Source organism: Lonchura striata, chromosome 4 (assembly GCF_046129695.1).
Source record: "Lonchura striata isolate bLonStr1 chromosome 4, bLonStr1.mat, whole genome shotgun sequence".
Classification (NCBI taxonomy): Eukaryota; Metazoa; Chordata; class Aves; order Passeriformes; family Estrildidae; genus Lonchura; species Lonchura striata.
Window position 1 is genome coordinate 34719089 of NC_134606.1, and position 72089 is coordinate 34791177.

At 36.2% G+C, this 72089-nt stretch overlaps 2 protein-coding genes across 2 annotated transcripts in view; one reads left to right on the forward strand and one right to left on the reverse strand.

The window, feature by feature from the left end:
- The window catches only part of AGA (aspartylglucosaminidase), a 16563-nt gene extending 10678 nt beyond the window's left edge, over positions 1 to 5885 (forward strand). Inside the window, exons 8-9 of the mRNA XM_021549178.2 lie at positions 772 to 905; positions 1731 to 5885. Of these exons, the coding sequence (XP_021404853.1) occupies positions 772 to 905; positions 1731 to 1831 (235 nt within the window). The 3' untranslated portion in view covers positions 1832 to 5885. The remainder of the gene's footprint in view (positions 1 to 771; positions 906 to 1730) is intronic.
- Positions 5886 to 16697: 10812 nt separating this feature from the next.
- NEIL3 (nei like DNA glycosylase 3) lies at positions 16698 to 38817 on the reverse strand. The gene is made up of 10 exons (XM_077782902.1): positions 38722 to 38817; positions 35404 to 35519; positions 33292 to 33426; positions 31826 to 32039; positions 29970 to 30044; positions 26965 to 27131; positions 23787 to 23956; positions 21179 to 21581; positions 19155 to 19329; positions 16698 to 18381 (listed from the first exon to the last, which is right to left on the reverse strand). Exons 1-10 carry the CDS (start codon positions 38815 to 38817, stop codon positions 18205 to 18207), a joined length of 1728 nt encoding a protein of 575 aa, XP_077639028.1. The 3' UTR covers positions 16698 to 18204.
- Between the last annotated feature and the right edge of the window lie 33272 nt (positions 38818 to 72089).

The window sequence follows — 72089 nt, forward strand, 5'->3', positions numbered from 1 at the left end:
TAACTTGAATCTATTTGATTTTTAGAATAAATCAAAGATAATAGGGAGTCTCAAAATGCAAAAGTTTTTCTTTTCTGTGTTACTTTGATTACATCTGTAATTAATGCAATCTGTAGATGTCTTGGTGTAACAAGTTTGTCTTGGTATATGCATCTTTCATCAAAGCGATAAAATGTTGTTTGCTTGTAAGTTATGTCATGAGTTATCATTTAATCTTCAGGTTCTGAAAGAAAACGGCAACATAAGTAATTTTTTTCCTCAGGACATTTTGGAAATGCAACTGGTTCATCTCAGGCAATTTCTTTCAATATAAAGGAAATTCATTTTGATTACTCTTAGAATAAGAGTTTTTTTTAAATCACTTTGCAAAAGGTTTGAAAGTAGAAGCCACTAAGTCTTCTAAGCCACTGCTCCCTGCAGTTCTTTAACTGATCTTTTGCTTAGCCTCTTCTACTGCAAATGATCAGAGTTCTGTCTTGGTTTGGCCTGCCATAGAATGATCCATGGTATAGATGTCATGTTGTAGTCCCTTTTAGTCTTGTTTTTAATTGCTTTTTGTCATGGTATAGATGTCATGTTGTAGTCCCTTTTAGTCTTGTTTTTAATTGCTTTTTGTGTACAATTTGAGTAATAATTGCCAATATGAAGTTGGTCAAAAAGATTATCAAGTGTTCCCATTATTCAAAGAAACCAGGGTCTCTTCTGTGGTATTTTAAATTATATAACCTAAATATGGCTAATTTTCTGGGAATGTGGTTTGGTTTTTTTTAGTTATCAAGCTGTGGAATATATGAGGATGGGAACAGACCCAACAGTAGCCTGTCAAAAAGTTATTTCCAGAATCCAGAAGTACGCTCCAAAGTTCTTTGGTGCTATCATTTGTGCCAATATAACTGGAAGTTATGGTATGTATTTTGTTTTGCAGACAAAGTTCCTTGACCCTAACTAGGTCAGAGATTTACAAAACTGAACATAGATTTTAAATAAGTCTTTAATTATTCTTTGGAGAGTGCAGCAGTACTGGCCATTCACAGTATGGAATGCTGGGTAGCAGGGCAGCTGTGTCCTAGTGCAGATTGGAGATAATTTAATTTTGCTTCTTGATGTCTTAGACTTTCACAAAATTTATGGAAGTTTTAGCAAAACCCGAAAATATTTACAACCTTCATTTGTTTTCCTGGACTGTATATGATTAATTTGAAGGCTTTTAAAAAAGACTGCTTTGCCTTCCCTAGATATGGCATAAGGAAGGGAGAATAGAAATGTTAAGCATAGCTTCAAAGTGATCTAAGAGTAGTCATTGTGCCAGGCATCTCATTAGTGAACTCTTAGATCAGTAGGAAGTACAATTTGCTAATCAATGTGGATTATTTAGTTAGTCTGCTTTGCATATTCTTTGATCTCTTACTTCCTATAGTTCTGTGTTTAAGAGATTAGTATTGAAGGAACTCATTAAATTAATCAGGACTGAAATAGAGAGAGATTTTCCTGACTTCTGCTAGTGTTTTGAATTGTACTATAAGGGCATTAGTTGGACTACAACAGCCAGTAGTATTGTATTTTAACTTAAAAATTAAATACTTTCAAGATGTGTTGGGTTAAGCAGATTGTAAAAGAATAATTATACCACTGTAGTAGAATTAGTAACTGTATCTTTAGATGATAAAATACAATGACAGAGGCATTAATCCCAAATGTAGTAAATTAGAATATTTTTCTTTTTTTCCTAGGTGCTGCATGTAATAAAATTCCAGGATTCACTCAGTTTCATTTCATGGTTTCCACCCCCTTGCTAAGTCGACCAACTGAGCAAGTAGTAGACTGCATTTAATTTATTTTGTCCTATTAGCATCTCAACTTAGAAGAGGACGGTGCTAGGTTCCCCCAGTTAGTCTTAAAAATGGTTGTTTCTATCATTTAATGGCTATTATGGTCTGCTTGTTTTCCTAAGAACTGGGTAGCCAGAAGTGATGAATAGTAGCCATTGAACAGGCCCTCTGCCTTGCCACTTAAAAATATATTTGTCAGACATCTGGAATAAGAGGCTGGAAGTGGAACTATGACTCTACAAATAGTTGTAGAGTCATAGTTCCATAAAACTTACATTGAGAATATTTGTCTTTCTAAAATTTAGTCCAGGCTTTCTTTTCTCTTTCTTTTCTCTGAAAAGAAAATTGCATGAAAATATTGGCATGCAAGGAAAGGGCCTTGAAGAGTAGTGGAGACTATTTCAAAGATTTAATGAAGAGATAAGAAGTCCTCATGGACCATTCTAACTTTTTCTACCACAGCTGAGAATACATTTGAATAGAGATTACATGCAAGCATCCCTGGTGGTACAAACCTTCAAAAAATTTTGGTTGACTGACTGGATGTGAAAACAATTGGAAATCATCCTGTCACCTGTTTTTTGTAATGAAAGTTAAGTTATGAACCATAACCATGATGATTTCCTTGTCAGTAATACGCTGTGCATTCACCCTGCCCTACAGCACATTAACCTCTGCAGAGGAGCAGTTGAATGCCTAGAGTGTGACAGTTACCTACAGTTTTGGGTTTTGGCACTTTCTGTGTCTAGAGACACCAGGATTCATTTGTAATGGATCTTTAGCATCATGAGGATTATTCCACAGGTATTTGATGATGTGTTTGATCATTCTCTTAAATTATTGGCTTGCTGATCTGATGGAATCTCTGCTAAACTTGAGCTAGGAAATGGCAGAAGGGGAAGTGAGTAAAAAGAGTGTCCTGTCACTTTGATTATCCTCTGTCTACTTTAATTAAATAAAATCATTGGGTAGTAAAATCATTGGGTAATAAAGGCACACATTAATGTATTAGTAAAGTTGTTTAGATGTTTGTGTACTGTGCCTTAGATTAATTGTTGCTTTCTGTTTCAAGTTGGTGTCTTTAAAAGCTGGAAATAAACCATTCAAACTAGAATGGCTATGCTTAATTACCTACTATTGAATTTCATCAACAAAGTGATTTACTCACTTCTGTCACTGGATCCTCAGAGCCTGTTTCTGTGGCCTGTATTCACTGCAGGCCACAGAAAGCTTTTGTCAGAGAAGCTCCTAGTGAATACATCTGTAATGGATTTAGATAAGTTTTTTATCTGTGCTACCTACAATCCTTCTTCCATGGCTGCTCTGTCTTCAGGTAACTCAGGCAGTCAAGTACAAATAGATTAATAAAAACCTAGTGATTGCTACTTTGAAGATTGCATTAGGGTTTATGAATGTAGAAGGTTCAGTACTGGGAGCTGAGCAGTAATGTCTCAAATTGCTGCAGCTGAATCCTCCAGGATTCATTTCTGAAAGAGGTTTGGGAACATCCATAGCTTGCTTTCTAGAGTGCTTATGTCACTCTGTACTAGCTAGTCTATGCCAGTAAAGGTTATGAGTGCCCTATAACAGTGTATCTTGAAGTCACTGTCACAGTGCTAACTCCTACACAGTCATCTTACCTGTGCTGGCTGACAGCAGCTGCACGTGAGTCAGCTGTGTCCAGGGGGCCAAGACAGCAGTGGCATCCTGGCCTGTATCAGCAATAGTGTGGTCAGGGAGACCAAGGCAGGGCTTGTCCCTCTGTGCTCAGCACTGGTGAAACCACACTTTTGAGTCCTGTGTCCAGTTCTGGGCCCCTCACAATACAAGGGACATTGAGGGGCTGGGGTGAGTCCAGAGAAGGGCAATGGGGCTATTGAAGGGTCTAGAGGGTAAATCCTAGGAGTAGGTGAGAGAGTGGGGTTGTTCAGACTGGAGAAAAGGAGGCTCAGACCTTATTGCTCTTTACACCTGCCTGAAAGGAGGGTGTAGCAAGGTGGGAAGCAGCCTTTTTACCCAGACTACCAGTGACAGGACAAGGGGAAATGGCCTCAAGCTGTGCCAAGGGAAGTTCAGGCTGGCTATCAGAAGGAATTTATTCACTGGAAGGGTAGTCAAGCATAGGAATGGGCTGCCCAGGGAGATGGTGAAATCACTGTCTCTGGAAGTATTCCATAAAAGACTGGACATAGCACTTTGTAATATGGATTTGTTGTCATGGTGATGTTTGGTGAAAGGTTGGACTTGGTGATCCTGGAGATCTTTTCCAGCCTTACTGATTCTGTTATTCTGTGAAAACTACTTGTCTCCATGAGACAATACATGTGGTTTGATAATATGAGTTGCTTTGTTATAATATGAATTGCATTAGTTATAAATAAAAAAGTTAGTTTGTGTAAATTATTTTGATATATCATTAACTTGACAATATATTAACTCATAATGTTAAGAATGATACATTCTGATATTGTGGACCGAATTGAGAATTGGAAAAATAATATGCTTGATATTTTGTCTTAAAATATTTCTTTAAAGGTTGATAATGATGTTCTGTTATGCTTAGCAGACACACAAATTCTTTTAGGTAAGATATCAAGTACAGCCTCCTGTCAAAAGTAAGCAAAAGCAATGACAATCTTTTGTCAGGGTTGCAAAAAAGTATTTTACTATTTTTGATTTCAGTTTTTACTATCCAGCTTTTACAACAGAGAATATGAGGGTTTGCGATTTAATGGTTCATTTGAATGAATCTGTCTGTAGAGGTGGGTTCTTAAGTTCATTAGCTTCTTTTTAGCCATTTTTTTCTCTTTCTAAGGACAGAAAAAGAATCTTTGCCCAACGGTCTCGCTAAAAGTGAACTATGCTCTGTTTTTGCATGGTATCAAATTGTTAATAAAGCAATCTCTGTGTACTCTGGCAATGTTTTATATGCATTTACTGAAGAAAGCTTCCCTGTCATTTCACCATTTGTAGGTTACCACTGAAACATATTCTTTCATTTGTAACTGCCTCAGTCAGTAGTAATTCAGAGTTTTAGGGAATTCAAGATTGATTTTTAGATGGAATCTACAATGCTATATAAACGGAAGTGAATCTATCAGCATTTGTTGTTTAAGTTCAGTTTATCACGTGATTGTTGTAACTCATTAACAGTGTTGTTCATTCTTGTTTTGAATCACTGAATGTGTGCAGGATTTCTGTGCTATTATCTGTAGTCTGTGCATGAAGAAACATCAGTTAGACTGTTAAATTTACTCTAGCTCTAATATACAGCAGGTATGTTATATATTAAGCACTGAAGTATAAACGTTTTCACTGGAGGGTCTGTTCATTCCTCTGCCTAAATTCCATTAAATTTACAGCAAAAACTCAAATGTTCATGGAGCAGAAATGAACGAATCTCAGGATTTTGTGACTAATATTGTTTAAGCTGCTGAGTCAGCAGCGAACATTTATGTTTGTGCATTTAACGACCTTAGCTGTGTTTTTATTTTCTTTTTTTTCCCCTGACAGTTGTAATTACTGTAAGTAAATACAGCTGCTGGTACAGTGCTGTCTTGGTGTGATTAGCTCATACCTTTACCGAGTGACACATGGGGTGGTCTGTGAAGTAAAAGCAATAGCAACTTCAAAGGGTGCCAGTTCAGGGAATCCCTGCTACTGATGACCTTTTTTTTTCCCTTTTTCATAATAAGATAGAGAAAAAGTTTTACAAGAATTGTAAATTGTATTGTAAATGTCAGGGGGATTTATTGGTCAGAAATGGTGATTTTGGTGCACTGCACAGAAAAAGAAACTGTTGTGTTAGATTAACAAGAAGTTTCATATTTTCACCCTTTGGATACTTGCCAGCTGGACTCTGAAATACATTTTGACCCTAATTTGGTTTGTTGCTCTGTTATGATTTTGATTGCTGGTGTTGTGTAATTACATAGAAAGCAGTGGGCTTTGCCACTTGAATGTAGTTGGAAAGTTGGGTTGCATTTTATATTTCTAATTTCTAAACATTTATCATTCAAAGATATGGAGAAATAATAAATTTGATTAAGCAAGAAATCCTCTGTCATTGTTTATTTGAATATTCTTATGTACGGATGGGAAGACCTAAACTTGTTACCTTTTCAATACAGGTATAGAAAGATTGTTATAGACCTAACCCTCCCAAACAGGAGAAAGGCTTTTTCTCCTATAATCAGAAGAATCCCGGTGATGTTTTTCCTGATCTGCCATTAATGGTACTTATAGTTTCTTCAGATCTGTCAGTTTTCTCTATATTAATTTTGCTTTCTTTGCTGCCAGCAGACCTGTCATAACAGCTTTCTTGACACATTCTGGCTATACCCATCTAGGTTCAACTGTTGCTCAGTTTGCTTTTTGAAGTGTATTTCATGCATGATGTAGACTGTGTTGTAGTATAATTTTGTCATGCAGTATTTGGCAGGGAGAATTCAGTTCTATATGATATGACCTTTTAAAGGTGGCATAATTCCTGAAGCAGTAGATTACAGTATTGCAGCAGTACAAGTTTAGAATTATACTTAGCGAGATCATGAATGCTTATTGTTCATAAGTAGATGCTTGATGGCATATGTGGTTATTTATTAAAAGCAGTGTGACAGGCTTTTTGAAAACAAAAACAGTTATGCTGCTATCTTAATGCTGCTCCTGGATAGACATTGTAACAAGAAAATTTCCAAGACAAATTATCATGGATCATCTGTGAGATTTGTGGTTGCGTTGGCAGGCTGATACATAGAGAAGTACAAAGGAACTGAAACTTCTAATAAATTAATATTTTTATCTGTAGCATTTTTCCTGAGCATTGGATAGGAAAGTAGAACTGATGATTTCCTACTTTCCTTGTGTAATCATTTCTTTAGATATGTGGGTTTTTTTCTGAAGGATTTATGGTAATAGATGGAGCAAAATATTATAGTTTAAAGGGGTGGATGTAAAATATTATAAATAAGTTTAGTTCATAGTCTAGTGTGTTTTGTTAATCTAGTTGTTACTGAAGATTAATTTGTATGTTATAGAGTATAAAATAAATCACATTGGAGTACAGTGTTAATGAAATGTAGCTTTTGACGTTCCATCTGCACCCATTCTTAAAAATCTGCCAACATGAAAAGTCCTGTGATCTCACTTCTCAGCTAGAGTTTTGACAGATCTTGTTAGTGCTTGGTGAAAGTCCTAGCCCCAAAAATTGGTCTTTGGGGGTAACATCACTTTGCTATGTGAGCTTAAGAATGTTACGAGCAGTAACAGGTTTCTGCAGTGCTACTTCTCCCTGCCTGCTGTGTCTCTTCACTGGAGGTTACTGTTTGTATACCAGGACTGGCAGACTGGTGGATGTTTCATTCCAGATCCAACAGTTTAGCCTCTCTGACCTCCCTCTGCACTTTGCACTGAGAATAGCAGTTGCCTGCACCCCATTTCATCGACTCTAAATTCCCATCTAGGAGCTGCAAGGAAGGGCTGCAGGGCTTGTCGGGGGAGCATACATCAAGTATGTATATCATACCATCATCATTCCTGTTTTGAGTTCCAGGAATCATACTTACAGCAGTGCTAATAAAATCCACCAAAAGCAGCTGTATTGGACAAGGAAGAATTAACTGTTGATAACAATTAACAATTAATAATGAAGGGCTGAAGACAAGGTTATATTTGTCCATCTCTCAGGATGGTTTCAGCTGAAGAAAGATTTGCTACTCAAAAGGAGCAGGTTATTACCCACATGTGGGAGTATAGTATGTGTTCTCTCTTCAGTTGTGCAGTTGGTTGGTTATTGTGCAGCTCCAGAAAATGGATCAGCTTGCTGCCTGGCTAAAAAAAAGTATTTTTTTCTTTTTCAGAATGTAAGCGAGCTGTTCCATTTTACTTTAGGGCCACACAGTTGCTAATACTAACAAAAGGTCGAATGCAGGAATGTGTAGACACTGAGGAGCACAGGAAACTATCCAGCTGGTGACAGCACATTCTTAGTTTGGCAAAAGAAGACTCTCTTAAATTTTCCTGCAGATTGAAGTAAGATGCCTGTCTCTGCAGGTTTCATGATTCAATCCTCATGCTAGAGGCCTATCTGCTCTTTTTCCCCCCAGTACAATTTAGTAAAAGATATGAAAAATCTGGATGGGCATCTACTGTTGTTTTATTCTTTTTTTTTTATCAACAGGTTATTGTCATGTTTTCCTTATTCTATCTTCTGTCATGTAAATACTTAATTATCTACCATAGGTTTCCCATTTTCAGGATGGGAAAGTGCAGAGTCCCATATCACTTTCGGATCACCTTCTCTTTGTTAAAATGTGAATTTGAATTTCTGCTGACTGAGGAGGCTTTACGACTTCAGAACAGCTGCTGCTACTACAATGCTTTATGAAAATGTGAGCACTATTGAATTCAGTCTCCTTGACTGGCTATTTAATTGAAAGTCACTGTGAGATGTGCTTTGTGTTAACACTGCTGTGTTTGGACAGACTGTGAGATTGGATTCTTGGGGAGTTCTGTCACGGGGATGTCTGGTTACTGAATCACAAAGAGTTTTAGGGAAGAGACAATCACCAGTATGCTCAGTGGAGCTATGATAACATCTGCAGGCACACTCAAGAATAGAGCCATAACCCTGTAACTTAATTTGAAAAATCAAGACTCTTTCAGACTTGGGAATAGAAGTTTGATCTTGCATAAAGTTGTACTTTTATAACAATAATGTAGTGCCTTACTGTGAGAAATACAAGTGCTAATGCCAGATAAATATTCCAAATGTCATTTATAATTACAATTTTTGCACGTTGGTCAGGCAGCTATTCACAATATGCCAGTCAGTGTTGAACTTAACCATTATGTTCTACTTTGTACCTATATTTTTTCCAGGTTTGGCATTTGGGAAAAAATTGAAATGCATACTAGAAGTTCAGGTAATGTGGTCATCCAATAGACTATCTTATGTAAGTGCCTCTAAAGTATTTCTCACATATATGAAGTATTTCTCACAACAAATATCAAAATCCCTGGATAATACAGTACTACTGAAGCCTTTAGTCTCAGTATTCATTAAGAGTGCCCCAAAGAGGGAAAGGTTTTCTTTTCTTGGGAAATTCCAAAAGAGACCTAGACACCAGAGTCCAACATTTTAAACTCTGTGGAGACCTTAGTACTTTGTAGCATCTGCTGCTTTCTGGCTTTGTAAGTATCCCACATCTGTATGTGATTTTGTTAGTGAGATTGCATAAAGGTGGTAGCCCCCACTGCTACTAAGATAACAGTGCCAAAGCTCAACCCCAGGGCCTTGTTGGATGGACCTGCTGATCCACCACACTGAGTGCTGCTCAGCAGGCAGGCAGTTCATGCATCTCTGGCTTGCATTTTTTCCTAATGACTGTGCTGTTATGTGTGGAACATGAAAATCCATGTTCAAATAATAACCTGCCTAATTATCCTAGAACGCTGAGGCCAAACAATCTTTTTCTCCTCATTTTCCTTTAATAAGTAGCAATTCATTTATACTAGGCGGAACAGCCTCATTAAGAAATATGAGATGAGGAAGACAGCATGTGATTCCTTAAGGGTACACATCCTGACCCATGTCTGTTCTTGTCAGTGCTGGTTAGGTAATGTGTGAGTCAACACATACAGGTAATGAAGGCAACCACCAAGCCACATCTAAAATGCAGAGTAGATTTATTTAATTGTGAACATTGTTTACAACCCAGGGGAGGAGAGACACACAGGGACACAGGCTCCTTGGGCTTAGCTCACCCTAATGGGCACCAGGGGGGTCTCTGCCTGCCTTAATACTACAGAAGGCTTTGTGCATGTCTGTGAGAGTGTGTTATGTTCACAGGAATTCCACTTAAAACAGGCAGAAGATAAACCACACTAGGCATAATAAATGGAAATAGTTTTTCCTACACTGACATTTTTAGCAATCCCAGCTGCAAGGTCACCTGGAGCAAAACTATTCCCTCCTCCTCACCACATCTTCTGGTTTTAACCCTTTCCTCTGGTTCTTACCAGTATGTGGTAAGCACCTGGTAAGCATTCCTTGAATTCCTGCAGAACTCAGAAAACAGACCAAATTCCTGAATGGTTCACTAATAAGGCATTAAGGAACTTTCTGGCAAAACTTCTGACTACAAGAATTTGCTATCAGTGTGGTTCTTTTAACTTCCCACTTACGACATTTTGATTTTAACAAGTGTCTGTTTCCAATAATGTTATGACTTAATAGTGAACAACTAACAGCATACATATCTTGTGCCTCAGAATGACAAGCTAGGTGTCTTTTCTCCCAGAATGAGTATATTTTATTCTCAAACCAAATATGGGAGACTACCAGCCTAAGCACAACCCTTTTCGTTATACAGTCACAGTTTCAGGTCTGCCATCCCGTATGTGGAATTTATAGGTAACAAATTTCAGTATTTGTAATGATATTCTGGCAATGTTAGCAGCCTGTCCACAGGATAACAATTTAGCAGATATCTTTGTAATCTCAGTAATTAATTAATGATCACTATATCTTTCTTACATCCAAGAATGTTTACTTCAGCCTTACTTAACAGGGTTATGGAAACGTGTTCGGAAACGATGCTTCAGGGTGAGCTATCTGGTAAAGCAGTGTTACAGGCTGAAAAGTGCACACGGATTTAGGTGAGAGATTGTGAGTGCCATCTGTCTTAATCATACGGCTAAGCACCTTAAATTTATGTTTCAGGATATTTTGTAACTGAAACAGCTACATTCATTCATTTTTATTGCAGGGAATAAGTGGGAATTGTTTTATTTTATTCTGCAATCTGAATATATATTTTCCTGCATCTTGACTGCCTCAAACTCACATCTCTATTAAGTCTTCCAAAACTTCTGGAAAAATTATAGTTCTAGTTGACCAAACAAATTTCTGGACTTGCATTTGTACCAGAGAAGAGAGTACGATCATCTGGCAGGCCTGCAAAGAAATTATAGAACAAATTACCATTACTATAAAGTATTTACCATGGTGGTAAAATTATATGTGAATGGATGTAATGAAAAATTGAAGATCATTTCTTTTGACCTTACTGTGTGTTTGCACTGCAAAATCTTTTTATTATTTGCAATAGCTAGGAAATAATATTTTCAGTGGATATGTACACTATTCTCTAACTTAGCAGCTTTCAATAAAGCAAAGTAATGACACATACACTTGATTTTAAATAAATAGTTTAAGTTGGGTATACTTTCATTTTCAAAGTTGATGTAGTTGTGCTTTGTTTAGCACAAAACACTTGAGTATGGCTGGTTCTTGACTCACCATGAGCAAATGCAGCCTGCTGCCAGTTGGTGGCTGAGCCTGCAGTTCAGCTACTAAAGGAGTAGAATCCAAGAGCTGCGGATTTTGTGTGTCCCCCAGTCATTCCTGCTCCTAGGAAACAATCCCAACCTCAGTTGCAAGGGTTTTTTTCTGTTACTTTTTTCAATCCAGCAGCCCAAACAAGCTCTAAATATAGCATGAATCTAATTGCCTAAACTGTCATTAAAAGACGCCTCTCAATCAGCAGAGCCTGTTAGCTGATTGTCACCTGAAGCCTTGCAATTAACACTAGTATTTTTGGCAAAATAAAAAAGTGCAACTTGATTAATAGTGCTATCTCAGGAATGTTGTTTCTTTTTTATTTATTGCCATTAAAGCTGTCAGTCCTGCATACCATATTTTAAGATTTCACAATAGATACAGCTAAATGGATACATGAAAAATAGGCTTTATATGGCATATAGAGACTTTAGGAACAAAGGTGAAGTGCTTGAATTTTTCCATGTGCTTCATGTGTTGGTATAACAATAAATTAAATTAAGTTAATCCACCATGTGCAATCAATAAGGCTTTAAACTGAATTTGAAAGTAAAGTGTTCTAGGCAGCACCCAAATGTAGCTTGTGCAGAGCAATGAGGAGGAAACAAGAGTTGTTTGAATTGCAGCTGGTAATCGTTATCAGGGACTGAGTTCAGTAGTACCTAATGTATTACATTCAAACTAGCACCACCTGAGATCTGCTAAATAAAGTTTTATGTTAGTAGTCATGCCAGTTTTTTGGGGGCTGGCGGAGGGAGGAACCTCCTTTTCTGCACTATAGCTCCAGGGTTTTATTCCCCTCACCTGAATTCCACCTTCTAGTTTGTCCCATAACTACTTTTCTCCTTCTGTTTCAATCCATAGCTGAATAATTTATGTTCTAGTTTATCAAAACAAATTATAATTAGCAAAATATAAATAGTTGAAACATCTGTATGTGCTGTAATATCTGCATATCTGAATAGTTTTATGGCAAATTTTTTTTCTATGTTTATGTCTCATTCTACATTGCTGTGTCCAAAAATACCAAAGCCAGGCTGTAGAGGGATATTTTGTGTGGTTACACCTTGCTTTGATTACCTGATCTTTGTCAGGATTTGGCTCTGTGGGAATCCAAGAACCTTTAGTAGCTAAATGTTTAGTGCATTTCCCCTGCAAAAGGAAAACATATTTTCTGGTGTGTTTATGTGTGGTGGGGTTTTCTTGACTTTTAATTCCTTTTCGGTGGGTCTTGCAAAGATATAACAGTTTCAAAGGTAACTTTCTGAAACCTTCAGTCCTTATTGTGAACTTGTGTAACATTGTTGCTACTTTTAGCATCTGACACTGGTTTAAATTACTTTCCACAATCCTGAGTAATTTCTGATAAAAGAATGGGATAAGATAATATTAGATATATTTCTTCTGGTATACTTAAGAAATGCATTTGCTGAAAGCCCACTTTTATGGAAGGGTTGGTTTTTGTTTTTTTTTTTAGTTTTTGGGTTTTGGGTTTTTTTGTTGTTTGTTTTTTGTTTTGTGGTTTTTTTTAATTGTAAAGCCTTGTCCCATTGAATGACTTTGGACTGACTAAAAATAAGTATATTCTGTTTTTCTAGTGAAGTGTAGCATGAGACATTGCTTGGATTTCTAGATGAAACTGTACAGTGTTGAAATACTAGGTGATGACTGAACCTTGGAAGGAAGCTGAGAAGTGGCAAATACAGTGCAAATAACATGAGCTGCCTGAGAAGCAAAGGATAAATTATATATTCCATGTGTGCAGTAATAAAAAAGCAAGTGCATTATTTTTCTAATTGCTTGTTCATACAAATGGATTTTAAGCTTGTTTGTGCATTTTAGTGTTGAGTGTATTTTTTACTTTTATCCTCTACAAGGCCAAGCATTGACTTAAATGTTATTTCTCAGTTATAATCAAAGTTACACAGTTACATTCAAGACCACTTCACGTGAAAGGACCATCCTTAAGAAATTTCCCAACAGTCCACCATCTTTGCCTTGAGTGGAACTTTGGTTAAATGTATTTTTCACTTCCACAGGCTCAGCAGTATTACTGTAGTAATGAGTTTAACTTTTATATTGCAGAGTTGCTTTTCAAATGTAGTCTAGATTTAAAATTGAAGTTAAAATTTTAGTTTGTTTATAGAAATCTTGTAACTTCAGTGTTTTTCTAAAGACATTTCAAAATTTTCATTTTCTTGTTTAGGTCATCCTGAAGTTCTAGAACACATTTAATACATTTAAAAATGCTTGGATTTTGTTTCTTTTTTGTTAAAACCTTTGTAGTTTTGCTGGTATAGAATTATTTATAGTTGAGAAATGTAGTCTGAATTATTTATATGAGAGGTTATGCATTATTTTTTTCTCTAGTTGTTCTTAATGGATATTGCCATTGCCTTAGGTTTAAAATAATGTTAGCCTAAGCTAATATTGTACTTTTCAAAAGTCAGCTAGCTGGAGCAAAAACACTTTGCAAATGCTGCTTAACTGGGGATGGGGCACAAAGCTGATGATCCCTGTGCATTGTTTTTTGAATAAAGCTTAAAATGCATTTCTCAGTTTACCCCATTGCAGGTGGTCTCTTCCATACTGCAGTGTCCTTGTCTCTAATAAATGATGAAGGATTTTTTGCACATCAAATAATACTGTCACTGTCATCATGAGTACTGTGATAGAACAAAAGAAGTTATGTTTAAAGAAAACAGACAGAAGAAAAATCTAAATTCACGTTTGCTACAGAAGTGTATGGTAGATGATTATTTAGACCACATAGGCTTTTTTAGTGTCTGACTTAGATTTCAGCTCCGTAAGTAGCTGAACCAGTCAAATGGACTTTCTCCTCTGCCAAAACAGAGGAATTCTTGCTTCAATTTCTCCTTCAGTGTTCCTAACTACACAGTTCATACCACCTTTAAATCAGGCTCAGCTGCTCAGAGTCGAGACTGCTCTTTACTCTGCCATCTCCCTGTTAAGAAGACACACCTAAAACCTTAGTATTAAAAGATGAGTAGTGTTAGCACCTTTTCATAGTATGAACATATCACATGGCTAATTGCTGAAAGACAGTCATGTTGTTTGAAGTTGATTTTATAATAAAAAATGATAAAGCATACAAACTCTGCAGGGACTTGCACTTCCTACAGCAGTGGCAATTTAGTAAGTTAAATAACTAAAGCACTGTGTTTAGACAATACTGTGTACACTCTGAATTTTGCTCACCTGCAAATGTGCTTGATGCATTTTTAATAAGCTTTCATATGGAAAATAATTTGTTGGGTTCTCTCCTTAGATTGGCTTTTGTCGTTCCACTAATATAAATTATAGTGCATTGCTATACACTTCTAAATTAATTTTGAATGTATGTTTTGAATAGTCAAGTAAAAATTTGACATAAACAATCTTTCAGGTATCAGAGAAATAAAAACAGACATGCAGAATATTAAGTTACACTGGATGATAAACTCTGCCTATCATCAGCAAGCTGAATTGCAGAAATTGCAAAAGGTACAAGAAGAGGCACTGAAAAGAATTTTAAATCTCCTAGAATGTTCAGTTTGCTGTGAAGTCTGTTAAAGACTTTACAATACCTTTTGATTTCATGTGAAAGATGCTTAGCCACTAATGATCATCATTCATACAGATATTAAGGAAGGTATCCTCTGCTTCTTTGAAAGTCTCTTTGCATCATTGAGGTAAATTACTCTTATGTAAGTTTCCATTCCAGAAAAACAAGTAAGAACTAACACCTTTTTATGTAGGAAGGTGGATACAGAATAGGTGTATAATTGTAAAGGTCTGTAGTTACAGCTGTGATATAGTCATGTCCTAAAACTTGAGTGCATATTTTTAGTGTAAATTTAGTTGTACCTCAGTGAATTAATAAGTAGTATTCTAGTAATTTATTTGCTGAATTTGTATTGACATCAAATGCCATGCCTGTCTTTAACAAGTACCTGGTTAAAAAACTATTTAAAATAAGGATTTAAAGGCATGAAACCAGGCATAAAATCTGTTGATTCTAAACCAAATGGGACCTATTGGAAAATAAATATTAATTTCAGTCTGAAGGGAATGCTCTGCCTAAACTTACTTAAACTGTAATAGTAATGAAAGTGCTACTTATAAAGCAGAAACTGCTTATGACATTTGGCATTAGTATTTTCCAAGTTTAAAATTTTTACTCCATAACGTGTGTAACCTTGATTTGATCCTCTTAAACCTGTTTTGTATAGCATTTTCAGCTTAAGGTAAAAGGCAGTTTCTATTATGAGTCATGCTATCACCATGTAGTGTTAACGTCTAAAAAAAGCTCTCTCAAAGTTATACACAAGAGTACTTAGAAGTCAGTTTTACTGGAAGTCTCCTTTTTATTACAGAACTGTCATCAGCACCTCATTTTAGAAATCATCCAGTCAAAGGAGCCTATGTGAGCCTGTCATTCCTAACAGCCTCCTGTAGGCTGTTAGGTAATACTCCCATTTTTCTTGGTTGTGTTTGGGTAAAGGCCAAAGTAACAAAAATGTGTCAGAACCCTAAGACCTTTAGAAAGAGCTGTATTTTTTCTAAAAGCTTTACATTTCTTTTCTAAAAAATTTACATTTGCTTTCATTAGGAATATAAATTACAGAAAATCTTTGTGAAAAACAGCTCCCTCTTTTAACTTGGATCTTGTTACTCTTTTTAGCCTTCACAGTTCATTGTGTGCTATACAAGCCATTAAAATGTGTAAGCCAGATCTAAAAGAAGTGGGTTCCATCACTTGCACTGTGATAGATGAATCAATGTGAAAAAATAAAAACACATTTGTAAACTACTAGAATAAAAGCCGAAAATCAGGACTTTTATCTGGTTTTGCACCCTTGGTTGCAGTTTCTTTTTGAAAGGTTGAGTGTGGATATATTCCAAGATAAGTTTTGTTGCCAGGTTTTTTTTGGGCAAAATTTGTTATAGCCAGCTATCAGCCAGACCTTGTTAAACAAGCTACAAAGTGCCATTGTCTCCAAGGGACAAAAAAAAAACAGGGGAAAAAAAAGAATTTAAAAAGCAGTGCCAGCAAAAGCAGTAAGGTTTGCAGAGGAATCTAATGAATTAGAATTCACTGTCTCTTGTTTCGTTTCCTACTTTAAGTGTAAACATGTGAGATTTCTTCATATGCTAGTTCACTGTGGTGAGCTCAGAGTGTCCTTGCCCTTTGATTACCCTGTCTGCTGTTCCTCACCTTGTGACATTACACAGCTAGTGTATATAGCAAAATTAGGCTGGTACAAATATACCATATACAACATATTCAAGAAATACAAGAACAGAAAAAGTAAAGTGATTGTAGTAGCTAATAAAAGCACTTAATCCTTTAAAACTTTTATATATTTTATTTAAACAGATATTCACTTCTTGTCTTGCTATTAAGCAAAAAAGAAAAAAAATGTAAAAGCCCAACTCTTATTTTTCATGTGTTAAAGTTTGAAAAATTAATTTAACTTCCAGCTTCAGAGAAATCTTAACATTCATAGAAGGCAAGTAATCAGAAATGGTTGTATTTCTTTTTTATTTTTCAACTTTAACTGAACTGCTGAAGATTAATCCCTGTGCCAGACATCCAAAAGCATGTACAATTTAAAAATAATCAAACACTTTATCACCATAATGAATTGTACAAATACAAGTGAGGAACCAGTGAGATTTAAACCAGTGAGTTTTAAAGATTTAGATGTATAAGCACAAGCAAGAAGCAACATATCATTGCAACAAGAAGCATCACAGAAAGAGACGTCAATGGAAAAATAAGTCTTCACCATGTGAAGTAGCTTGTTTTGTTCTCAGGTGGAGTTCTGTACCTCATGAAAAGAGATGTTATTTGGAAAGAGGCCACTGAGCAACATAAAGATTATATTTTCTACAATCTGATTAAAAAAGATTTCCTTCATGTACGGAAAGTTTTGAAAGATGCCATAGGTATCTAAGGCTACTGAAAAGAGGAAGAAAAAAAAGCCTCTGAATTTGTGCTGCTTAGGAAAAGAATTAAAAGTTTTCCTTGAATCATGATTTAATTGGAAGATTTAACTGGCATAAAGTTATACAATGTTCTCAAGAAAATCAAGAAGTTCTCCATAAAACAAAACACCACAAGTATTTGCACAGATGAAAGAACCATTTGTAAGGTGCCTTTAAATGTGCTTCATCCCACATATTTTTCTGCAATACTATTTCCCCTTATTTTTAATTAAAAACTGGTTGCAATTGAATGACGTATGAAGCTGAATGATGTATGACCATTTCATTAGTGTCATTTTCCTCAGTATCTATAGTACACTTTCTGAAGATTACAAGATTTCTGCTTCTGATTTGATAGCTTAGCGTATTCTATTTACCCCTTGCTTCAGCAAATTTTGGTAAAATCAACAAACACAAACTGAGTTTTAAGTATCTTGGAGGTAAGATTTTATTATCTATTACATATGGAGTGGGTGAAAAATGTTCAGTAGCAACTAGAACATTAAGATGTGGATTTAGAATATGTAATTTAGAAAGTCAGGTTATTTGTTTTAGGGAAGTTTTTTGTCATTTTCCAAATCTAAGCAAGGTCAGTCAACTGTTGTAGCATTTGAATTGTACAGTTCGTTGCTGTTGCATCTTAAGCTCAAAGTGGTATTTAATAAAGTATATTCTTTTTAATCACTTTTGTTAAATAAAAGTTTACACTTAAGAAAATTTAAAACAATACATGAATATTTGAAACAATACATGAAAACTTAAAACAATACACAAGACAAGAAACAGTGCAATTTTTTATTTGAAATACAATAATACATCACAGTATGTTGCAAGCTAAATGTTTATTTCAAAATTGTAAACTGCACAGAAGCAGTGTTTGATTTTTATAGTACTATGTAAAATTACTCTTTCTAGATATGTTCTTTACATTGGAGATCTTTTACTAGTTAATGAGCGAACAGGGAAAAAGAACAAAACTGAATTTGCTACGAATGTTCTGTGCACTTAAGATATCCTGAAGAACAGGTAATTGTAACATGAGCATCATGGAAGAATCTGCATACCTGGCCCATTTTCTGCCCATTGGAAGAAGCCACACTGTTTTTCCTTTCCAAGAGGGCACACAAAAAAGTTCTTTCCATTATTGGGACCAATCTTCAACACAGTCTTCATAACACATCGCTTGCCATGGTTACAAAATGGAAAATCCAAGTCAGCCCACTGCCAAAGAAACAGGTTTCAGGCACATGTGATGGCTATGAATTCCTTATTTTAAAATTGACAATAGAAAAAGATCTACAGAGGGTGCCATGAAAGAAATCCTTCCTAGTACTTAGATTAATTTTATCTTTTTTGTGAACACTTTTTAGATTTTTCTTTGACATCAACTGCAACTGCATGCACTTTGACTGGTGTAACTTGAAGTTATGTTAGCATATACTTTTTTTTAAAATTTATGCATTACTGTCTTGAGTTCATCTATTAACCACCTGATAAGACACCTACATCCATAGCAAGGAGCAGAGGCCACCAATTGGACTTAGGAAGGTCCTGTTAGGTATTAGTGCAGCAGTGAGAGGGGTTTGTCCAGGCACATTACAGAATTATCATCCTAAAAGGCTCAGGATTTTGGTTAGCCAGAAACATTGCTGACAATTAGAGCTAGTTTCTTATAGTCCTTTCAGGAAGAAGCTGATCTGAACTTGTACATGTCCCCTCAAACCAGTATTTCTCTTATACATCCGTTTCACACCACTCAGAAGTAGATTAAGAGCATTTGCACAAGCAGGTGCCATCTCAACACTAAGAGAAGTAACTAAAACTGTTAAGTTCAATAACTATTATTATGTTCTTAGTTTCAATTCAGTGTGCAAGAGTATTTAGGTAAAACTTTAAATGGAATATATCTGCCCATGATTGACAGGTCACTGGGCCAAGGAGATTGCAGGAACAAGCACTGATTATAAAAACAGGTCCTAAAGTCTTATACATACTTGAAAGTATTCACACCGAGTTTCCCTGGAGAGAGAGCAGCAGTAAAACTGCCTTCCCTTGTTTTCTCCATCCTTTCTCACAACTCTGAGGCTGCAGAGACGGCTGTGTTTACTGCACCGAGGATGTCCCATGCTCAACATCCGAGTATCATCTGTCACATTACTTTGAGGTGCGCTGTAATGACAGGTTACAAAATGACTTCTGCATAATTTAAAAGGAATTACCAGCCAAAGAACTCTCTTCTACCATTACAATAGCTCACCCAGTGTACTTTTGCACACAGTGACAAAGGACTTGCTTCTCTAGTGCACCCTATTTTGCCTTTAAAGCTGAACAATTGCAAGTTGTGAGTAGACAACTGTGTGCTTTCCTTGAGGTATAATACCAGTTTTCCCCACCATGTTTTAAATTAATTTGAAGTACTCAAATTCATGTATGAAACAAAATATTACTACCGATGTTATACTGCCCACCTCAAATTCTGACATGTTCTAAAATAGTATTCTGCTCTCGGTGGGAAAAAGACCAATACCACTAATTACTCCAGTCTGAAGATATTTGTATGTTTCACAGAAAAGACTCCCAACCCTCTTTACTGAAAAATCATAGTAATGCTCCAAATCACATTTGGACAAGAAATAATCCAGATGATGGGATAGAACAGAATTCTCTAAATGGGATAATGTTTCCTGCTTCCTCATGATTGAGACAATTTATGACTATCTAAAATACACAAGGTTTCATTTAAAAATAGTAACATGAAAAATATTAATCCTCTGAAATCTGTCTTTCCAATATATTTATAGAGCAGAAAAGCAGTAATGGAACCTTAATGAAAAAAGAAAATATTAATTCATTCTGGTCAAGTTAGCAGCTTAGGAATTTTATGTTGTCTTCTGTGTCTGGAAAATTGCAGTCCTGCAGACACCAGCAGATTTATTTCAACACCTCATTAAAACACAAGATAAAAATAACCAACAGATTTTGTTGTTGTTGTTGTTTTTGGCTGTTTAAGAAAATACTATAAAAAAGCATTTCAGTTGATGACTTGCTACAACAACCTGTTGTCATGATTGATACTATCTCATTTCTTGTTTACAGTCCTCTGTATTCTCAATTATTCTGCCTACAGCCTCAGTTCCTCAGTCTGTTCTGAGAGCATGAGGAGGAATTGTATTCATTCTGTCTAGCCTGGCTAGTCAGCGAGATCATTTCAAAACTGGTGCTTCAGCAATGTAAGAAGTAATTTCTGTATTTCAGAACAGACACATGACGAAGGATTTTGCAACACATCATCAATATTTCACATTCAGCCTGCATAATTTACCACTGTAAGTGACATCTACCTTGCACTCCCATTACTGTTGTTACTATCTGCCCAACTTTTCTGTGACAACCCTCAGAGATTCTCACATTTCTCCTAACTAGGCAACGGATGTGTCTGAACAGGGCTCTGTAAATAAAAGTATGGGTAGAGCATTTAAGTGGTTATATACAGAATGAGGAGAAGAACAAAAACAGTGATGGGAAGCTCATCAAGGTAACTAACTATACAGAGCGTCCTCTCATGGAAGAATGCAGAAACCTGATAGTTGACAAATAACTTTAATTAGAATATATTCATCCAGATAGCTTCCTTTTGTAATCTTTCACACTGATTTCAAGATCTCTCTAAGCAAACAGCAACTACAGTGTTAAGATCAGACAACTCCTTAGGTAGAAATGTGCTTGACCTATTAAAACTAGACTGGCCTATTCAACAGGAATAGCTGAGCTATGAACAGCTGTTTAGCTTACAGAGCACTGGCTAAATGCCAATATCAGGACTTTTCTAGTGACAGCCTAGGTAATTCAGTGATTTTGAAATCTGAATTAAATTACAGTTAGCCTAGAATAAGTCACCCTCTAGCAGAAATCCAAAGACAACATTGTCTGAACCAAGCAGCACAGTATTCAATTAATCTTTAAGGATAAAGTTGGTTTATGGGATTATAAAGACTTGCTTTCATTTTAGAATACATACCTGATTGCTGTATTATATGGGTGAACTGAAGGTACATGATCAGTTTTCTGTTTCTTCTGTATGTGTTTGAAAGAGACAGACTGCTGACAGGAGGACAAAGGCAGGGCAGTTACAGGTCTTGAGTAGTCCTTGTCTTTTCTTCCCCCTGACTGGCAGGCATTGCTTTGGATCTGTTTATAATTGCTTTTTGGAAAAACACACTGAGAATGTCCACCAGATACCTGGATATCATTTCTCAAAACAGTTTTGTTACCAAGATCTGTTAAGACAAGAGTTGTAGTTCCAAATGCAGTTTTCCTATTGATCTTTATTTCTGTGCTTGGTTTTCTGAAATCATTACAAGGGTACTTCATTAAGTTTGTGTTAAAGGCTGCAGAATCTTCAAAACTCTCCATCTTTGGAACTAAGGAAAAAAAGTTTTTAGTTATACTCCATCTGCATAGAATGCTACATTATATTTCTGATCTGTATTTGTAAGTTGTCATGTGGAGAATGAAAGAGTAAATTTACAGCACCATCTCAAAACTGTGACAAATTAGACAAGAGTACAAAATTTCTTACAATAAAAAAAATAATCATGCACTCTTAGAATCATGTAAAACGTGTTTCAAGATAGCATTACTATTGCTCGAGTAGGATCAATTAATAATACTATGTAAATGAAAGCTATTGGACAATTAACTATAAAAATTTAATTTGGCCCAAACACAAGCATTAAAGTATTTAAAATTTTCAAAATAACTTTTCATAACCCCATTAATGGGAGATCACAGAGTATAGTACCTCCAAGCAGCGATATATTATCCATTTTTGAAGTATTGACACAAAAAGGAATATTCAGAATTTGGGGTTCCTATTGTTTTCAAAGTTCCCATCCTTTCCCAACTTTGTGTTCATACAAACTTAGTTACTGCAAGAGGCTTTTCAGAAGGAAGCAGTTCAGACATTTGCTTTGTGGTATAAATGACAGTTTCTCCACAGATTCAGAGGCCCTCCTAGTGGGCAGCGACCATTTCAAAAGAATGGAAATAGTTTATTAATCCCAATTTAATACATAAGCAGTCTGTAGGTAATCCCTTTCCTGAGAAAAGGGTGAAAACCTAATGGCATCCTATGTGCAATCTTTTTAGGTAGCTGTGAAACCACAGAGTCCTTCCTTTTCTACCATATCCAGGGTACTCCATACAAAGAGGGAATTAAGCAGAACATGCGTAGATGAGACATGCACAAGGGCACACTCTCTCCAAAGGCATTCTCACTCAGAAACAAAATATGAATCTATACATTTGACTTGGAACATTACTTATTTCCAAGCACCTTCCATTTTGCCACTACTGCACAGTGAAACATACTTGTTTCATTCAGACTTTTTAAGAAAGAATAGTAGTAGCTTGGCCTTGTACTTAGCAAAGGAGCATGGAAATTGCAATGTAATGGTAAATAATTATCTTTATACAGACTGAAAGCTGTTGGCTTTACAGCCAAAATCAAATTTTACAGACAAAGTATTCTGTCCTCAAAAAAATCAAACTTTTCTGCTGACAGTAGGTAATTTTAGAAACAACATAAAAAACAAACACTGAACCAAGTGAGAGGAGAAAGACTCTTAAGGATTAAAAAAAAGAGGTAAGCAAACCTATATTTGAAAAAAAAAAAATCTCAAATACCACTCCTATGCAAAGATAAAGTCTTATTTTTTAAAAAAATATTTCCCAACAGTATTCCATCAAGAAAGCTTCAAATTCCACACCTGATTTCAGTAATTGAATAGAACTAAACAAGTAAAACTCAGAATTACAGGAGAAGGAACTTGATTTTGTTTCAAAGCTTAAAGCATTTGTACACATACTGTCAGCTGGCCTTTATAATATTATAAAGGCCAGCTGACAGGATTAATTCCAGGATAAATGTTGGTTGGTAAATCTTATTCTGTGAGCAGATTAAAATTTTCAGGTTTCTGGTGCTGATTTGGCAGAAGAATTATGCAAGATTAGCCTGTGTTGCCAACAATAGTCATGCAAGGCATGAAGATATACTTTTATTGATTCCTGACCTGAGAAAATGAAGTATACCTAGTGCCAAATAAGGGTTTTCCTCACATCACTCCAGTCATAAAATGATTAAGCAATGAAGCAATATTTCATGTAGATAGCAGCATTAAAAGCTCCAACAAGAGACAAACAACAAATTGAGGCAAGAAGTTCAGAATCATTTTTACTCTGAACTATAAGGTAAAAAAAGCAGCCCCAGAGAAATCTGGCATCCTTTTAGAAAAGGGTACTAAAATATACTGATTTTGTTCACATGAAAGAATAACAGTTCATTTTATGACCTTTGATGATTTCTAATTCAGAGTTAAATTGCAAACTTTGAAGGATTTTAAGGAGAGTTGAAAGAATGAAAATTTTTCTCACTCCTTGCCCCAGTAAAAACAAAGGGTCACTGAAGACACTTATCTATAGAATCCCACCTGCACACCAGCTTGGAAGATGACACTTATAGGGTTTAATGTATATGATTCACAATGAGACACTTCTACGTAAAAACTACATCAAAATCATAGACCTCCCCTCATTCCCAATACAGATGCCAGACAGCCCTTCAGTACCTTCAGGTCTTGAAGTCAAACAGGCATCACAAATTTCAGCAGAAGGCTTGTTTATTAGGGTGCAGCACATACATGTCCACTCCTCTTCAGATTTCCGAGCTACATGTTCATTAGAACATGACCCCCTGCCATATGCCCAGCCAATTAGGCTGTTTCTAGATGGCAGTTTGCTGTGAAACAAAAGAATGATGTTAGTGTTTTGTGAGGTTCCCTCTACAAATTGCCTTACACCACTCTGTGTAGGGAGGCAGGGGCTAGAGAACAAGCCGTATGCAGTGTTAAGCCTCCTATCACAGCTTGGACAGCATGTCACTGTTCAAGTTTGAATTTTCTTTTCTTTACCTCAAGGGCAAATCTTTCCAGATGCTGCAGAAGTAAAACAAATAAAAATATTTAAACAGAAAATTGACAGAAAGTTAATTATTAACTGATGTACTGTCCAGGACAATGCCCCAGTCTCTCAGATCCCCTATTATTGCCAACTACCGAAGCAAAAAGCGTGGTGTGAAAGGAAGACTGTTTCAAGGCTTTCCCCCATCTCTTGTACACAACACTTGCTAACAAATGCATTACTGGATGAAGAACTGTTCAGAAGATGAACTGCAGAAATCACACAGAATAACAAATAATTTTTTTTGTTCTCGTTTGAATGCTACACCCAAGTCAAATTTTTATCGTAACATCCAAAAGTGCTGAAAGCTTTAGAAGTTAGAAAGTCACCATTTGCTGGAAAGCCTTTTAAAATGTAGGAACCTGGTCAGAATCAAGGAACCTAGCTGTGACTTCTGAGACAAAGCTACTCCAGATACCACTAAAGACTTAGTTTTATTTATTTTCCTGCAAATTATAACCTCATATGTTGATAGACTGATTTAGAATCATAGTTACTTCTTTTACAGCTTCCTGTTACCAGGGGCTACTCCGTCATAGTATCCAAACTCTGACAGCATGTTAAATATAACTTGAACTTACCTGTTCAGTAAGTTGTGTATGAACATTTCTAATGCTATATTATCCAACTTATGGTTGATAAGTTGTCAAGTGGTTATTTATTTTATAGTTGTTGTGGAACTGTGGGCTTTTTGAGACTTTTATTAAGCCTAAGAATTTAAGCACTTCAAACAATAATGCAAATGCTGTAGTTGGGCACTGTTGTGACACACCTTTGACCCTTCACTTTTTCCGTAATGATCACTTTCTGTAAGAGGCTAGATAGAGTACTAAGATAATGGTAGAGATATCCACTACCTACCACATGTTCCACAACAGGAAAACTAAGGAGGATAATGAGAACTGCTGACACACCAAAGAGTCTGTGCTGTTAAGAGGTATAACAGATGTTACAGCACCATTCACCAAAATACTGTGGCTAGCAAACAAAACAGCCAAACTGCGAGTGTTAAAATGGGTATTTTCACATTATTAGATCAATTGTTCTACTTAGTTATCAAAAAATGCATTACTAGGGAATACATTCAGTGTATCATGTTTGAAAATTTAATTCTATGTTGTTCCCCCAGGTCATCTTTCCTGTCATTATACCCCCCACGCCCTTTCCCAATTTATGAAATATGTGAGGAAAGGTCTATTTTTTAAATTTGAGATACATTTGAATTTGATGGGCTAATTTTATAATGGGTATTTTCTAATTTTTTTTTTCAGTTGAGCAAAATCATAAGCTATTTGACTTGACCCAAGAACCACTGGGTTTATGATCTACAGTCTTTGGTCTGTAGAAAGTCAGTATAAGCACATGGGCCCCTTCCAGTCTTTAAATGTGAAAAGCCTGGAATGGCAAACAAATTATTTGAGCTATACATAATTTTATATGGTAACAGTTACTGTAAAATTGAAAAGAGAGCAGTAGAAAACAAAGAACTGACCATTAGGATAAGAACAAAACAAGAAGCCATCTTTCTATTTTATAGCTACCACTACCAAGTTTTTCACTTAAATACAGCACTCTTTAATTGTTTATTTAGAAATACAACCCAAAAAAAAAAAAACAACAAACACTAAATTACTACTTGTTCTAGAAAACAAAGATTTTTTTTTCCTGGCATTGCTTTCTCATTATCTGACTCAACAGAAGAATGCTGACTTCCTACGCTTTTAAAAAATATTTCTCATTTTCTGAAAATAGAGCAGATTTCAGTTATCAGCTTGAGAAATATTTATCTTCCATGCTGGAAATTTCGATATTTGAGCTGTACTCAAAGGCAATTTTTTAAGCTTTAAGCAAAAATCCTTTCAGCCATCTGAGTCTTGAAAGAAGCTTGGAGGTAGGAGAGGATTCATGTGTTCTTAAATCTTATCTAAAACATATATATACACACACTAATGAGGCAAAGTTGCAAAGTGAAACAGCATCTTACATTAGACTGAGAGAGAGTATAAAGGCAGAATTCTGAAGCCTCAGATGAAAATTTTCAAGAATAACAGATGCCTAAGTCCGAATAAGGTACTTTTGGAACTTTTACCTTTTGACCCTTTGTGATATCAAATGCACTTTCTGCTTTCCTGAAATAAAAGGAGGAAAGCTGCTGCTAGCACAATTTATGTGGAACTGAGAGTGACTGTGTAGCACACCTATAGTAAAAGCTTTCAAAATCCAATGAGGAGGAAGAAAGAGTACTAAGCCCCTAAAATATTTGCTGCACTCTGAATTTACTGAAGTTTTACTCATCCTCAGTGTAAGTCTATACCCAGAAGAAAATTGCACAGATGCACAGCTATCTAAATATGCCAGGACTGATGGGGCTATCCTGCAAAAAGAAAGACGAATTCCTACTTCATGATAGTCAACTCAGTTGTGTGGAAACATCCATGCCTTTCATATTGATAATACCAACAACAAAGCGCAACTTTTCTAGTGACTTAAGTTTCAGTGAACAAATCTCAGTACACTGAATTGTTCTGTAATTCCTACATTTGATTAGAATAATAGCTGCTTCATAATAAATGACACCTCTGAAAAGAATAGTCGCGAAGAATCAAAGCTTCTCACCATTTTTAAACACCAATAGCCACAACTGTTTTTTTTGAAAGATCTGGTTTTGTTTGGCATAGTTAATTTAGCTATAAAATGCATAGAGACCCAGTCTATTTCAAAGGGAGTGCCCTCTTACTGTAACAGACCTTTGAGATGCTTAGAAATGCCACCATGTTACCATCATACCTAAGATTGACAAGCTGGGGATCTGCCTTTTGACATCGAGAGCAGAAGTAAGTCATCCTGTTGTGGTCTCCCAAGCGACACACGGTGATGCTGCCGCTGCACTCCCTGCAGGCTGGGCGCTTGTACACTTTGTAGTGTCGGTATAGCACAGACCCCGTTTTGCGGCACTAAAACAGAACGTGTTTAAAACCCAAGTTAAAGACTCAGGATCAATTTTACATGAGACTGAAAATAAAAAGTCCTACATAAACTGTCAACTCAATGACTAGGTGAAGATACTTTAAGAGAGACACTAATAAAGGCTATCCCTGTATTTCACGTTGTTTTATGTAAAGAATTGACAAATCAGGTATAACCGTGTCTGTAATTCTCCACATAATGAAATAAAAGACAGGAAAAAAAAAGCATACTAGCAAGATTGCAAGCAAATGCAAGCTAGAAACTCTGAGTTCAGCTGGACCAGCTAGCTCTGATTCACCACCAGTAGTCTTTATGACATTCACATTCTCTGGACAGAGAGACATAATTCTGTCTCTTAGGAGAAGCACAGAGAGAAGAAGAGAAAACAATCTTTATCTCTGCTCCTTTGTTTTCCCCATGTGGAATTTGGAATTGAGATTGTTTATCTGAAGTGATTGCTTGATTGGATTCTGGTGAAGGTTGTTTGGGTACAATGACTAATTGGATCCAGCTGTGTCTCAGACTCTCAGCAGAGAAGTCACAAGTTTGTTAAGTAAGTAAGAAGTATGTAGAATAGCATCTCTTTAAATAGTATATTAATATAATATAGTATAGTTTTAATAAAGCAGATTATTCAGCCTTTTATCTGGAGCTAGACATCATAATTTCTTCCCTGAGCCAGGGTCGCCTGATTTCTGATACTTGACCTGATCCCTGCAGGAGTCTTCTTGAAGAGCTAATGAGCTCCAATCAATGCAGCATAGAAAACAAAACAAGCCACAAAACAAACACTGCCTTCTCTCACCCCCAAAAGAGCCAAAAACATCACACAGCTCAGATGTGATGCTACAATCTGGGTTAATAAGCCTTCCCAAAACTTAAAGAATTGTGCAATGCGGAAATATTCCCAAGATTCTATAAATGTTGGATAGTGCCCAGTAAAGCTGCTCAGCTTCATTGTGGCCCTGGCTATGCCAGACAACCTGGCTTGTGAAAAGCTACTTGGCACTATGGTGAGCTCCCCAGATTCTGGCAGAAAGCGGTATTAAATTAAGTATAGTACAAGCCCAAGGGCAGTGACCTGAAAAGCCTCCAGACAGCTGGCAGGCACATTTCATGATACAATTCCCAAAACACCCATGAAGTCAACATATACACACTATAGCTAGAAGTGGCAAAAAACAAATCCAAACAAGAAGTGCCCAGTAGAGATCCAGCCAACTGTGCAAAGCCACACAAGTTTCTGCCCTACAGTTGCAAATCCTTGGGCTCAGTTCAAACGACACCACAGCTGGCCAAGTAATACTAGCACAGCTCTGGCAGAGTTCACTAGCTCTAGCTCCATAACTTATGAAAACCCTTGGAGTTCTCCCAAAACACAGGTGTCTTTGAGCACAGTATATTGCTTCTACTGTGCTCTTATTCATCAGTCTTGCTGAAAGAGAATTCTTGTGCCCGTGCAAACTAGTAATTAAATCAGGAGGAATTACTAATATATATTTGCATGAATATTCACAGCTGCCTCCTCAAGGCTTTCAGTCAGTTTCTTGTAAGTAGCTTTTTTCCCATTCAGTTATGCAAAAAACAAACAAAAGCAACAGCTTTTTACACAAACAAGATTCTTCATCTTTGCATCTGCAATGATATACATCTATGATGATGGCAAACAATCTATAACAGTCTATTAAAAAATTCAAGCACTATCCCTCATTAACATATTTTCATTATGTCTCTTTAAGATAGAAGGAGAGGCTAGCCCTCTTAAAAGTACTTGACTGGTGAGTACTTGCTAAGTGTGGACTACAGAAGTGTTCAAATTGGCTAAACAAAGTGTAACTTGTTTACAGTCCAAAAGCCTTTAAGTTTCTGAGTATTAGCATTCTTGCAGAACTAGAAGGTGTCTCTTTACTGGCAGACTTCACTATGAAGTTCAGAGAAATGAAAACATTTCCCTACCAACAAACCAAAGTACACTTTAGTGGGTTGAGGGAAGGTAGACATTTAAGCAGACTATTAAACAAATTAGTTTTAGCCTTTATGATTTTAGACATGTTAGGTGTCCTCACTCACCAAAAAAGTTTTTTTAGCACTGCTAGCTCCTTGCCTTTCATGAATATCAAGAGAAAGACAAAAATGTCACTACTGCTGGTCATTATTTTTGTATTCAGCTTAAAGAAACAAAACATAGAAGAACTAGGTCAAATTCTATCTTTTTCTATTGTGGAAAGTTAAAGAACACCATGAATTATGGAGTTTATACAGGAAGAAATTAAGTCCTACTGAACTTACAGCAGTAGGGAGAAATTGTACTTTATTTCACTTTATCAACAAAATCCATCATTTCAGTTAGGAAAAAAAAGTTGTTAGAAGTTGCAAACTATTTAGACAAATAAATGTGATTGCTATTTCAAGATTTATATAGGAAGCCACATAAAATACATTTGTACTTCCCTGGGACAATCTCTAGTTCCCATTCTGAAGAGTAATCTTTATGTTACTTTATATGCAACTTTGTGCATATAGCCTACATCAATTCTGACATGTTCAGACTGGCACAACAGCACATGAACAGAAAGACTGAACTGGCCCTCAGGCAGCATCTGTGCAAGTCTTTTAGGCCAAACTGCGTATTTTGACAATCTTGACTCTCCCTACCTTTCTATCATCTGACAATTCACAATTAATAAAGAGCACACAAGCCAACATTCCTATTCATGGAAACACTTACTTTGTTGGATCTTTATATCATTTTCACCAGATGATCACACACAGCTAAACATGCCACAGTAACATTTTGGAAGTTTTCCAGAAATATGTGCCAATACCTTATAAAAAAGCAGGGTAAAATCACGTGTCATTTTCACCAAGTGGCGTATATGTTCATCTCTCAGCTGGCAAACCTGTAAGAAAGACAAGAATGATTTTTAGAATATTACGATGCTAAGGGACAATGGCAAAAAAAGACCTATGAGGTAGGTGCACTTTGAATACTGATGTGGAGTTGCTCTTCTCCATATTGTAGTAATTCCCTGACTCCATGTTATATGTATCATCTCAGTAAAATAGCATACGTTTATGATTTATTGAAAACATATGGATATTGATGTAATACTGATATCCAACTGTGACGGACAAAAACTCTCTAACAGTTTAAAGTTAGAAAGTGTATTTTTATTCAACGCTGGGCAGCGTGTGGGATAGATCCCAAATACACACCATGCCTTCCAGGTGATTACAGAGTCTTTTTATCCATACAAGTATTGAATACACAAAATACAAATACATATTCATACTTTTGGTACATCCCATTCCCCGCTTCATATGCTAATTACTCCAGAAGCTATTAAGCATGCGTAGTTTGTTCCTTGAAATGGGTTGGTGGTCCCTTTCATGGGGAGGGGTCCCAAAATGAGGACCTCGTTCTGACCTTTCTACCTTTTCAATGCAAATATGACAAATGAACCATTGGTAGAACTCCCATTCCTTGTCTTCAATTGGTTTCAGAACAGAGGAAGCACACAATTGTCTTATGTTCCTAAAAGCTATTTATCAGTTTCTATATTCTTCATTATAAACCCAGCTAACTAAACATTGTGCTGACAAGCAATCAATTATTAGTTAACTACTAACTCCTTACTTCATCTAGGCCTACTCATTTATTATTATTATTTTAATTAACTCTAGTAAGGCTTATTTCTAACTAAAATCTTAGCTCCTCTAAAATCTCTAAATTCCTTAAAATTTACATTTCATTTACATTCTATAATAGAAAAACTCACTGCTTGCATACTAAACAACATGCTTTGCCTCAACCATGCAAAACGTCGTAGAAAATTCAGTTGTCTCGCTCTATATTGACCAAAGATTTCATAATCACATGAATAATAGAGTTATCAAGTCTCATATCCTTCCTAATTTCCTCATGGAACATAATAGGACCTATCATCTGAGGCTGTTCCCTCTGAGAGATAGTCAGGAAGAATATGCGAGTCAAAAGCATCACAATTAGATGTATCAACCAAATTTATTTTTCTTAAAAATCCAAAATTTTAAATCACATTTTTCTTTTTCTATGTCATATCACTAATAAAATTAGAATTCAGATTGATCCTATGAACAATTTTCAAAATACTGTGTTTAAAAAACTTTTCAGTTACTAATCTTTCCATTTACATCCTATGTAATCTCTGTTTTGCAAATATCATCTTCTCAACCAAAGTTTGAAAACACATGCTTGAGGATCTTAAAACAGAAAAAGCATGATAAACAATGGTAGAAAAAACAACTGCTGCCAGCTAGCAGGATAAGAAGTGGAAGAAGCAGCTGCAAAAATTATCAACTCTACCACAAAGTATTTTGGGTAGTAAATTAAAAAAAAAAAAAAAAAAAAAAAAAAAAAAAAAAAAGAGCATTTCTCATTTTCCCTTATTTATAGATTGTCAGTTTAATGGTAGCATAACAGGATGCCAGACTTAAAATATGGTAGTTAATCAGTTCCAAGGAGCACCAACACAAAAATCTCCAGTTATAATGATAAAACATTAATTTAGTGTCTAACAATAACTCAAGAAATTACAGATGACAAAGCAAAGGTAAAAAGAAAACAAAATATTAAATAAACATGTATTTAAATTCTTAATATTTTGGTGTCCTTAAAAACCATCTTGAGACATTCACCCACCTTAAGAGCTGGATGAAGACCACTATCAAACAGTGCTTCATTCTTTATGATATTTCCTACTCCAGGTAATACTGCTTGATCCAGTAACACATCACACAGCATACGGGTGCTCTGCTGCTTAATCTCATGTTCTGCTCTTGAAAAGCTAAACTTTGGAGAACAGACATCCAAACTTTCCATCATCCTCACTTTCTGCTCACACTCAGCTGCACTTCTGGAAGAGAAAAATACACAGATTAATTTTTATTTTAAATATATTCTAATATTGCAGTGTGGTTTTAAAAACAACACGAAGTAGAACATTATATGCAGGGAATAGAAACCATGATAACACCAGTGACAAGAAGCAGCACAGAAATTCCATTAAACACCTCTTCCAAAAACAGGTCAATGACAGGTGCATGGAACATGCATCTAGTCCAACATATAAGAAACCATTTCATTTTGTTCCTATGAGCTTGAAAAATATTTGCCAGCTCCTTGCTTTAAAACTACTTCCAAGATGGAAAGCCCCTATGTTTGGACCCTCAAACATACCTAACTGTAGGTCCACTAGTTACAACATGACATTTATGTGTGTGTGTGTACACGTATGTAAAATATATATTTCAAAGAATTACAGAATATTCTGAGTTGGAAGGCTCCCACAAGGATCATGAAGTCCAGCTCTTAAGTTAATGGCCCTAAATGGGGATCAAACCCACAATCTTGGCATTATTAGCACTGTGCTCTAATCAACCGACCAAATTATAATTATGTAATAGATATATGCAGTAGTAGATTATTATTAGTAGTTACAAAATTTTAAAAATATATATTCATATTTTAAGATATATATTATTAGGATAAGCATACTCATTTGAAAATAATACCATACAAGAAGTCTTGGCTTACATGAGATTTTGTGGTTTGTAATTTTATATACACTTATGGATGTTGCATGAATTTACATGCCCATTTCCACTCAAGAGCCTCAATCACTTTAAAATCAAGCTTTCTGGTGGTTTTTTAGGAGTGTGAAGTACAGTGCTAATGGGCATAAACATCTGCTTAATGGAAATTAGAACAATTATAAAAATTTGCTTCCAAAAAGAAAAAAATAAAAATCCAACCTCGGAGCATAAAAACTTGAAACCAGTAATCGTGACAGGTCATTTGTTACTCTTGTTAAGAAATGAGACTTGGATAGAAATTAACAGAGCAATAGGTTTATGCATACAGATCTAAGTATAGAATTAAATCCAACTTCCATTCCCAGTCTTGACACTACGACATAGAACTACTTCAACCGTATGGAAGTGCTGATAAAAAAGTAATAAACTCAAATTACCATACCCATAAATATGATGTTTAAAAAATTTTGTCTTGATAAAATCCAAGCATTTAACAATTTGTACATGAATTTTCATTTAGCTTACAAGAATGTTATAAAAAGAAATAAACTGTTTCATTAGTTTCTGCTTTACCTATATTCTACTGTCACATCCCAAAAACAAACAGTATCTTCCATAAGCTGTATCTCCAAAATTGGTTGTGCTCCATTTCTGTCTTTGCTTCCATCAGGATTAATGTGCATGGAACCATTCATGCCAAAGTGAATCCTTGGAAAGAAAGAGAGATTTTATAGGTATTTTAAGTTCACTATCATTTCCAAGCACAACACCAGTCTATTTTTAGAGCTGTGAACCTTACCTAAGCAATTCAGTATGTATGTACATAAATTCTAGTCATTACCAGTAACACAGCAACAAACTTAGCTTACAGAATACTCAATTCCCAAAGAAGAAAGCAAGCTCCCCAAGTAAAAACCCCTCCAACACATAGCTGGTTGCATAGTCTTCATAACACATTATATAGAAATCAAACCTGACCATTTAGAAGCACCATTTTCTGGTGCACTTAGAATTTTTTTTTCACTTGACACGCTAATCTTCCAACACATATTCTTATATTTTCAGGAAGGCTGAAAGAAATGAGGCCACATGACCAGAAATTTTTCTATTAACTCAGGCAGAAATTACCTGGTATGAAAAGAAATAATTTAGTCCCCATATTCCCACCACTGTTATCACATTGCAGCTAAATCCAGTAACGTCACAAACAACATAATTAGTATTTGCCATATGTTGTTTTCTGCTTTTCTTAGCCTACAAAGACAGCAAAACCTACATGTCAATTAAAAATTAATAAAAGAAATAAGCTGAAAAATGCACAGATGGCAAAGTAGAAGAACAGACCCTTTCAAGTGTTCATTTTAGAGATTAGTTATGCTTAAAGAGGTCTTAAGTTATATAAAATATTCTACGAGGAGCCATGCTTGAGCAAAGGACAAGGCTGACTATTATCTCGTCATTTCATTTATTACAAATTCACCTGGTACAATCAAGTCCTAAAAACCATCAGATAAGCAGGAATGTCTATTACTATACAGTGTATATCAGAAAAAGTGGATATTTTGTAGTTACAAGAAGATTTAACAGATTAAGCTTCACAAATGACCAAAGAAATGCAATATCTCTATTTCCAGTAACCTAGCCTTCTTACATTTCAGGAAGGACAGGCATTTTAAATATTTACAGATGGCTTAAGACAACATGTCATTAAGCCTATTCTTAAAGTTAACTCTTTAAAACATGAAAAAATTAATGCCATGAGTTACTTAAAAACCTGTATCTTTCCAAAACTCTTCTTACAAGTCAGATCAAGTGATGAAGTTGTTTCAATCACTTCTATCTTCAAAAGCCATTTTCAATTCTCAAATATCATGAGTAGTACTGCACAGGCTTAACTAGCCAAACTTATTTTTAAACCTAGGCAAAGTTATTTTTAAATCAAACTCTTGCAACTTGCTAAGAAATGGTGATGCACTAAATGCTTCCAGAAAATTATTTTTCATTCAATTTAATAATGAATGGTTTCATTTACCTAGCTCCAGTATACTGTTTGTAAGAAACTTTAAAAATCACTATTAGTTATTCTAGTGCCTTCTCAGATCATGACTAGGAAAAAAAAATTGAATCGTCACTACATGTTTACACTCAAAAGCATTAAGAAACTTCTAAAATTTAATTCTAAAGTGTTTCATTACCTTTGATGTCCTGAAATAGGACAAAATATAAATCTTTTTAATTACAGATATAAAAGGCAAGCTAATTAAACCTAGGAAATGTTATTCAATGAGAACTAGTAGTAATGAGTTGATTATTTGTTTTAAAGTAAAAAGGTGAGACTTTAGAATTATTACAATACACAATATTGCAGGGATCTGAATGTACTGCATGTATTATTTGACTTATTTTTGACTTATTATTGACTTATTTTTGTCTTCAGAAAATGCAACTTCCTGTTTGAAACAAAGTATGTCAATAAATAACTGTCCTTTTCAGATACCTTTACATTGAATCTTGGAGTAAAGCAGCAAATTATCTAAACATGCGACTATATCCAGTACACCTGTACTGCAGGGAGGCTGATGAGAAGTTTCTAACACTTTCAAATTTCTGAAAGTGCCATTAGCAAGATCAAGATGACCCCCCCAAATATGCATAGAATGCATAGAAAGCCTTCTTCTCACTTACCTCAAAGCTTTCTGATCAAAATACATAAAAAGTTCCTTTCCCAATGTCTCCACACCCCTGTAAACATGTCCAACAAGGAAATCATGACCAGAGATTCTCTCTTTACTTGCAGCAGTCTGAAAAATGAGTACACAAAGATTAAAGAGAATTTATACTGCTTAAATTCTAGCACCAGTACACATTCAGCAAGGAGCTGTACAAACTAATTTTCCAGCTTGGACAACATTAACTATTTTCTCCTTAAGCATTCCACCAAAAACAATGGAACTATTAAAGCAGGAAGCAGTCACTATTGTTAATGCTATCCTAATTTACCTCAATTTTTTCCTAACTGAAACAACACATCTTTTTTTATCAGAGAATTTTATGCCTTTTGCTTCAACTCATGAATTCATAATAAAAGTTTCAGACTGGTGTAAATAAACAGGTACAGTTTGAATATTAAAAACATGTCAGTGTCAATTCTGCCATTTGCAGATCTATATCCTTCCTCATATATTGATTTCAGTATTTTGCATAGTGCAGTATTTTGCATAGTGCATTGTGTATTGCAGAAAAGCCTCCACTGAGCGCACAGAGATACCTCTCTTCCTATTAGTCTGAAGTCTAATCTCAGAAGCAGGTGAGCAGCAGGTAGGACACTACTAGAGGACAAGATAAATGTGATATTAAAGCAGTCATGTTTTCTTGCTTGGCACATGAAAATACATTGAAATTATAAGGAATGTCTACAGGTTATCTAGTCTAAATGCCTGGTCAAAGCAGAATACACTTAGGACAGGGAGCTCAGGGCCTTGCTCAGTCAGATTCAGAGCAGCTCCAGGGATGGACACTCCAGCCTCTTTGGGCCCTTGTTCCATGGCTTGACTGTTGTTGTGGTGGAAAATTTTTTCACCTAATGAGAAAATTTTAATACCTAATACCGTGCCTGCTGTGCACAGCCAACAGGAGACTAGCTCTGTCTCCTCCATATCCTCCTTACGTGTACCTGAGGAGAGCAATAAATAAAACCCCAGTTCTGTCAACTTCTCCTTGAGCACCATGTGCTTCACCCTGCTAATCATACCAGAGGACTCACTCTAGTACGTTAGTATCTTATTATTGCTGGGGAGTTGGAAACTCGGGTGCAGTCTTGCAATTATTGCTGCTCAGAGGTAAGCATCACTCTCCTCAACCTGCAGAGCCCAGCATGGGGCTGTCCCTCTTCTTAGACTATGGACTCAGCTTTTACAGGACCCTAAGATCCGTTTTTGATGCAGAGCCATTTCGCACCTGAGCAGCAGCCAAGACTGTGCTGTTCCATGACACTCTTCTGTTCCAAGTGCAGGATTCTGCAAGTTTTCCAAATGCAGAACTTGACTTTCTACCAGCCCATTTTTCTCAGCCTGACTAGCACCAGAATCTGTGAGCAGCAGATTCATTGTCCTCATAGCCCTGACTGCAAGGCAGATACACATATCAGTGCTTCAGCTGCAGCATTCAATTTCAATGCAAATATGTATGAAAGCAACTCTGGCAAATCAGCCAGACTTCTGCTAGTTAGTGACATTTCAGAGCTACTCTCTATGCAATCTCTCACTGCATTATTATCTTGAAATTATATACATTTTGAGAGTTTTATGGTTATTATTCTGTCAAGCAAGAAAACGAAAACATTTCTTGCCTAACATCACTTACTTTGTCTACTATCAAAATATGAAGCAAAATTTTGCTCCCATGTAAGCAGTTCACACTTTCCAATAAAAAATATTGGAGTCTGCTGCTGTGCAATAGTGTATTTTAACTTTAAGCCACTCAGGTTTATTTAAAATAAACCAGAATAAGAAATGACTGAGATGGAAAACTAACTTGTCTTTTCAAATATTTGAAGCTAAATTCATACCTCTTTGGTCTGAGGCAAACTCTTACAGTCATCATAGTAGAAACTCTCATAAACACTGTAATCAGCAGTGGGCAAGGCTCTGGCCATGGTTAGCAGCCTATGAAATCTAAAAAGTTCAAGACCCATAGGCTAGTCATTCTCCAATGAATAGAGGCTGCCCTGAGGTTCCTTTTACTGCACAAAATGATGATAACAAATCTATTTGAGGGAGTGAGATTTCTTTTTGAAACCTTAGGAGAATAAATCCTTTCTTCAAAAATCTGTCCTGAAAGATATTAACCTAAAAAGACTAGTCTTAAGACATATCTTAGAAGTATTTTCAACCACGTTCTTTCCTAAATTGTTTCATTGAAGTACTATCTCGCTGTGCCTTAATCACGAACTCCTACACGGCTTTATACACACTAAAAGTGGGTAAAAATTCCCCAACTTTCTGCCTGGAGGCATCCAATATACTTACTTGTGAAACAAGCAACATACAATCTCCTAAAGATGAGCAAAAACGAGGCATGGAAAAAAGATACCTTAGCTAGCTCTGTAATCAAAACCAGAAAGGCCAGAACCTACACACTCATCAGCCAAGGCTGCTTACTGACACATCTCCTACAAGGTCTCACGAGTCCCAGCAGCTTTACACTAGTGAGCTATGCTGTCAATGAAAGCATACAAACTAGTAGAGAAATTACATACTGTGTACACTGAAAGCTGAAATGTCACACTCTTTATTTAAATACTTGGTCTAATTAAAATTGCTTTAAAAATTATAGAAGTAAAAGCCCCCTTTCTGAAGGTCTACGTGTACCTTTCTCATGTTTCATACAGATTAGAATCATAGCATGGTTTGGTTTCGAAGGGACCTTGAAGAGCATCTAGGATATGCCTAGACTGAGAAGATTATGGAGAAGGAAGATCAGTAATAATTTCCATTTTATTTACTGTTTCCTCGAGCAACATGGTATTTTGAAATTCATCTTAAGTGAACACAAGCGATTCTAAAAGCTTTCCCTCATTATTCCTCAAATCTCCTATATCTACAGCTTCAGCATCGCCTTTACACATCTGACCTGCCGAGACCTGTTACGCTGCTGAAAACATTTCACAACTTCAAGGAAGAACAGAGACAGTATTTGCGGATGACACCACCATCAGCCGCGGCACGGGGGCACCAACCGCCCGCCCGGAGCCCCGAGGGGGCCGGCCCCGCGGCTCCCGCCCGGCTCTCACCCACGCCTGGCGGCTTTCACCACCGCGGGCGCCCACGAGCAAAACCGCTGGGCCGCGCTGCCCGAGGCAGCCGCCGCGCCCTGTGCCGGTGGCCGGGCCGCCAGCGCCGCTCCCCGTCCCCGAGCCCGTCCCTGAGCCCGTCCCCGTGCCCGTCCCCGTGCCCGTCCCCGCGCCCTCACCGCGCCCTCACCGCGCCCTCACCGCGCCCTCACCGCGCCGCCGCCCCGCGCGGCCCGCACGCGCTGCCCCCGGCGCAGGCGCGCCCGCAGGCGCTCGGCGCAGAGCGCGCAGCCCGGGCCCTCCACCATGGCCGCGCCGCCGCCTTTCGAACGTCCCGCTCGGTGAGGGCGGCGCGGCCGCGGCAGCACCGCCCCGCTACTTCCCGCGTGTCTCCTCCGCAGTGGCCGCTGCAGCTGCTCCCAGCTTCCTCGCTGGCTCCTGGTAGCGCTGCGGTATTTTCTGAAACACGCGGAAGTGCATCTTCCTTCAAGACTTAATGCACAATCAGAAATTAATGTCAGTTTTAAAAAGTCGATTTTTAATAGGTTTCCGCAGTCAGTCTAGGTTTACAGAAGTAAAATGCTCCTTTACCCGCCACATTTGAAGTACGATCAGGCGCAATAAACTGCGAGTTCTAAGAAATTGGGGGAATTTGCATTGCAAGGTAGAACATTGGACACCGTTTCCCAGTGCCCAGCTCGTGAGGCAATGCTCACACTGGTTAAAAACTCTCAGTGCCATTTCTTACATACACAGTCCATATCCACTCTTCTATCTGGGTTCAATAAAAAAAAAAAAAAATTTTTTTTTTTTTTTTTTTTTTTTTTTTTACATGAAGGGAAGTGGATAAATCAGGCTAAATTATGTTTGTTGAAATAAAATATAACTCACATTTTCGGCTGAAGCTAGGGTGTGCTACCCTTGTTGCCTTTTTTTCTCAGTGGTGTTTTTGCTGTGATCTTTTAATATCAAGACAACACGGCAATTTTTAGTCAGAGAATTAAGCTCATGAGTCAGAAATCGGCAATGTTAAAAAATGGCATGCAAAAGTGATTTTTCTGCTGCTCTAGAATTTTGCCTTACTGTTCTTTCAAGCAATTAGAAATTTATACATAACTCAGGTTTCTATATTAATGTTTGAAGTACTTTAAAAGCACAGACAATATTTCCTGTCATTTGGCAGTCAAACATAATGTTTTTCAGAATAAGGGATTTCATTTCATAGCTGCATATTTTTCAGTCAATGGTTTCTGCAGTATGTTACAGCAGATTGGGTTTTCAATTCCACATCTAATTCTGCAGATTAATCAGAAGTTCCAATAGTAACCATTAATTAGGTTCTCTAGCCATTTTTCACTTATGTACATGAATTTTAACCAGAGATTCTGCATTAACTCACCTTTTTCATGCACTTTTATTCCACTAAAAGCTAAATTGCAAGTATGCACAATCTGTTGTTGGTGAGATTCATATTAAAGTGTTTGGTGGTGACAAACATTTGGGAATTTCTTTGCTATAATAAACACATTTAATAATATTTTTAAAACAAAGGGAAGAGAGGTAATAGCACTGTAATATACCAGTCTGACTGTTCTGTATTCTGTAGCAAATGACCAGTGCTGAATTCTAAATCAGGATAGTTTATGGGTAAAAGTACCTAAATGACAAAGCTGAATGAAGAACAGTTGTTGGGCTATATTAGTGCTCATATAATTTCTTAGTGATCTAATAGTGTAGCCAAATGAGAAATATACAGCTGTTTGTGCTTTACAGTATTTACAGCAATACATATATGAATAATCTTAGTTGCTTTTGTGAAAGTATTTCCTTGAGTCAGGAAATCTCAGTTGCTGCCATTCCGTTTCAACAATGAAATTCCCAGGCTATAAGGCAAGTTTTAAATAGAAACTTCATTAAATTTATTCCAGAGTTCTGTATTAGAATTTAACATTTCTTGGCAGGTAATTCTATCAATAGTTCACACCTTATGATTTTGAAAAATCCAATGTCCACAAGAATCTCTCCCACAGGTAATTAAATGTGCAAATTACAAACAAACAAGCAAGCAAATAAATCTCACTCAAGTGTAAGTTTAACATTTGACTTTTTTTTTATTTCCTGACTGCCTTTGCATCAAACAAAATCAGTCTGTTCTACTGTACAATAATTGATATAGCTAGTAACACAAATTATCTGCAGTGAAAGGTAAAATCTATTTTTAAAACAAAAATTGAGTAAATCTACATATGCTCATAAATTTGACCTGTGTTCTTGGAGCTCTATGCACAGCTGCCTCTGCTATTTTTCCCAATGAGGTCTGCAGGCATAATTTCTTGGTTTATTTGTGCATTTGCATATTTACCATCAGATAATAGCATACAACAGAACAGTGTGCTCAGCATTGGACACTCACATTTTGGTATATTAATGCAGTTGTGATTTCATTAGAAAAAAAATAAACTCAGAGAAGTGCCTTTATTTCTAAAACTTCTGATTTCCCAGAAATATGAAAAGAATGCAATTCTTTTTTTAAATTCAGTTTTGCAGTATTTATATAGAACTCCTAATTCTCTGCCTTATTGTCCCAGTTCATGTAACAGGACATTTGGCATAAAATTGATGTGGCTAATTGTTGCAAGTAGAGCTACCAACATCCAACTGCTAAAACTTTTTAGTTTATGCATATTTTCTCCCTTGAATTAGTATCTTAATCTTAGGACATTGGTGCTCAGTTTCAGTAACTAAGTTAAATTTGCAATTAATTGAGCTTTGAAAGTGGTGTTGGCAAGTAATATTATCATATGCCAAATATAGATCAATTTAAAGAAAGGCCAACTTTTATATAATTTTAGATCAAATAGTAAAATTACATTTGTCTGAAGGCAAAACAAGAAAACAGAAATATGTGGAGTAAAAGGACACTCTCTTCAAATCCAGCAGCATGAAGAACATCAGCACCAAGATCCTTGCCAAAGCATAGGGTTATTTTTCCTACTGACTGGTTGAAGTATACACTGAACTACAAAGATACTCCCTTTATGGTGACAAAATCTTGGATAAGAATTATTAATCAGTGATGACTGATCTGTTTCATGGTTGCTTAGAGAGTTAATGTGAACAGTTAAGCACATTCAAAATTGCTCATCATGTAATCCCAATGAAATCCTTCCTAAACCTTGTAAAAACATTCCCAAATCCTTCAAAATTAAGTCTCTTAATGCAATTAATCCAAATAGTTGCACTGTCCAGGGAATGTGTTCTGGTTATAAATTCCTGGTCTGCCAGTGATTTTTAAGGGTCACACATAGTTGGTACAGACACATAGTCAAATTAATTTTTGTCAGTTATCTGAAAATAAATAATGCCTTGAGTGTTTGGATTCTTTTATTAGTAGAGAGGTCTTACTTTCCTTTACAAAAAAACCTACACTATTGTAGCTTTGTTTTTACAGCTGCAGTTATTGTAAAGATAGAGATCAAGGAGGTTCTTTGGGAACTGCAGTGAAATATCAATATAAAATTATTAAACAAATTGTGAATATCAACTTTATTATGAGAGTTTCTTACATTTATTTCGTTGTTGCAGCCATACTAAAATGCTACAGTGTACATACCATTTTCACTAAACATGGGATATGTGTTCAAAATGGAGTAATTAATGGATTAATGGTTTGGAAATAAAAGGGATAGTTGAGACTTAGTAGTTCTGTCGTAATTTCTACCTATTGAAAACTGGTCAGAGATAAGCATATTCTTAGGGTTCCAACTAATATACTAAAGAACTCGAAAGTTTCAGAGAGGACATGTTTTCAAATTAGACAGATAGAGGATGCAAAAAACACTAAAAAAATTTCGCTGGGTAGTGATTAAGAGTATGACAGGTTTATGTGTCAATGACTAGTTGGCTGTAAACAAGGCACCACTCTTTTAGAAATGATAGCTTTTTATCTCTATAGCAATCCTTGATTTTCCTAGAGATAAAAAATGCAGCACCTTTGAAAATCTGGGCTAGTTTGACATGCTGCTTTTCAGCAGAGTAATTTTGCCATTTTCAGTCAAAAACTAGATATGGACTGCTTTCAAGCACTGAAGATCGTGCTTCTTTCCAAAGAGATCTTCATACTGTATTAATTTCATGGACTTTGCTTGAGTGGGGGCCCAGGAGCGGAAATAATCTCTCTTAAATTTGAATCTTTCTGCTGTTCAGACCAAAGGGTTAAATACACTAGAGGAAGTTAGGATTAAAAAGAAACAGACAAGGTATTCACACTCCCTAAACTTCAATAATAATCGAGGTCCATCACCTATACTATATATCTAAGGTAATGGAAAGTGTGAACTCTCCAAGTAATCAGTGGCAATAGGCAGGCACCTCACCAGACAGTGATTTAGAGCAGGGGCTTCATTAGGTCTCTCTCTCCATTAGCCACACAGGGAATAATAGCAGTTCCTTCTATTGGATACCCTGCTGTGAACCTTCAAGCAGTCACCTATTTCCTTTATGGAGTGTAAGGGGAGAGTTATATCAGAGAATATGACTCGGTTGTATGCTGAGCCAGGAAGTGCCAATGGAATTTCCTAGATGCCTCTGCAGTCTGGATTCACAGCAGTGAAACAGCTCCTTTGGTTAGAAATCCCAGGAAAGCAATTTTTTTTTTTCAAAAAAGAGAATGTGACAGCTTCTTCAAGATGCTGGAGCAATCCAATCAGTGGTGGCTCCTTCCCCTGGGAAGTGGAGAAAATTGATCCTAGAGCTTTCCTGAGAAAGTATGCAGTAGACTAGAAAAGACACTGTTCTGAGCTATTCCTTTTATCAGAATGCTTTTTCTTTGCATAACATGCTCTGTTTTTTACTAGATCTATGACTATCACCAAGGTGATATAGATTTAATTTAATCATTTACCTTATCCTGGAGTTACCAAATATAATTTTCAAACTATGACTTCTGAACATAGCCACCTCACACTTCATGTTTGGTAATAGAATTACCTCTGGAAAGATAGTCTGATCTAAGGCTGTGATCTTGCCATTATTTGTGACAGATGCTTTTGAGATTATGAATTTAATTTTGGCCTGTTTGAAGTGAATCTGTGTCTTAATGGTGTTATTAATAAGTTATATTCTTAAGTATTCAGTATTCATCTACTTTTTTATATTTTTAATTAAAATGTTTTACAATAAATATTCTTCTTATTTTCTCCATCAGTGTACCTAGTAATCCAGTGAAAATGACAATTCCTTTGTTGACACCAGATCAACAGTCCATATGCTGCTTCAAATAATATGAAGTACTTTGAACCTGGATATATTCCTTGTTATGTGACTGTTTTAAGCCAGCAGAAGAGAGACTTGCAGAGACCACTCCAAGTGAGACTACACTCCTCACCATGTTTTCATTTGAGCCAGCCATGTGACCATTACAGGAAACTACATCTCTTGGAGCACACTCCAAAAACAAGATATGTAGAGGTAGTTAAACAATTCCACCTCTCTATCAGGTATAGACAAAATGGTATCAACTCTTGATTTGTGAGCACATTCTAGGTGGAGATAATTGGCTACAGCACAGTTAGCTTCCTAGGAAAAGACTTGGCAGAAGAATCAGGATGTCTCCTCAGCAAGTTCACTGATGATATGAAGCTGGGAGTTTAGTTAAATGAGGGTTTTTTGTGTTAAAAAGCAAAACTGAAAAAAAAGAAATATCCAAAAATATATTAATTTGTTTAGAATGTTTACTGTAGTACACAAATGATGCCTTTCAAATTTCTTTCCTGAATGTTTCTTCTCAAAATAGTATACCTAAAGGAGAAAAGATATTTTACAATTCTTAAATTATAAATTAATATTGGAGTAGAATTGACTTAGATCCTACTTAAATTTAGAAATAAAATGTTTGGGAAAAAATTGAAAAGAAAAAAGTTACTTTATAAGTTTGTGTTGAAAGCTATAACTCCTTAAAGGCTCTTACTCCCAGAAACATACTCTTGTTGCTTTTAGATACTCAAGTCTGTCAGCATAGATGCCTCTACCCATTCAGAATTGTATAATCCAATTTACAGTTATAAGTTTAACTTCATTTGAAGAAACAATATGACAACAATTTGCAACTGCCTCAGGGTGGGCACAGCAGGTCTTACTGGAGCTGGATATTCATGGGATGAGTACACACAACCTTCTTGGCAATTTATGAATGCTGCTCATAACTTTACTGCATCTTGAGACACAGTTCAGGGCCAGTAGTTTCCCTTGTTTTGTTGATGGATATTGGTTGTCCCAAATTAAATAAAAGTTACTTTACTTGTCTGGAGGAGAAAAAAGAAACATTTAGAACTTGCAGTAGTTTATTCAAATGGTAAAGTCTTTAAGATCTTTAGGACAAAGTGTTCAGCAGTGCCTGTAGGCTATCTACATGCTAAAACAGATGAAAGGAGAAAATTGGTACCTGGAGAGAGGCAGAAAAATTCTTTGTAGCCTTCTTGCCTATATTGCATTTTTATGTGCACTGCTCTGAGGTGTATTCATAACACCTCAAGGAAAAATTAAAGAAGTTAGGAGAATATGATCCTGATGGAGAATTTACCGTATTTTCTTTAATGTTAAATGTTATACTTTAATGCCATATTGGAAAATAGTAGGATAATACTTGTTCAAAAACATAGGTGATATTAGTGAAACATGGACAGAGGACTCTTCAAGTAATTAAAGTTGAAAAGTGGTATATTTATTACAGTACCAGACACAAGCAGAATTATTTCCAAAAGCATGTGCAAAAAAGTCATAAATTCCTGCTCTCTATTTATCCAAAAAGATTTTACATATTCAGATGGTTTCCAATACAGTTTCTATGATGCTTAGTGCATAAACATTAACTCTCGCCTGGTATTATAATTAGCTGAATATTCATTATACCTGCAAAATTGTTCTTCAGTGGGCTTCTGGGGAGGAAGTAGGATGTCTTCTTCATGGTAAACTCTTCATCCGTGTCAAGTTGGCAGGGCTCCTTGACTTGCAGGTCACAGCCCAAATCCCTTCTCATTCTTAGAAGTCAGTGGTATTTATGGCTCCTGCACTCTTACAATAATTCATATTATCACCTGTCATTTCCAGCCTTGTTTCAGTTATCCCCACCTGATATCAACTGATTTCCTTGTTAAGATCTAATCAGAGTATATGATCTTTGCTAACTACATTTCTAACTTAACCCCTTGACTCATCAGAAGGTTTGGTGAAGCTGTAATAACAAAACAAAATAAGTAAGTGGCTGGGTAAAATACAGTGAGAGTGTCCTCGTTCTGGCCAGGACAGGGTTAATTTTTCCAGTAGCTGGAAGGTGGCATGGCTAGGACCAGAGGTCATTCTGTACCACCTCAGATCATTGCTAAGAGTGGGAGAAAAGGACTCTTCCAGGGAGAAGGGCCCTTGCTGCTTGGGTAAGTGTGGTGCCAGTCCCTCCTGGAGGGAGCAGTTGGGAGCTATAGTCTGGAGTTGGAGGGAGTGTTGGGGGTGACATGGCTTAAGTTGGTTGAGCACCACAGCAAGCATTTTTGCTTGTGAATCACCTTCTCTCTTTTATTTTTAATATTGTTGCTTTTCATTTTAATCTCATTGCTGTTTCCAGTAAATTGCTATCCCAATCCATGCATGATCTTTGCCTTCTGTGCCTCCAGTTCTCCTCTCCAGCTCTCTGCAAAGTAGGAAGGGAGGGCAAGGGAAAGCAAGGGAGTAGTGCATAGTTTGGAGTGTCTCAGTGAGAGTACTAAATTAGAGGACACTATTCTTAAACCATGAAAGAGGACCATAGCAAAAATGTTGCTCTATCCTAGCAGATGCAATAAGTGTTTACTTTTTTTGTGACACAAATAGTTTGATTCTTAGTACTAGGTTCTTCATGCTATAAGCCTTTATCAGCTGCATGTGTATATGCAGCACTCCATTTTAATTAGTCTGAAGATTCAAGGCTTAGAAGGAATAGCAGGGGTCTCTAATTATCTTCACAAACTAGTGATCTGCCCAGAAAATGAGGAATGAATAAGCATTAAGCAGTCAGAGGCCAGTATTTAATCACAGAGAGAAGCAGGAAGAGTAGAAGATAAAGAAATCCAATTTTTACTGATTTGGCAGAGCCCTGAAAATTACTAAAAATAACCCTTCTTTAGTAAAACGCACCAATTCTAGATACAGAGATTTATGATTTATTCTTATCAGTAATATTTGACTAGATATTTTAGAATATTTTTTCCTCATATCTGTACCATACTTCTGATCTTTTTATTTTATATATGTCTGTTTAGGCATCAGTAGCATTTCTTGAAGGACTCTTATGAGAATAATATTTTCCAAGCATTGTTTGTAATTTTTCAGTCCAAGTTCTAAGAAAATAAAGACCATTATTTCCTTCTTTTGAAAAAAAAAAAAAAAAAAAAAAGACATTGGGATTTAAATCATTACTATTCACAAACTAGCCCTGACAAAAAAGGCTGAGGATTATCTCTTTAGCAACTTTTGGATCAAAGCTGCATTATTGATATGAAGCTAAAAAGGCTTTGCAATTCTTTATATAATTAAAAGCAACTGTTATTATGGAAATTTTTCAGAACAGCTGTTGTATTGGAAGAAAGGTTACACTCTTCTCTATCAGTAATCCCTTTAAATCTCTGACATGATTCATTGCTTCTCAGACAATGCCAGTGAATTAAACAAAACTGGATGCCTTCCATACATATATTTATTACTTGCAACCCTATCATCAGGAAAGAATGGAAAACAGAACTCAGATTGGCTAACGCAAGTAATGTGAATGTCCCATTTTATGAACTTTATTTCTATTTTTGTCATCCAAAATACTCATTTTACCCAAAAGTGATGTCCAGCTTCCTGCCTGTCCCAAAGAACTCACAATCACTACTTTATTCTTGAGCCTTAGTCAAGGGTAACAATCTGGAAGGAAAGGATAGATCTTGCTGAGTTTGGTAAAGGCTATAGACAGTTTTGATGTAGGATAAAAAGCTTTAGCTCTTTATGAATTTCTGTCTGTCCTTGTGGAGATTCGAAAAAGATTTTTCCTCCTGGCTGGAAGGAGGCAGCATATCATTACTGAAGCTGAGGTTTTCATTTCATTCCTGGCTTTCAAGCCAGGAAAGCAGAGAAGGGCCAACCAAGATATATATATATATGTATATATATATATATATATATTTTTTTTTTTTTTTTTTTTTTTTTTTTTCCTCAAGGGCTTCGAAGGAAGCAAAAAAAGAAAACAAATGTGGGCCTCAAGGAGGAGAATTGGTAAATGGCTTACAGGGTTTAAAAGTGAATAGATGTAGTGTATTTTCTAGTAAGGAAAGTCAGAAACAAAGATGCCTGGACTTGCACAGAAGCGAGAGGACGCCTCTTTTTCAAAGTCCAGCTCCTGGGGTGGAATAACCCCACGCAGCAAGTGCTGGCCGGGGCTCTGTGCGGCGGCGCGGCAGGACGGGGCTGGCGGCGGCCCGCGGGCACGGGGAGCGCGGCCGGCAGCGCGCCCGTGCGGCCCTGCGGGACAGCGGCGCCCGGCGCCGCGGGTTCTGCTTTCTCGTGTCACGGGGAACCGGGGGTTCTGCTAGGTTCCATCACAGGGAGCGATGGGCTCTGCTTAGTTATATCACAGGAAGCCATACCTGGGCTCCAGTGTGTAGCTTTGGATTTCTCAGCACGGAGAAGGCTTTGACGAACTAAAGTGAATCCAGCTGAGCTCCATCAGTATATTTAGAAGCTGGATGGCAAGAAGCTGAGAGAGTAGTGTTTGCTTAGCAGAAAAGGGTGGCAAGGCTTTCCACGTTTCTCTGATTTCTGTCTTCTGCTTAAGAAAAAGGAAAGTTGTTAAGGATGTCAGAGGCTCTTCTTAAGAGGCTCACAGCAAAAGGATAAGTGGCAATGCAACACATTCAGGAATGGAAATACTTTTTTATATTAAAGAATTAGTGAAAAGAGGTTAAGAACAGGAGTAGATTGTTCAGAGTGCATGTGAAATTTCTGTATTAAGAGAGTACTCTTGGGGTAAAACCCAATGGAAGCTGATGTCACTTTGAATATTGTCTTGCTTTGAGTGGGACTAACTGGGCAGAGTCTCCCTCCAATCTGCTTGTTTCCTGTGAGTTTAAGATCTACATTCTTCATCAGCCAGATCGCTCTTGCTGTGGTTTTGAATTCTGTGTGAAATTCTTTGTTACTCAAACAACTTGCAAATCATATCATGCACATGCTGCCAACTCAGACTTACTGTATTTTTTTCCCTCCTAATAATGGAATAGTGTATGTAAGAGCTGCTGGCAGAGGACTGTCAAAAGCAATTTTGGTTAAACTACTACAGCAGTAAGAGGTGGGCTTCTGTGCAAATAAATTTCTGATGTTTTGTGAAGTGGGGAGAGGGTTGCTCTGGCAACAAGGTTATTTGGCTGAGTATAACCTGACAGAATGAGGAAGAAGAGGTTTGACAGGAGTAGCAGAAAGGTTTTGTCCTTTTTGAACTTTCTTTAGGATGCACTTTTTCAGTGTAAGAGTTGGCAACATTGCAATACTATGAATGATTTATTCCCTTTGCTTTCAGGTATTTTGAACTCTCTCTGTATTTCAGCCTTTGGTTTTAGTTCCCTCATGCAAATTTATGGTGATAATGGTGCGATTTTTCTTTAGTGTGGCCCATCACAGATAGGAGGGTCATTGATAAGTAGTTGTGGACTGTACCTGTTCTATTGCCCATTTTTATGTCAGATCTAATGAAAAATAAAAAAAGAGGCTGTATAAATCAGTGAATAAAAATGCCATCACTGTAAAATGTTTTAGACACTGAAGCAACTAGGGAAAGAATAACGTTGGCTAATACTAAATAGAATCTGATGAAGAAAACTGAAAGAATAAAGTAAAACAAAGCCTTTTACTGGACTACAGAAACAGATTTATAGGATTTATATCCATAAATAACATAAATAATATGTAATGAGTCATGAAATTACACAGTAAGAATATCAACTGCAGTAGTCTTGGGTTTAAGCAGACTTCTCTTTTAAAATGTAGGGCCCCTGGACTCTTTTTGTAATAGTGTGAAATTTCCACTATGGCTTCCACTATCGAGATTATGTAACACTAATTATTGAGATTATTTATACAAATAGAATAAAATGTGTTGAAACTCACCATGACCACTAAATATCTTAATTTTTTTTTTTTTTTTTTTTTTTCAGAGGGGGAAAGACCTTGCTTTAACCACCTGAATGCTGACTTGCCAGCAAGGAAGTTGACACCAGGAGATTCAACCACTGAAAAGCAGCTAGTGATACCACGTAAGTAGCAATGTTGCATAGATCACTACCTGGGGTGGAAAATTATCCAGAGAATTCTGCATCTGTAGAAATCTCTGTACAAAGTAATTTAAATACAGTTAGTTCAGCTTCAGCTAAATAGCATCTGCTATCAAAGATTCAAAGGAAACTGAATTTCAGCTTAGGATGCTCTGGTTTGGGAGCATTTTCATAAAATGCGTTGGTTTCTTTTAGGAGTTGATGGTTTTGAGTCTTGTTTTTTATTTTTTTTTCTTTAACGTGGGAATTTGCATCTGTCTACCTCAATTAATATGCCTTCTTTTGAAAAAGTAGAAACGTGCTTCTATGAAGAGCATTTCCAGTGATCTGGCTGCTGAACTGTCTCTCAGGTATCAGGAATCAAAAAGTTGAGACCTCTTCTCTAGAACCTTGTCAACACTCTTTATTTTCTGGCTTGCAGCAAGAAGAAAAGAAAGTCAGTGAATTTCTCCTGTAATTGGTGTAATATGTTCCCTGTGGATAACATATCCAAGCAGGTGGGCAGCATTCTTTTACATCAGCTGTATCATCCAAGCAATCTCCAAACAAAGCGTATGATGAATTATGTTGTGAGGAGCAATGTCTGCCAAGGCACCCTGGGATTAGTGTTAGAACTGATTTTATTTAACATATTCATTAAAGATCTGGAAGAGGGAGTAAACAGACTGTTAATTGAATTGGCGAATATTGCACAGAAATAATTGTAAGATCCTAGCTAGATCTAGCTAGACTAGAAATAAATGCAGACTAAAAACAAAGATGAATATTAAGAAGATAAGAGCAATTTATGAATACAGTTTCTCTTTTTCTGCAGCCACGTTTGGGTTATTTTACAGGTTGTGATTGCCTATATTTTTGTATGAGCCACACATTGAAACACTGTTTAGATGCGATGAAACGCTCAGCCGCTTGAGAGAAGTAACAGCTACATAAGATACAGATTTCCTTTTTAACAGGGGTGAGGCTGCACGGTAGTAGAAAGTATGTTTTGGTTCTTGAGGAAAAGAGTAAACTACAGTACTCTTCAGAGACAAAGTCTACCCTTTACATTTACCTGTCAATATCAGTATACCTTTTATCAGTATAGTAATTTTGACCAATTTTAAAGTATTGAAGTGAAAGAAGAAGACTAGAATTTGACAGACTCCTCTACAGGCACCCCAACTTGATATTGGTAACTACTTTTTAAAATTTTTCAGGTGGATTAGTTTACTTCATATTTTTGTGTGTAGCTTTTAGACAAAATTGCATATGGTCTAACAATGTCACAAAACTTAAGTTTTCCTAGAAACAGTGATGGGTTTTTTTAATTAAATCTCCTTAAATTCCATACTGAAATAATCTTGTATCAGTAGTTTCATGATTTTTATAGGGTTCCTTATCAATCTATCCATGCTTCAATCACCACTATATTTTCCTGTTTAAAAATTATTTTTAAAAGAAAAATGAAACTCATTATTTGTTATATGCCAATTTTCTACAGTGTCTTGTAAATTACACAAAAGAATAGCTATAATCACCAGCTCTAAAAATCTGGCACATACAAGCAACATAGAATAAAATTCTGCTTTGTTTTTCAGAAGCTGTGAATGTACTTCATGTATAATCTGTGTGGAGTGTGTATAGGTAAGACATGTTCCCTCTCCCTGTCAATGAGACAGAGATGTCTAGACCACAGTAATGTGGGCTGTATGCATTTCCCTTGGAAAAGTCCCTTGTTTCTGTAATCATGGACAAATCTGCACGGCATGTGTTGAGTTGGAAATAAGCAGCCTAACTGTAGGACACAATACTGCAGTTCTTGTGGTGCTTGGAGCTCTGCTTTAGTTCTACGTGCAAGCATAGGAAGCAGGCTCCTGATCCAGCAGCGCTCTCAGGAGGAAGCTGGCAATATAGCAGAATCTGAATAAGTCAAAAACTAGAAAAGTGTTACTGCAAGTGCATCTGTCAAACCTGGGGATGCAGGAGAAAATGAGGTGATGACAGGTTCGGCAGAAAGAGAAATAGCATAATATGAAGTGAGTTAATGATGCCAGCAATTTTTAGCAGTTGAGAAAGTAAGGGCTGCACAGGCAAGGTGGCACTCTATGATTTATGTGCAAGAGGTAGGCAAGGTGATATTTTTTGAAGTGTAGGTTTTAAGCTGCTAGGCTAAGTTCAGACATTCAATTTCAATGTTTCCCAGGATATAATTTTAAAAGCAGTTTTGCTAGAATTATTTGTTTATTCGGTGATTTGGTTTTGTATTCCAGACTAAATTAGATTACTTACTATAAAGAAATATCAAGAGGTTTGGTTTTTATGCCACACCTATGCTGAAAAATTTTATTTCAATTGAATTATTGCTCCTGACTCACCTATGAAAAGTAGCAAAAAACTTTAATTGAATTAAAAATACCTTTTTAAAGATTTCTTTCTGTTAAGAAGTCATTTTTCTTGTCCTGAGATGCCTGTTACTTTCATCCCACTCATAAAAAACTATAGCATGGGCTGTATAGTAAAAATAGTTATGCCATTTGAGGTACGTGAGTTATAATTCATGCTAACAGGATAAATATTAAAGGAAATGAAAAGTAGCAGAACACTTAAATTGAGCTGTTTTATTTTCCTCATGAAAATCAGTGAAAACTGAAAAGGTATAAAATTTGACAAAAAGGTAAAACATAATTCTAAACATTTCTAATAATGTGAAAAATCAAGGGGCTTCTCACATTTCCTTGGCAAGAATTTCTTTTCAGTGTCTATTTGCTGCAGCTCATTTCAAGGTATTTTGTGTGTAAAAATGAGTGCACTTCACTGTACAGTGGCGTTACATGTGGAATGTATGTTTTGTGAGCTGAGCAAGTTATTTTAGAAATGAAGTATATAGATATAAAAATATTATTAGTGTGACCTAGGTTTGAAGATTTTTATAAATTAAAGAAGATGAAACAAAAAGAAATGGGAATTTTGTTCAAAAAGTGTTCATTTGACCCTCCATATTTCCAGGTTTGTTTAGTATCTCAAACTTATTTTCTTGCTAATTGCAGTCAGAGTATAAGCTGATCAAGGTTTTTTCTTTAGGTGATGACTACCTACTCTAGATAGGGTTTGATATCTCTACTTGATAGGTAACTACACAATGTTTAATGGTGAAACTTCCAGCTAAAGAAAGAGGCTATCCAGATGTAATTCAGAGGACAGCAGTTGAAATTTTAAAGAATTATGCACGCAGTCATGTCAGCTTGTAGTACAGTAGTCACTAGTCACTATGAGGATAGTGGGTTTTAAAATGGGAAAGTAAATGAGATGTGTATTCACCAGTGTATGACTGATGTGCTGACTGGATCCTAATTATGCCATGAACACAACAATGCTGTAATACAACTTCACTGTAAGGAACTTAAGGCCATAATATATTTTATTAGCTGCTGTGTAGAAGGAAAAACCTATTGAAATAATGATTTTTTTTTTTTTTTAAATGGGACTGATGAAGAGGTATTGATCGTTGAATCAAGTAATGAATTTTCAAAATCATGATAATCAGAGAGGGATAAGTATCTGTTTGATGTGAGAAACATCTGTTAAAGAATTTCTCCTGAGTCTCATCAGTAGCTGGCAAGTCTCATTGCTTTAGCTCTGTCTATAAAATGGCATAATATGTTTTGTACTACTGGTGTCTTCTCAGTGTAAACTAGTAGCAGATGTTTTAATTCCAACTTTTTTTTTAAAGTTGTTACAATATATTGCATAAAAAATATAGTGCTTTTCATCAGCATAGTCTTATATTGAAAATTTGAATTTCTGTGCTAATAGAAATCACTAAGCATGAAAATAACCTATATATAATTTATGATTGACACATCTAGCTTTGTTTAGACCTAGGTACATTTCAAATGAAGAAGTAACTTTGTCCTTAAGTGTGTTAGCCTAAAAGCAGATGTACCATTCATTACATATACTTTCTTTTCTTGATTCTGTACACAGAAAAGATAGGTTTCCTAATGAGCATCTACTGAGAAGCTTATCAACACACCTGCACTAATCTTAGAACAGCAAGCTACAGGAGTAAATAGGCTAGTCTGTCACAGGAATCGGTATGCCAAACCCTATTTATCTATTAGTCTAAAGGAACTGATGGCAGCCAACATCAAATACTCCAGCAAAGTTGAAACAAATTGCACAGGGGTGGCATCCATTAAAAAAAAAAAAAAATCAAAGATTTTTCAGTTAAGCTGAGCTTGAAACTAACTTTTCACATTGCCTGATATCTCTTTGACAATGGTAGTCATACTTAAGAACTTTAACAAACTGATTTTTTTTTTTTTTTTGTGACTTTGACATCACCATACTTGTAGGATATTTTAAGATAATCTACATTTTTCAACACAAATCTCATGGGACAAGGAGATTATTTACAGCCCAGACTGTAAAACATACCCTCCCAACTGGCAGTGCTTGGGCTGCAGCAATCTGCTGAATGAGGACTGGGCACACACTTATGTACACACTTAACCTTCTTTAAAAGGGACAATGCATTTTCACCAAACTAAAGGAAAAGGCTTATATGTGAAAAATTATTTGGCTAATGTACAAAATGTTCTACTTCTGTTAATTAGTTCAATTTGAGCAATGTTTGAAAAAAATGCTTTTTTGATGCTTAGAACGGCTGTGTATTCCAGACCATGCATCACAACATTAATTTTGCCTGTCAAAGACACCACTTTATCTTATTCATTCACTATTTACAAATCTTCACCAGACCACTATACTCAGAAGAACTGACTGGAAAAAATCCAAGATATACACATTTTACTTAGAAAATTAATAGTTTGAAGGGAGGGAGAGATCTTAACTAAGAGATTCACAATAATAGTTCAAGCCTTCAGAAGCTGAGTTGTGGTGTATGGTGTGTGTTGTAATAACCATGATGTTTGAATAAGGGGATTTAGTATTATTTCACTTTCATTTCCATGCTTTTTTTTTTTTTACTTTGTCAAAAAATCTGATATGACTAGCAATTCTCTAATTGCTTTACATCCATGAAAATTTTAATATTCTGTCTAGTGTAACAACATTCATTAAATTACAGGCCTTTTCTGTCTGCTGCTATTACAACATTGGTATCTTGTGGTGAGGAGTTCCAGACATTAATTACGTGCTTAATAAAGATATTCTCTTTTAACATCAAGCCCGTTTTCTTGAATGACTCCTTACTCTTAGATTACAAAAGACAATAAAGATGTGTTCCCATTTACTTCTTAAGATTCAACTTAGATTCACTGCTTTTCAGAAGTCATAAGCAGTAGAAAATAATTTAATCTAGAACTGAAAGATTTCAGAAAATTTAATATAAAATACAAGCTTGTGTATGCATTCTTGTTTTCCCTACAGCTTATTATACTTTAGGAGTACTATTCACCCTCCAATTTTACCTGGTAGCTCCTCTTCTTTTAGCCCTGATGTCTACCGATCACCATCCTCCATTTCTCAGGGTTTTTTTTTTTTTTTTTTTTTTTTAATGCATTAGATTTAAGCAAATAAATGTGCACTATAAGGAGTATTATCTTTATTTGCATGTTGTATCAACTCTAACAGTCTGTTTCTTTAGAATTACTTTAATCTGATTTTTGCTCCTCTCAAAAACAAGCCTATATTGAGCATACCCAGCATCTTAATACAAGAAATGGTACCAGTGCTTGTTTTACTTTGTTAACAACTGTATTAATATTAGTATTCCTAAGGTAGTGAAAAGTACCTTGACATCTAACATACAAGGTTTTTTTGCTCCTGCAAGTAAATTACAACTGCAAGATCACTGATACATGCAACAGACTTGGCAAATATAAGTAGTTGTCTGTGTGTAGTCATAGCTTACAGGTAGGAAGATTATTTAGCTAAGCACTCACACTTTTTGTGTGGTGCCAGATGTACAAGTGGAAAAGGATTTCTGTTAACATGGGAACACTAACTGTACCATAAAGACATATCAAATGCTGTGAAATATCTGAAGAATTTGTTCAAAATCTGAGCTGAAAAAAAACTCTGGTAGGGGAAGGGAATGATGAGGATGTAGGAATTATCTGTAATATAAAAAATGACAAAAACTTCAAAAAAAAGAAAAAAAAAAGGCAGACAGATGGTGGCAGGTGTCATCTTTGGATCCAGGTTACTTTTATAGTCATCTGACTCATGAATTTCTCTCATTTATTACTATCAAAGAGAGGATGAAACAGCTTAGCTTCAAGGCAATACCTAAGCCCTTTACATCTAACTCCAAGCACCTGGCTCACTTCAGAAAGAAAAGCTACTCATCTGTCAGTCTCCAGCTTGAAACTGGCAGTTCCCATGCACTGTTTGCCAGGTACAATTACATCAGTTGGCACAAGACATTAGACTCCCTGGTAAACTATCACAGAACTAAGTTCCCTAGTTTTAAAGAGTTATTACTTTGAATTCTGTTGGCTGCTGAGTTTTCTGATGGGTTGATATCAGAAAGATTGATAACAAAGGATTTAATAATGAGGTTGCAGTCTTCTAGAATCCATCAAATCCACAGCAGCAGATCTTCCTTAAGACAATTATTACTTGTTCAGTCTGAATTTAAATTATGTCATATATTCATCAGTGGATTCCCAGGTCCACACAGAGATGCATTGAGATAGATAATGCTAGCATGGAAAAGCTTTTCTAGTCAGACAAGTTACAAAAACAGTAAAGAACAATTGTTTTACTGAATGTCATTTTACTATACATTAGTGCAAACAAAGAGGTATGTACATGGTAGTTACCACATCTCCATATATACACCATGTTTCAGTTGAGGTGTAGTAGCTAACAGCTGGGAAGTAGCTATCTCCAATTGAGCTCTAACAGAATATTCACAAATTATTAGCTTTTCTGAGACTACTCTGATAAAGGAGAATTATTTATAAAGTGTAACATATACTGTTAGAACATAAACTGTTTAAAAAAACCTTCCACTTGTTGTCCACAGAGTACTTAATGCAGCATAGCTAAACACTTAAAATTAGCTCAGAAAATGAAAAAAGGGATCAAATAAATTGTTTGCAATAAATAGCTCCCAAACATACCTCCTTTGACTTTATTAGGCATACACTGGGGAAGAACTTGGTCTGCTCTTTCTCTGGCTAATACTAACCTCCAGTTGCTGATGCCATTATTAAGTTAATTGTTTGGATCATCAATCTGTGTCAACAAAGCTTTCAGAGTGCTTGATGAGATATCAAGCATCAAGCTGTGATGCATTAAAAAATGATGAATTTACATCCAGGTAAAACAATGCCCTTCAGCTATAATAATGCATCACTACTTTGTTTACAAATGGGTATTCATCATGAGACATGGCAAGCACAGACAGTTTTGAAGGGGAAAGGCATTAGCACAGTAAATGATCTTTGCAACTAAAGCTGAATACATAGCAAAGTGAAAAAGGAGGGCATGTCAAATTATCTTTTCAGAAAGGAATTATGAATGCAAATTCACACTGGTGTTGCCTGACTCACATTAAATATTAACAAAAGATACAATTCAGTATTAAGATGTCCTTTATCAGAAGAGATGAATCACCACAATAGACTTCTTCCAAAAGTTTCATTATTGAATAGAATTTCTCAGTATACACTTTTAGATCCTAGAGTAAATTGTTATTCTTTTACTCAAAATTGAAAGCTACTTCCTCTAACAGACAGCAGGTGCCGGTGGTCTACCTCCCACCATTCTGGCAGCCAAGAAAGTTTCAACTATGCTGGCTGTCCCTCTTCATGCTGCTTCTGCTATTGGTTTGGAAGATTGGTATTATTTTGCTACGCCTGTCAGCCCAAATAACTGTGTGATCACATCACAAGTAAATTTAGTGTAATTAATCTCACAGAGGCAGTGAAAATACTACTGCATGGGCTCAAGAAGCCAGAAAACATACAAAAAATTGCCAATTGTCTCTGATTTCCAGCAAATCAGTAATGCTGGGCAGATTTGAGTTATCAGAAGTAGGCCTGCCTCTCCTATAATCATAACCAGATGATTACATGTATATTTCAAATCTAATTTATTGGTATTAGAGCTCTGGAATCATTAGTAATGTCTAGAGGACTACCTTCCATGCCATAAAGTCTGAATTCTTCTGACACATTTCTAATTGTCCAGAAACCCCGCTCCAGTGGTATTTTCCAGTAGGTTATTCAGATGGGCAATGCTGTGGGCACATCAACATAAAGAGTTCCACAAAGCCAGAGAATAAATTAGAGGCTCATTAACACCTCAGCAGTAAACTTATGCTGTGAAGATCTGAATAAGTTATTTGTTAATTCTAGAAGCACCAAGCCTCTCCTTCTTTGGGAGAGGAATGTACTGTACAAAATATAACCCTGGCAGAAATCTCTAATCATATTATTCTGGCTAGTTACCATCTTTCTTAAGAATAAATTGAAAGACTCCTGAAGAAGCTTTCTTAGGCTGGCCTGTGTCTGAAAATTCTTAGAGTAGTCTTGGTTGATGTTTTCAGCAATTAGGTTGCAATTGTCTCAACAGTATAGTTGACAAGAAAAGAGTGCTCTGGTCAAAGTGACACATTCTGATGGAAGTTTTGACAGATAGGCAGTAAGTATTTCTGCCAGATCACAAGTGATTCGGAAGTTAAAGAAAATTTGTTCTTTCCTCAGGGTATGAGAAAAGAATTTGTGAAGTCAGTATGCTACCAGCACTCATTGCTCTCCTTTCTCTGTGCAAAATACTTGTCAGCCTAACCACTTAGGAGAAGAGGAGGAAACCTCAAAATGAGCAATAAGACTTTCATGATTTTAACACCTTAGTTACCTTTACATTAATCATATCTATCTCAGAGCACATTAAATTTAAAATAAAACTGTCACTAACTTCAGGACAGAAAGTAATTTTCCAACTTAAATTTGAAGCATGCTGGCAAATATTTTGTTTCTGAAAGGGCAAGATGAGCAAGGAATGGCTTTTTCTTATTACAGAAAGTGCAATGACATTCAGAATCATTTTATACAGCTTCAAGGCAGTAAGTAACGTCTACAGCAACTATATGTTAACAGTACTCATTACCATCATGCATTATTGATTATTTTTCATGAAAAAATTCTTTTTTTTTCTGCTTGGTTGCAGGGTTATTTGCCAAAGTTCTGTGAAAAATTACAATTAGCTCTAAGAATTGTTTGTGTAAGGCAGAAGAATGCTTGCAAAGATAGCCTGGAAATGTTGCAACAATTCCCATTTCAGCATTACATCATTAAAGAATCACCTTTGTGTTCAGAAATTTAATTTGCAAACACAAGTGTTTACAGTTCATTTGGATGAAGCAATTATTGTTTGTCTGCCTGGTATTAATTCTCTTGAACATTACTGCTTCTGTAGCAGGAGCAACCACACACAAAACAAGTTCTGAACTGCTGCTGCTTAGTACACAGGATATTAAAGTAATCCCAAGCAGCGCCAATATAATTTGTTGTGGTGATCTGGGTGTCGTGGTTTGACATGGAAAAAGAGTTTTTCCAGAAGGAAGAGGTCAATTTGGATATTGACCAACTGAAGGTGGACACGCCTCTGATAACACAGAGGGATTAAAAGCAGAATTCCCAGGGGAACTCGCTCTCTTTGGTTCCGCTCAGCCGCAGTGCAGCCTCTCCCCTGCCCGGCCATGGCTGGGTGGGGAGGGGAAGGCCCATGGCCTGACTGAGGTGGGCCAAAGCGTGGAGGGACTGGAACCTCCTGCAGACGGAAGGGTGGAGAAATCTGGGATGCCTCCGTTCCCCCCCACCAGAGTCGAGAGAGAGAGAGAGAGAGAGAAAGAAAGAGACAGCAGCCGTTTTTGTCAGCAATTCCACCGCGGGGAAGGAGAAGAGCGGGGGGGCCGCAAGGTGCCCAGCTGCCTGTGGGAGCCGGAGTCTGGGCATCGAGCCATCCTGGGAGTCAGGACTTTTAACCCTTCCTTGAGAAATGAAAGCTTTGTGAAATTTTTCTCCAGAGTTTGAAAGAGAGGAAGAGAAAGCTTGGACCCTGGGATGTTAGAAGGAGAAATTCTAGGTGGGAGGAGATGATGGAGTGTTTTTTTGCTGGACCTTTCCTTGTTGACCACAGACTGAACCAGTTTTTCTCCTCCAAGAGAGACTGTATTTTAGGAGGATGCCAGTGAGCCAAGAGACCTGCTTCAGCTGGGAAAAGACAGAAGTGAAGTGAACAGAGAAAAGTTAGGGGGTTTGTGGTGGTGCCCACTGTCCTCAAAGAAGAAGAAAAGAAGATCTCTGTTCTTGGACTCTCGGCCCCAGGGGAAAATGGGGGGGACTGTGGTCCCAAAAAATGAAAAACTGAACTGTTGGGTTCTTTGCCCCTCTTGGCAGGGCATCCTTGAAAGGAAAAATCCTAAAAGCAGTCTGTCCGTCCATGCATTGGTGGTGAGAGCACTGTGCATGGAAAGGAGAAGGGTCACCATGGCAAACTTTTCTCCGGGCGGTGCCATGTGTGACATGGAAACACAGGATGTGGAGCTGTGTTTTCTTGGGGGGTCTGTGGCACAGGAGAGACTGTTCCCTCGATGGACTGAGTATCGATGGACTGAGTCTGGAGGGTGGAAACCTGATTGGGGTCCAGATTGTGTCTTGCTGTGATTTGTTGGAGTTGGGTGGTGGGAAGAGGAATGTTTTGAAAGGTTTTCATTTTGATCTTTGTGTGTGTTTTTTTCCTTTCTTTTTTCTTTTACAGTAGTAACTTAATAAAGTTTTTTTCCTGTTATTAAGCTTGGGCCTGCTTTGCTCTGTTCTCAATTGCATTTCACAGCATTCAATTGAGAGACTGCATTTTCATGGGGGGCACTGGCATTGTGCCAGTGTCAAACCATGACACTGGGTGAGATAGTGAACCATCTGTGATACTTCAGGAGTTGTTCCTGATGTGGGAGCAGAAGCTTTCAACAGAGAGGTAGGGAAAACAGCTGAGAATGGTAAATTCTACTTTTATCTGACTGTAGCAATAATAAGTTTCCTGAGATGTTTCTTATTAGTGTGGTTTAACTTACTTTCGAGCAGAAGTGTTCTTGTGCTTCATCTGAAATCCCAGTCTTGTACCTTCCTAACAACTAATGTAGTATAAAAATCGTACATGTTTTAGCCTGTAATTCTTGTCTTTTTATATTGGGGGGAAAAAAAATGTCTGCTGCTCAGAACTCTGCTTGTTTTGAATAATTTTTTTGTTTTGTAGTATGCATCACTCACAGTATATTGTAAAATATATTTCAGTCCAACAAAGTACTGTAGCTAGAGTTACATAGAGGGAGCTCTTTCTTTGTTTTTCCAATGCAGTAATGCATTATTTCTGGGCAATGAGGCATCTTTGTTATTTGTTATAGACTAAAGCAGTAGCACCCAAGATATTGTGTTATTTGCTGACTTTCTCGTATATCTTACCTAGAATAATTTTCTTGAAAATGCAGATATTTTCACCTAGTATTTGTTTCATATAAAGATGTTAAAAGAATGAACTCTGTGTGAAATTGATGCTTCATGATCCCCCATTGCTCAAAGAAGAAATTTCTCTTTCTAGAGTGTATGAAATATGAACAGGAACCCTAAAAATTATCAGTAGAAGAATTAACACTTATCATGAACCTGTGTAATTTGGTTCCTCTGTTTATCTTGGATTATTAGCTATGTATTTGGTTCCCATCATTGTTAACTTGTTACTTAATCTGCAGTTGCAGTTCAAAACTTTTCATATGTTAACATGCTTGTCGTGTTTCAATTTTCCTTTTCCTGGAGTTGTTTGCTTTTCAGAGAATGTTTGAAGTTCAGCTGCTAAACAAACACTAGAAAGAATAAGGTTTCCTTCCCTATTACTTATATGGAAAGCATTCTTTTATTTTTTTTCTCTCAGGGAGACAGAGAGTACATGCTTCATGCACCCTTATGGTGGTAAATAGAGTTCTGTGCAAGAAACAGAGACACTTATACCAGAATCTCATACTGCATGTACTAACGAAACAAATACTCTTAAAGCTGTGATATTTTAAAAGTGGCTGATTTATGTACCTATTTTCTATATGATATTGTATTCATTTTGTAGTTGTCTACAAGTGAGACAAAGTATTTTTAAAAGCTGTTAGTTGCTCAGCAGTTTTTAAAGAAAATTACACCTGCCAAATACAGCATGGCTTGTAAAATTGTATGGTATAGCATCTACAAGCTTTGACATTCTTTACAATTCAGTGTGCTAGGATTTTTGCTCAGTAAGCTAGAATACTTATATGAACTAGCAGACTGTCAGTCCTGAAAGACTAAATAAGGTGGCTGCTCAGACTGGATGTTGTAGTAAGTTCTGTTGAGATTCAATTGCTCTCATATCATTGTTCTGCCTGAGTTATTCCAATAAATCTGTAGATCATGAAAGATTTAATGCACATCTAGAATTGACTGGCATAATTCAGAAAAGTGAAAACTTGTTTTGAAAAATGAAACTTTTGTTTATAGAGGTGAAAGTGTTCATAAATATTTTGAAATATTTTAAAAGCAGATTTTTTTTGTCAAGTTAATGATTTAAAAACTCCTAGGAAGTAAAGCGACTACATTACATGTCTATTTTAGTTTGAAATAAAGGTGTTTACCCTTGCAATTTTAAAATATTTTATGGCTTTTCAAGTCAGTGTTTACTTTACTAGACACAATCTGAAACTTTAACTGATCCACCAGGTTCAGCAAAACAGAATGAGTGGTAGTAAAATCAGTGTTGTTGAAGGTCAAATACTGTTCACTGATTGGCAATAGCTGACAAGACTCTTTTCAATGGTTGTTTTCTGAAAAAGTATCTTAATGTTTAGAAAACAACAGCCCAATTAAGACATCTAATTTCAAATTACCCCAGGATAAGGAGACAAGGTTGCTCCATCTTGTTCCTTGTTTGGTTTTGGGGTTTTTTTGTTGTTGTTTTGGTTTGGGGTGTTTCTGTTAAGTTGTTTTTTTGTTTGTTTTTTTGTTTGTTTTAAGAAGGACAGTATACTGGAAACATATTTGGAAAACATTGGAAAATATTTAGAAAACAAACTTGGAAAGCATTTCTTTAGAGTCTGGTTATAAGGTTCTGTTCTTCCTAAGTTCTGAAGAGGAGTATTTTGGCCTGAAAAACAGTAAAGCATATCCCTGGCTTTTAATGTGAATAAAATGCGTGTCTCCTGATTCAGTTTCCAAGGTCTGCTACTCTTACCCTCTTCCATAAGCTAAGAAAGGAATTTTTTCCTATTTGGTCCTTTTAGGTGCCCTACACCACCGTGTTCTTAAGCCCTGTAGAGTCCGAGTTAGGGCTGTAGTTAAGGCACAGACTGGTACAATGTGTCAGCTGATGAGGAGAGCCGGCACATGAGACATCTAGCATGCCCTACCCTGCTTCACATGGGGCAGCCTGGGATGGGGACAGGAAACACTGGTGTGTGTAATATATTCCATCAGGCCAGCCCTGTGAAGACAGACTCAGTGCACTCTACCTCATGAAGGCTGTTACCTGCCAAGATGCTAATGCAGACTACTGCCCTGGCCCAGGATTTTCAACACTTTGGTTATGGTGGGGTAAGGTTGTCCTTATGTTGTTCTGTACAATAAGGTTGTGATAATTGTGTTAGAGGAAGGTTGGAACTGGAAAAAATCCTAGAAGGTCTGCTGTGTGAATGCAGAAAGGAAACTTTATGAAGAGGTGCTTTTAAGCATACTTATACTAGAATAGCCCATGGGAATGGTGGGGCCATAGTCTTTATCAAAAACTAAAAGGAAAAATACCAGGGAAACAATTGTCATGTATCAGCTATGGCCATAGTCTTCATCAAAAAGTAAAAGAAAAAATATCAGGGATACAATTGTAATACATTCTCTATACATCACATTATCCCTGAAAAATACTGTTAGAAAAGCAGCATGTTAAATGGTACTCTTGGAAGAATATGGGATTTATTTTTTAGCAAATTGGGAAAGTTGAAGGCAAAGAGAGTAATACAAAATGAAACTTTCTTGCAATTTTTCTCTTTTTTTGCCACCATGAGATTTCCAGTTGGTCAAAAGTTTAGCCGTATTTCAGCAAATTATACAAAATTTCTGGGTTTAGCTGTCAAAACACACTGTTCTTCAGTTGCCAAGGGTTTGTAGCTTATATTCTGTGAATGTACATTAAACTTTTGTGTTATCATGGGCCAAGTGATCTGTCAAAAAACCCAATAACCACATAAAAAACCTATATCAAAATACCACTACAATTAAAATTAAAGAACTCCAGACAGCACGTTTTCTAGGCCTTCTCTGATATGTGTAGATATTTGTTAACATTTCCACAGTGCCAGTACTAAAATTATTTTACTTTGGAAAAAAATTCCAACTTTGTATTTTGATTTGGTTACATATAGTAATATTATAGTCTGTTGTTCATTTCTTTCTGGTGTTTGCTATAAATTGACTTTCCCTGAGTGAAGACTTTATGTATGGCCATAAACAAATAATAGTTTGTAGGTAATGGTACTAATAACAAGAACATTATTCCCAGAGGGAACAAGAAGTATGTTTCCTTGAACTTGAAGATCTAAGAAATTGTATGGCATAGCCAATTGTCACAGGTATGCCTGGTTAAGCAATCAAAAAAAATGACACTCTGTCCTATAGTAATAAACTTTTATAATTATGCAATCCACAGTTTTGATCCCAGATGAAGGAAATCTCTTATTTTTCTACACACACTTACTGATAATTGTGTCTTGGATTTACAGATTTATATGTGTTACAATATTTCTGCTTTATCAGTGTAAACATTTAAATGCTTGTGTTTACAGTGCCTGTTTTGAGATAATTACATTAGACATTGAGTTGTTTGTGTGTATCAAGTCAAGCCTGACTGGACTTAGATTTTGTTCAGCTTTTGAATATTTAATCTAGAATTTACTGGTTTGTGTAAGGAATAATACACAAAATACTGAACTGAGATATTTTGGATTATCCAAATGTATATCTTTCCTTTTGTATAAAATGCCAGTAATTTATACAGATTATTTTGGTAAATGCTTTTATTTGGTGCATATATAGTCCTCAGAGTAGCAAAGACCAAAAGATTTGAAAGAGAAATTTACACTGGAACTGGCAGGTGAAATAAAAACAATCCTGGGTCTAGAAAAGAATATAAAGGTTCATCCAAGAAAAATGCCAGTTTTGATACATAATATTTAATAACTGTTGATTAAGTTGCATTGCAACTCTGGGTCTTATAAAGGTCACAAGTAACTGTTGTCAAATCACACTTTGGCAAGAATTCTTGGCATGAAGCAAGCATTTCTTATTAGCTCTTTGCTCAGAATAACCAATTAATTATGTCATTCAAACTTGCTGCAGAAAAGAGTAATAATTCAAGCTACTTTTGTATAACTAAGAATAACTAGTTAAAAAATTTGCATTAAAATTTTGACCCTAAGATGGGATTTAGTAAACTTTATTGTAGTAATTTTTGTTTATATTCTGAGTTTAATTTTTATTTATTTACATTATTTTTATGGTCAGTAAAAAAATAAAGCATATATATAAATCACCAAAAAATTAGCTCATATTCGCAAAGCATATTATAAAAATAATCTGTTACATACCCAATTCCCTAACACTTATTCAAAACTAAACAATGACTGGAATTTATCCAAATGCAGACAAATGCTAAATACTGCCAGGATACTGCCAGTATAAAACCAGTCTCTCTTGCAAGTATGTTGTGTCCCTAAGGGAATAGTGACCCGTACATTGCCATCCATAATAGCTACTTTCCCAGGAATAGAAGGGAAGAGAATGTTTGTACAACCAACTTCGGTAAGTTGAACTGCTTTTTCTTTTTATTTTATTGTGGTTTAGAGGCAATCGGTGCACTCAGAGAAGGGACTGTCTTGCTAGTTGCAGTGCTAGAGACAGAGGCAGAAGAATCAGTCAGAGCAAGTGTTAACTCTCTACTCATCAATTGCTCTATCTTGCTTTCTACTTGGCTTTTAAATTGCCTTTTCTGTCTAGCAGTGAGTTTCTTCTTGTCCTTTTGATTTTGCTATAACTTACAACTCTTTGTCGACATACTTGGAATATCATTACACAGCTCAGTTTCAAGGTGGGCCTTTCAAGCACTGAAATATAAGCCCTTGCCATAACTGTCCAAGAGCAAGGATGGTATAGAGGAGACAAAGAAGAATAAGGGTCCAGGAAGTTTTAAATTAGGATTTTCCCCTTGTTTCTTTTTCAAACAAGGCCTACCAGACACCTACCCCCACAATTCCCAGCAGAGGAGGATGGTTCTGAGAGCAATTGTCTGATTCAGAGAAATTCTTAAATAAGGATAAGCAACATAACTCATTAAATAAGTAGGCTTCCCCTTTGACACAAGTTCCACATTCTCTCCAGAGTTTATGATCATGGGAAAGGAAATACAAAAGTTCCTAGACTTTTACAGGCCAGGCAGACAGAATCTGAGCTATTCCAGAGGAGCCTTATCTTCCTCTTCCATGTCACCATTCTGTCCTCTAGTTCATGAAGAGAAGGAGCTATTCAAAGCATGTCTAGAAGGATTCAAGACTTGAAAAAAATCCCATGCACTATAAGAACACTTTAGGTGGGAAATGCCTTCTTCACAACGAGAAAATAGCAGGAAAAGTTTTTTTTTTTTTTTTAATCAGTATATACAACTGCACTCACTGATGGAGATGAACTTTAGGATTTTGCTTTAGCAGTGTGAGAAGAATTCACTGGTGTCTCATCTTTTCTTTTCTTGTTATTTTTTTTCCTAAAACCAGAGCCCTCATGTATACTAGTAGGTGAAAAGAAAGCAGCAGAAAGCAATGTGAAAGGCAGGGCTCCCAGGAGGAGAGAAGACAGTGTTGCACAGAAGCTGTTAAACCATACTTACATAGACTTGCAGGCATAAAGGTTCCATAGTGAGATCTGTAGCTGAAGGCACACATAACTTCTAAGGGGGGAAGCTCATTCAGTAGAGAAAGTGTGCAGCAGGCAGTGATGATGAAGGATGAAGATGATGATGAAGACAAGTTTACACCATGCTGTTTCTTTAGTGCTACATAATTTTTGTGAAATTTGTTCTAACTCTCTGCTTGATTTTCTTGTTCTGATGCCATCAGCAATGATGGTAAATAGATACAAATGATGCGCTCTGATTGGTTGGTATGTTATGGAATAATGTTTACTGAATATTTAAATAACTGTTATCAATTTTGCTGTGATTTTTTTTTTTTTTGTATGTGCTTTGATTTTGTCTTGGCCAAATTTAAAAGATAAAGGGAACTGGGTGGGAGTAAGGGTGATTCTCAAGTGGTAGTTACTTCCTATGAAAACTCACCACAAAGCGCATTTGATGCCAGTTGAACTGAATTTTCCAGTTGGGCATCTTCCGAAAGGAATGAAATTCTGTTATCTGATTTAATAAGTAGGGCTGATGAGGAGGTTTACATGAAAAGTGTACTATAGGTCTAAAATAAAACTTAAATGCAGATATCCTCCATGAAGAATAGCTTGATGAAATATCAGGAAGAAGAAAGAGAGAAATGGAATACCTTATCTTGTTTCTCTAGTAGACTTAGGAAAAGAATGTTTTCTCTTTATGGCACATTACTCCATGTTGCTGCTTCTAATAGAACTGTTTACTTAGAATTATTTGCAAAGTAGCCTATTTATTTTCAAATATGCTTCATTCTTTTAACAGCTTCTGGCCCTTCTTGTGCTGTCCTCATCATCAACAACTACAAAGTTTGCTTTCTCTGGCCAGATTGTGTAAAGTACTGAGTTCTGTTAACTCTACTAAATTAATCCTTAGCTCCTTCCATGATCAAACCTTCCAAATCCAACTGCAATATTAATGATCAGTATTAAAGACTACAATACAATGGTTGTATTATATTTCATCGACAAGTGAATCAAGTTAAATTATAAAAGTAATAGTATAGAATTTCTAATGTCTCAAATGCTGATGTCCAGTCTGCACCAATGTAAATTCATAATCTGCTTTCTGAGATTGCTTTACCCATCTCCTGTTATATTATTATTTATTCTGTTTATTAATAAAGAACTTGTATTCTCATATATCTAACTTAAAAGTTGATAAGTATGGACTGTTGATAGGGGGAGAAGCTGCCAATCCATTCTTGTAAGAAGTGGAGAGCAAAGAATTACCAAGAGAAAATGTTCACACAGATGCCCAAAAAGAGCATTTAGGCACAACAACTCTATTAGCAGAGTTAATTGATAAGCATGACCCAATTCCCTTCAGTCTAATTACACCAATTCCCAAATTCCATGAAAAACCAACAGCTGAGTAATACACAGCTGGAAGAAGAGCTTCCAATGCAGCTGTCTTGCTCCTTTTAACAGAGGATTAAAAAGATTCAAGAGATCATTATGATAAACGGAAACCTTTTCCTCATGTAAACTGTGGGGAGAGTCTGCTTGCTCTCTGCTTTCTCATGAGTGTTGAGAGATAATGAGAACATGTAAATCTTTTCTCCAAAACCATATGAAAGGCAAAACCTGCCTTGTTACTGAGCATAACAAGTTTGATCCTGACTGCCATATCCTTCATAGCTTAGGAAATTCACTATTCCTGTAGTGATTGTAACTGAAAGCAGAACCTATTATTTTGTTATATGAGAATAATTTTTCTTTAGACATTTAACCTTTTTTTTTGGAAGTTACTTTTTCCGTTTCTCTTCCAAATGCTTCCTACAAATTTTGTAAATCTCTTTACAAATAAAAAATATATTGCATTTTTTGGTTAAATTCTTATTTCTAAAGTACCATTTTAACTGACTTATTACATGAAGTCTAAGACTGATGTCTTTGAAAACACCTTTTGTGGACTGATCTAGATCATATGTGTGCATATATATATAAATTTGACATATAGCTTCTTATTTTGTGACATATTCATTCAGTATGTCTAGCTCCTTTACACTGACATTTCCTTTTTCTCTATAGAAATGTATATGAATATGAAAAATAGTACAGTAATAATTCAAAATATATTTGAAAATGTGGAATTATGTTTCCAGGAAAAAAAAAATCATTAATCTGTCAGCATTTTTTTTTGTTTTGAGACTTCTGTTTTTGGAGTATAAATAGTATGAGCATTATACACACATCCAGTACTGAAAGGGAACTGCTAGTGCTAGTTTACAAAGAGCTGGATTTTACTCAGCAGCAGTTCTTAAGTCAAAGTACTAGTCAAAAAGTAACCTGTCCTTTAAAGCAGTTCACCCTCAAAATTAGACATCTATAGATGCAAGCTGAATATAGAAAAATCTGCCACAGGATTGCATGTCACCTTTGTATGATGAGAAGAATTTTCAATCCAAGCTCTTTCAGTTTGTCATCTACTTCATGTGACAGTGTTTGGCAAGGAATTACAGCATCAGCTGACTTCCAATGCAGAATGGTTGCAACAGACATGGAGGTACTTCAAAGATAGAGTTGAAATGTCCATGCTCCTCTATGTACATAACAATAATCCCATGTAAGAATCTACTACATAAGTCCTTCTTTTTGCACCTGATCATGCATTAGAATATGATAGCTTGAATTTAACTGTGAGAGTTTTTTTGGATCTCACTCAGTACAGAAATAGGATGATACCCTGTGTCCCTTGGAAAGATGGGTAGTCTGGCCTCTACAGTCTGGAATCCCACTGCATTTTCCTGGAAGTTGTAGAGTTAAAAATGCACCATGTTCAACATGATTTTATGCCTTTCCTTGCTGACAAGTTTTCTTGTCTGGCCTGGTCTTGCCTTCTCATGCATACTACTATACTACTATACTACTATACTGCTACTACTATAGTGTACGACTTTCTTCTGGGATCCTTTCTATGTGAGGGTTCAATAATGACATAACAAACACCTATAGGTTAATTTTTATTATATCCAAATAATGCTCAGTTTTAAATGGCATTCTTCTGTGATTATATCTTATGTACTACTCTCTTACAAACCAAACTATTTTAACTTGAGTTTCACTTCATAACAGTAAAGAAACCTATATGCTGGTCCTCTTTTAATTTGGTAATTTAAAAAATCGAAAACAAATATTTGTAGGATTTTCTTCTGTTGACTTCAAAGAATGGATTTCAAATTTGTAGGCAGAAGGCTGTATTTGTTTCAGTTATGCAGAAGGCTGTAATTGTTTCAGTTAAGTGCTGACTCCCACTGTACTCATTTAATCACATTCAAAGATCTAAAATTTGTGTCTAGACTGTATTTCTCTGACCCACCCTGAGCAAGGGGATAATGAGATCTATACAGTCTGTGAGTACACCAGGAAATGAATCATGACTCAGAATTTCTCTTGTGTTTGCCCTTCCTGTTGTGTGGGACTATGGGACTACTCCACTCATCTATATGAAACAGATTACTTGCTGTTGTTTAGATGGCCATGTACTTTGGCTAACAAGTATCAAAACCTCACCCTCAAGCCTGTCTGTGGAGAGGGAGAGGAAAAAAATTATCAATATGCAATTTGGTGGACATATTACTAATAAGCTTATTCATGAAAAGTAATACTCTGCTTTTGAGGGCTAAAAAATTGTCTGTAAAGTATGGTTGCTTACAAATAGCAGCAGAACCTGTCTTTGAACTGTTATTCCAGTGACTCAATATTGCAATCAAAGTATTCTTTGGAAAACAAACAGTGCAGCTCAAACATGAAAAACTTTTCTCTTGAAATTACTTTTTCATGCATATGAGCTGAATGTATTGAATATGGGATCTTATGATCTACCATGTCATGTCAGTCTGGTTCTGAACAGAACATTACTTTGTATGTAATTAAATTGAATATGAGAACTCTTTCTTACACCTCCTTAAGCATTCTTCTATTTCCACATCTCCTTATCTTAAAATTCTTCTTATCTCCATAAGCACAGTCAATAAAAAGGCATAACAATGTATTATTCCTCCAATAGTACAAGTGAAAAACAAAGTTCCAGAACTAAAGTAGTAAAAGAGTACATTCTATAAAAGATAACCTTCATTTTTTGACAGCTTTTTGCTGCCAACCCATGCTGAGCAACAGGTTTAAAAATATCCCAGATTACTCTCTGTAGTCAAAGGCCATATTTCCAAATGAAGTGAAAGTAGATAGTCCTTTTATTTGCATGCTGAAAATCATTAAGCCAATGTGAATGCCTTCAGAAACATACCTGCCTTAGTGCCTGTCACATTGTGTTGGATATGAAAATTGATTGATATAGAAAAATAAACACGTTAAAAGAAAACAGTTCATTTTCAGCTGCTGGACTTTATTAAAAGCTTGTGCTAAAGGTGACCTGTAAAGATTTAGCAAAATATACATTGGCACAGGTAGAAAACTTTCTATTGTACTCATAAATATCCTGCAACTACAGCTGAGGTCTGAGTTACATGATTTTATAGGCACAGTTGGACTTTTCTAAACATATTGCAATATAAAATAGAAGGTCAATAGTAAGATTTGCTCTTCTAGATAAATATAATTGTTCCTATAGGAAGTAATGTTCATACTTTAGAACTCCAAGGTTTGTTTATGTTTTTTTCATTCAGATCCAGACCTACATGTACTACTTTGCAACAGAAAGCAAGCTGATTGATTTCCATGGGAGCAAAATGCAATTCTTTTCCTTTAACAGCAAACTCTGATTTATATGACTAGTATTACCTCAAATCAATATCAGAGTTAGTGAGGACAAGATCACTTTCTATGCAGTATGTGCACAAGCAAATATGCAGATGCTTCCAGGTATTTTTTTTTAAATGGCAAGAAAGTACTAATTGAGAGCTGATTGCCCATTACAAGTGTGGGAGTTGATAAACTGAGCAGCAAATGTCACAATGCTGGGGGCTTTAATAACCCAAATAAATATTGACACAGGGTGATAATCAGTCCCTTCTTTCAGTGATTAAGAACAAGTGGGCTTATATCTTCTGATTTCTTTGTAATAAAATACAAAACCAGTCTGAACTAGAAGAAAAACTAACTAACTGCCAATTTTTATTAAAGCTTGATTAGTTCTAGTCAGTAGAATCTTTTATTGACTTTGCAAGGGCTGAGAAAAGAAATTTGTCACATCCATCAGAATTAACATGAAGAAAGAAAGATTATTATCTCTTTGGATGCAGTTTGGTTTTGGCTTTTGCTCTTGTTTCCCAAACCTTTGTTTGAAGATCAGATGGAAGAAGAGAACTGAATTAAACTGAACAAAGGGAGGCC

Bases quoted from the DNA above. Each gene is read 5' to 3' on its own strand.
- NEIL3 (XM_077782902.1), bottom strand. From the start codon at position 38,817: ATGGTGGAGGGCCCGGGCTGCGCGCTCTGCGCCGAGCGCCTGCGGGCG. The intron at 35,520-38,721 runs GTGAGGGCGCGG...CTCATTTTTCAG, and splicing joins CCGCGCGGGGCGGCGGCGCG to ACTGCTGCAAGTAAAGAGAG. The intron at 19,330-21,178 runs GTATGTATTCTA...CTGTCATTACAG, and splicing joins CCATATAATACAGCAATCAG to CGCACCTCAAAGTAATGTGA.